We start from the raw sequence: 72,089 nt of genomic DNA on the forward strand, positions 1-72,089 counted from the left end.
ACGCGTGGGTCGGCCTTCAGACACGCACAGAGAGGAAAGAAAGAGAAAGGGAGAAACAAAGGAAAAGAAAGAAGTGAAGAATTCTCAAACGACGCAGTGGTGAAGAAGGTTCAAAATGGCTCTGAGCACTATGGGACTTAACTGCTGTGGTCATCAGTCCCCTTAACTTAGAACGACTTTAACCTGACTAACCTAAGGACATCACACACATCCATGCCTGAGGCAGGATTCGAACCTGCGATCGTAGCGGTCGCGCGGTTCCAGACTGTAGCGCCTAGAACCGCTTGGCCACACCGGTCGGCTGAAGAAGAAGGTAAAGAAAAGATTGGATTTGGATTCCGTAGAGGTAGAAGGCAGGGATCTGGCTTGGGTTGGGTTGATTTTGGGGAAGAGACCACGCAGCAAGGTCATCAGTCTCATCGAATTAGGGAAGGATGTACTGTTGTATCGGTAGAAGGAATAACTGCCGGATTAACTTTTTTGTATTCTTTACTTTAAAAATAAATCCATTTTATTCCACAAATGTCCGTTGGACTGCTGGCTTCATTTTAGCATGTCTACCAGCTGCTGTTTGTCCTGCTCCCTGGCGAGGTCCAGCGGTGTGTTCCCCTGGTTGCTTCTGACCCCCTTGTCGGCCCCAGCCTCGAGCAGCGCGGCTGCCGTCTCAGCGAGGCCACTATATGCCGCTAAGTGGAGCGGCGTCCACCCGTCGTGATCCGTGGCGCTGTGGTTGGCGGAAAACGCCAGCAGCAGCCGCACCACGGCTGTGTGTCCCTGCTCTGCCGCGGAGTGGAGTGGTGTCCTCCCATACAGAGTCCTGGCGTTGGGGTCGGCAGAAGAAGCCAGTAGCAGTCGCACCACAGCCGTGCGCCCTCTCTCTGCGGCCAGCTGCAGAGGCGTGCTCTGCCCGTCGCTTCTGGCGTCAACCTCTGCGCCGGCCTCCAGCAGACACTTCGCCGAGTCTGTGTGTCCCCATTGTGCTGCCCAGTGTAGGGCGGTCTCCCCGATCTCGTCCCTCGCCCCTACGTTTGCTCCAGCCTCGAGCAGCGCTTGCAGATCCTCCACCGCCCCCTCCTCAGCCGCATAGATCAGTCTCGTGCCCTTCTCTTCTGTAGAAAGGTTCCTGGACAAAACACAGAAATATTCGTACTTGACTGCAAATGCACACACGCCTGATAAATGGAACTAACATAAAAACAACACATGGCTAATTCTCTGTATGTAAATGTACATACATCAAATTCCAATGAAATGAACACCCTTAGCTGCTTACAGGCGTTGACATACGTCAACGGGGACAGATGAAGATGTGTGCCCCGACCGGGACTCGAAGCCGGGAGCTCCTGCTTACATGGCAGACGCTCTATCCATCTGAGCCACCGAGGGCACAGAGGATAGCGCGACTGCAGGGATTTATCTCTCGCACGCATCCCGCGAAATCCACATTCTCAACGTATTGTATATATATAGTTAAGGCTCACTGGCCAATTGACCATCTTCTTCTTCTGTGCGAATGCACAAACAGTGCCCGAATTCTTACGGGAATCGGCAACGCGCCGCGAGTAATGAGTATAATGGGCGGGGGCACTACGAATGTAGCGCGGGACAGTACGTTGAGAATGTGGGATTCGCGGGAGGCGAGCCAGAGATACATCCCTGCAGTCGCTTTATCTTCCGTGTCCTCGGTGGCTCAGATGGATAGAGCGTCTGCCATGTAAGCAGGAAGTCCCGCGTTCGACTCCCGGTCGGTGCACATATTTTCATCTGTCCTCGTTGACGTATGTCAACGCCTGTAAGCAGCTAAGGGTGTTCATTTCATTGTAATTTCATTCTAACGAGCTGCATGGTCAACGATGGTATCTGTCCGAAAGAACAGATACCATCTTAGTATATGTACATACATTAGTTGTTTTGACCTTTCGATCACATCACTAGACAGTCGTTTCCTCCCGCTGAAGGAGATGCTTCATGCAGATAATTCTAGCCTTCTGACTGTTGCAAACAGAACACACGAAGCTATATACACCTGGATGTGTTAAACAAAATCTCCTGTAACAGAAACAGAAAATTTCAGTCCAGTTTTTCGCTAGTTTCTAGTCACTGCTTCCTAAAACAGAGAAACTTATGTGTTTGTCACGAAACCGTTTATTCGAAATATTTCAAGTATAAGCAATGACATTAACTAGACGCCTCATTTCCTACACGCAAACACATTTGCTGGTGAGTAGATACGTGCTCACTGGTACAGATAATTGTGGTTACACAATACCAAGCATTTCCATGTACTACACACACACACACACACACACACACACACACACACACACACACACACAGACACACAGACGCTCTTGACCGAAATTTTTGTGGTTCCACTGTGTCTGACGGCAACTGCAAAACTTGGAGTTTGTGAAAATAAATTAGCTTCAAGTGAATCTTTTGCTTCTTGAACACACTGCTGACCTTACACTGCTGATGTAGGTACTGAGAAGCGCATCTTTTCATTTCCACGTGAAATAATCACTACAACGTGCCTAACGGACAATATATATTTTCTAAGACCACAAACTATTTCACTTGTTCATGAGAAACATGTAGCAAATTGTTTAGAAAATAAATTCAGTTAAGAACAAACACATTAAGCTGTTGTGGGAAGTTACGAGTAGATATTACAGCTAATGGCTCAAATGGATCTAAGCACTACGGAACTTAAAATCTGAGGTCATCAGTCCCCTAGACTTAGAACTACTTAAACCTAACTAACCTAAGGACATCACACACATCCATGTCCGAGGCAGGATTCGAACCTGCGACCGTAGCAGCATCGCGGTTCCGGAATGAAGCGCCTAGAACCGCTCGGCCACAGCGGCCGGCAGCTAATAGATCCACCATTCATCAGTCATTCAATCTTTTCCTATAAATATTTCGTGCACATGGAGGTGGTGACGTTCGCTGTTTCGACTGACAGTGATATAGTTCATATTCTCAAAATGGAGTTGAGTGTTCTGACAACTGTGTCAAACACTTCTGTATCTTTCCTATCGAACGAGGAGGTACAAAAGTGAATTAAAACGACTGTACAGTGGTCACCAGCCGAGCAAATGGTTTTGATCCCAACGGTGCTTTACGAAGCATATCCCTGATTGTGGTAGTTTGTCTTTGCCGTCCTCTGGAATGCTCACCATGTCACACAGACCCATAGACTGACATGGAATACAGCAACAGAGTTACCTGGTTTTCAAACACACAGAGCACCGACAGATGGCATTGTCACATCCACATGTTCACGAAGTTTTTTAAATATTACTCAAATCGTCATCTGTCGAATGGGATACTTTAGAATGGAAGAATATGTTGGCTTATCTACAGAGATTTGGACATAACGACTGCTTTTGTAGTGGTAACCAGAATCACTGATGTCATGTAACCCACCACATGTTCTCATTAATACTGTGCAATTTCTGGAGCCTGCGCTTTAGAATCTTTGAGTGCGAGAAATCCCCTGCTGCTGTCCAACAGACTTCTGCATCACCGAGTTACCAGGAAGAATCTAATCTTTTAGGAAAGTCATGCGCACGCTTCTGCACCTTAGTGTCTTTAGCTTGCAGAAGCTCAAAATCCGTTGAAGAAGGAGCCACACACTTCATCTAGAGAGGGAGGAGATTCTGCTTTGCACGTGTGTGTTCATTGGCACAGGCACTGGTGTCAAACTGTAGGGGTGTACGCAGGCTGTGAACCGAGGACAACCTCCTCCTATACCCAGGTGAGCTGTGGTAGGAGAAGGCGCGCCAGGCTGTTTGACCGCTGATGCTCCTGGCACTGATATCTATTGATATGATGGACGACTTCTCTGCAATTTTCCTCAGACACCACATGCATATGTACTTCATTAGTAGCAATGATTCAGTCTAAAATACTGCAACGTTATGAATAAACTATTTCTATATATTACTTGTCGCTATGACAAATTTGGCTCACTGTATGTACGAATACAAACAGAAGATGGCTGAAAAGACATATGAGTTAGTTAGGAAAAAATAGGAAGGGCACTATCTACACACAAAAATTCTCTATTCTATTCCTTGAAATAGTGACTGAGTGTCAGCGTAGTCTAAAGGCCGCTAAACTTGACCATCCTAATTAATCAGCAGCTGCACTCATTAAGTCACTCAAAAGGAGAGAACACGTTTTCTTAAGCTGACTGTAGTATTACTTACCGCATTATCGATGTTAAAGTGCTTTTCTTACTCAGATATTTCCACTTTCTGTACTCTGCTATCCTTAATTACAAAAGGCAGGTTGAATACACTCGCTATTACTGGTTCTGGGCCTGTGTCGTTCAGGTAGCAACTACATTGGTTAGAACACTAACTGCATTGGCAACGAAATTCAGTTGCAGTTGCAACCCTATAAATACACTAACAGATTTTTGTGGCGGCGATCGTAGCGACAAACAATTCGCTGTAGAAACGGCTTACGAAGTCACCGCCACACTTTTAATAGCGGGCCGACCGGTCCGCTGGAACAGTGAACAGAAAGATGAAAACCCAAACACTCTGATTAAATAAAAGTCGGTACTTATCTTTATTGACGAAGATACAGAAAAACAATAGTGAACTCCGTGTCTACAGAAATCTGTCTAGTTCGAGTCGGAGCGGCTAGGTCAGCGTCGGCTGACGACAAACAACAACTCTGCTGCGATGAACACACAACTGACTAGCGAGTACACAATTCGGTGGCGAGTATACAACTGAGCGGCGAATACAGAACTGTCCTAGCGCTCGCGACTCCAGCGCTTAAGAAGCCAGAAGTCAGCGGTGGCGCGCGCAGACTTGCGGCGATTTCCTGTCTCGCTGGCGCTGCTTATGCGGACGGCGTCCGGACTTTGATGCTGCCAACCTTTTGGCAGCGGGCTCGGGTGGCATTACTGGCTAGGATATAACACAGATGCCATTAATTTTTTTGAAATGTTAAAATGGACGTCCAATGAGTCACTGATATTCAAGTAGAAAAGTGAACTTTACCCTAGATTTACGCAGCAGGTGCTCCGTAATAAATAAAAGAAAGCTGCAAAGGGGATGCCTGCAAAACGCCTTGACTCGACTACGTCCACGACACGATTCTCCGGCCTTACTAATCACTGCGAGCGGGCGTCATAATCCTCAGACCTCCTGAGCACACCTGCAGACCAGACTCAACCTTGCACCGAGACTGATGTTTCCGTGGATGATTTCTGAGCGCTATCACCGGATGTTCTCACAAACAGCTATCCAAGTAAAGTAAGCCACCATCCTCTACACACACCACTCCCACAGTTTTGCTCTTGCGTATACGCCGTTTGGAAAATAAAAACGTGTAAATGTATGCAACGTTGGATCGTCGTGTGGTGATATATCTTATGGTTAAGGCGACTGCTTGTCGTAAGCAAACTGGGACCCAGTATGGCACAATTTATAATGGTTACTATGTGTTGAAGTGTCCAAAAGAGGAGTTTAAAGAAATGTAATTCACAAGACATTCCAACAGCCGCACCACAGCATGTCGAACTCATATTCCGAAACTGCGTATTATTTTTGTTACAAATTTTGTGATCATTCTTCCTATTGATTCCTTGTTTTCTACTTATTATTCCATCATCATTTATTTTTTATGATCACCACAGACTTAACACTGCAATTGTTTATTCACATAAAATCTACATTTTGCGGAGCTTTAGTGCATGAATAACTGCTTTCCCAATCTTTTCCTGGAGGATTAATTTGGAAGATAGAACAGCATTACTGAAAGCCGAAATTGTATCCAACACAACAATACATTCACTATCTTTCGAAAAGGATTTTCTTTTATAGTATGTTCTCATATAAAAGCATTGAGTGAACCATTAATGTTTGGAACTGAATATACACTGAGGCGACGAAAGTCATGGGATAGCGAAATGCACATATACAGATGGCGTTAGTATCGCGTATACAAGGTATAAAACGGCAGTGCAGTGGCGGAGTTGTCATTTGTTCTGAGGTGATTCATGTGAAAAGATTTCCCACGTGATTACGTCCACACGACGGAAATTAAGAGACACTGAACGCGGAATGATAGTAGGAGCTAGGCGAATGGAAATGATTAGGGAATTCAGTATTCCGAGATCCACAGTGTCACGAGCGTGTCGAAAATACGAAATTTCATGAATTATCCTTCATCACGGGAAACGCATTGGCCGACAGCCTTCACTTATCGACCGAGGGTTCGCCTCGATAGCTGAATGGTCAGTGCGGGCGAATGCTGTGCAAAGGGGCCCGAGTTCGATTCCGGCTGGGTCTCGTGTTGTCTTCATCATCATCATCGTCATCATAATATCATCCCCATCGACGGGCAAGTCACCGAAGTGGCGTCAACTCAAAACACTTGCACCAGGCAACCGATCTACCCGACGGGAGGCCGTAGCCACACGACATTTCATTTTCAACGACCGAGAGAAGTGGCATTTGTGTATTGTCAGTGCTAACAGACAAGCAATACTGCGTAGAATAACCGTATAAATGTGGAAGGTACGACGAACGAATTCATTAGAACAGAGGAGCGAAATATGGCGTTAATGGTTTGCAACAGCAGACGACCAATGCGAGTCCCTTTACTAACTGCAGGACATCGCCTCCAGCGCCTCTCCTGGGCTGGTGAAGGTATCGTTTGGACCTTAGACGACTGGAAAACCGTGGGCTGGTCAGATGAGTCCTTATTTCTGTTGGTAAGAGCTGATGGTAAGGTTCGAGTGTGGCGCAGACCCCACGAAACCATGGACCCAAGTTATCGTCAAGGCACTGTGCAAGGTGGTGGTGGCGGCTTCATAATTTTGTGGGCTTTGTTTCATCCAAGGGACTGGGTCCTCTGGTCCAACTGAGCAGATCATTGACTGTGTATGGTAATGTTCGGGTAACTGGAGATCACGCGCATCCATTCATACCCTTCATGTTCTCAAACAACAATGAAATCGCTGAGGATGACAATTCGCCATACCAGAACATTTTGCACGAGCGAACGGTTTGGTCACCCAGATCGCTAACCAACAATTCCATCGACCATTTATAGGACATAATGGAGAGGTCAGTTCGGGCAAAAAATTCTGAACCCACACTGTCGCAATTATGGACAGCTATGGAGGTAGCATGGCTCAGTATTTCTTTGGGGAACTACCAGCGACTTGTTGCGTTCATGCCACATTGAACCGCTGCACTACCGTGGGCGAAAGTAGGTCTGCCGTCACGTTAGGAGGTAACCCATGATATTTGTAACCTCAGTGTAAGTCACACTGTGAATTCAGAAAAGGATGTAGAGAATCACTTTGATGCACTGCTACTCGAGCAACATAATTTATAAAAGGAAAAACTTTTCCTAACAACTATGGTTCACACCATCCGTAAGTCTACTATGAATGTTAAAAATGTGCTCATATAGTGACAGAACTCACCGCAGGAGAGACACGGCAGTGGCATTAAGCGGACGGCTGCTGCAGGGAGCTGCGGGTGTGACAACCGAGGCAGGAGTCCGGCCGTGGTCACCATGCTCACTGTGCGACTCAGCGCTGGGGGTGGGCTTGCTGTCTCCAGTGGCTGGCGTGCTACACAGAGAGAGAGACACGACGTGGGAACACATATTCACACTGATACCAGAGGACAGCTTACTACGGACAGTACGGCTGAGGCATTCGTCCACATACACTACTGGCCATTAAAATTGCTCCACCAAGAAGAAATGCAGACGATAAACGGGTATTCATTGGACAAATATATTATACTAGAACTGACATGTAATTACATTTTCACGCAATTTGGGTGCATAGATACTGGGAAATCAGTACCCAGAACAACCACCTCTGGCCGTAATAACGGCCTTGATACGCCTTGGCATTGAGTCAAACAGAGCTTGGATGGCGTGTACAGGTACAGCAGTCCATGCAGGTTCAACACGATACCACATTTCGTCAAGAGTAGTGACTGGCGTATTGTGACGAGCCAATTGCTCGGCCACCATTGACCAGACGTTTCCAATTGGTGAGAAATCTGGAGAACGTGCTGGCCAGGGCAGCAGTCGAACATTTTCTGTATCCACAAAGGCCCGAACAGGACCTGCAACATGCGGTCGTGCATTATCCTGCTGAAATGTAGGGTTTCGCAGGGATCGAATGAAGGTTAGAGCCAGAGGTCGTAACACATCTGAAATGTAACGTCCACTGTTCAAAGTGCCGTCAATGCGAACAAGAGGTGACCGAGACGTGTAACCAATGGCAACCCATATCATCACGCCGGGTGATCCGCCAGTATGGCGATGACGAATACACGCTTCCAATGTGCGTTCACCGCGATATCGCCAAACACGGATGCGACCATCATGATGCTATAAACAGAACCTTGATTCTTCAGAAAAAAATTACGTTTTGCCATTCGTGCACCCAGGTTCGTCGTTGAGTACACCATTGCAGGCGCTCCTGTCTGTGATGCAGCGTCAAGGTTAACCGCAGCCATAGTCTCCGAGCTGATAGTCCATGCTGCTGCAAACGTCATCGAACTGTTCGTGCAGATGATTGTTGTCTTGCAAAGTCCCCATCTGTTGACTCAGGGATCGAGACGTCGCTGCACGATCCGTTACAGCCACGCGGATAAGATGCCTGTTATCTCGACTGCTAGTGATGCGAGGCTGTTGGGATCCAGCACGGCGTTCCGTATTACCCTCCTGAACCCACCGATTCCATATTCTGCTAACAATCATTGGATCTCGACCAACGCGAGCAGCAATGTCGCGATACGATAAACCGCAATCGCGATAGGCTACAGTCCGACCTTTATCAAAGTCGGAAACGTGATGGTACGTATTTCTCCTCCTTACAGGAGGCATCACAACAACGTTTCACCAGGTAACGCCGGTCAACCGCAGTTTGTGTATGAGAAATTGGTTGGAAACTTTCCTCATGTCAGCACGTTGTAGGAGTCGCCACCGGCGCCAACCTTGTGTGAACGCTCTGAAAAGCTAATCATTTGCATATCACAGCATCTTCTTCCTGTCGGTTATATTTCGCGTCTGTAGAACGTCATCTTCGGGGTGTAGAAATTTTAATGGCCGGTGGTGTACAAATAACAGAACACACACTGCCAACGACAATAGAGGTTCTGCTAAGATTACCGACATGCCAGTGAGCTAATAACTTTACACACCACTTCTCCTGAGATCTCTAATCAGAAACGTAGTGTACTAAACAATAGAATGTAAAAAGTAAAACTCAAATGAATGTTAACTACGAGATGAGAAAGTATTGTGGCGTGAGAGGACAGGCACTGGTCGAGGTGTTACAACAGCTATTGGACAGCTAATTTGGAATACATAACTAAAACAATTACATATATATTTAAATTGCAATTAGCTTGGAGTATACAGTGATCAGCCAGAACATTATGAGCACCGACCTAACATCGATATAAACCCGACAAGGCAATATCAGCGTCACCTGGAGAGGAATGACTGTTAGTCAGACGCAGGCATAGTGCATGTAGTATCATTCACTTTCTAATTCGTGTGTAGAAGGGGAAAGGCAAGTGATCTGTCCGAATTTGACCGAAGGCAGATTGTGATGCCTCAGAGGCTCGGCACGAGGAAGCAGGGTAGCAATGAAATACAACCCTTCGCCCTCAAAGCATATTTATTGCGAATACCTACGTACAGCCAGAGCAGAACTAAACTTCTGAACAGAGAGTGGTGTCATTCATACAAACGTCGGTTATTCGAGAATGCTGTTATTTACACAAACATCGAATATTCGAAAATACACCTACAATAAAAACGTAAGATGTTTCTAGAGTCTTCCAGAAATGATAAATACTAGATAACAAGTGCTGATGGTCGGGTTTGAATTGGCGAACCGTAGCACCGCAGCCAGAGACGCTAACCACGATGTCACGCTACTTTCTACACAGTTTGTGGGCCGGCCGCGGTGGAGGAGCGGTTCTAGGCGCTTCAGTCCGGAACCCCGCGACTGCTACGGTCGCAGGTTCGAATCCTTCCTCAGGCATGGATGTGTCTGATGTCCTTAGGTTAGTTAGGTTTAAGTATTTCTAAGTCTAGGGGACTGATGACCTCCGATGTTAAGTCCCATAGTGCTCGGAGCGATTTGAACAGTTTGTGGCCATATAATCACACAAATTGAAACACTGCTCGATAAACAAGTTTGATTCAAATTGGCCAACGACCATTATTTGTGGACTGGCGGACACTGAATATCACCTACTGCGAAGTAAAATGAATTTGTGAGTAAGGTCAGTAAAAAAGCGAAGAGTTTGTGCGTATGCATATACGCCAGGAACGTATATGAGATTGTCATTTCAGTAAAATTAAAAATTCTCTTTCATTCATGTGCTTAGTGTTACCAAATATATCACGCTACGATTAGATTTCTTGGAGTATGATGGAGTCAGTGCGACTGAAATTAAAGATAAAGAAGCTGAATAAGACAATGGACAAAATATTTATCTGTAAAGACTCTTGAAATCGTGATTGCACGACTGTCAGCTTTGACAACTTCGCCTGAGGAGAAGGTGCAGGCTGATACCTCGAAAGTAAAAGATAATCACTGAAGGGCGCATCTGTTTGTAAAAGCCTTGAGCAACTAGAGATATTCGCATGACACGCACCTTTGAATGGTCTGCAGAAATGGTTAGCATTTGAATCATGTCAGCCCATGGGTTGAAGGTCGACGCCGATATCAACACAACCTGCTGCTGAAATGTACCTGCGGCACTTGTTGTCGCTCTAAACCGAAGGTAATGGATCAGTGTGACTTGAGCAGACGTTCAGGTTGCCTGGCAGCCGTATGCGCGAACAATACTGTAAAATCAGTGAATTTGAAAGAGGGCGCGTAATTGGCAGCAGAGAATGTGATGCGTCCATCCGGGAAATTGCAGCTCGTGTGGGACGAAGTGTTTCGGCAGCGCAACGGGTGTATGTGCCGGATGGTTCATGAAAGGCCATGGAAGACGGCGATATGGGTCAGGCCGCACCACCCAGACCACCGCCCGAGAAGATCGACACCCCACCCGAATGACATTGCAGGACTGATCTACTTCCTCATCGTCTTTGCCGCAGCAGTGAAACAGTGTAACACAACGTACACCATCACGGGTGACAGTCTGCCGCGGTTTATTATGGTATGAGCTACGTGTGCGATTCTCCGCCTATCTTTGACGAATGAGCAGAAACATGCTAGACGGCAATGGTGTATGGAACAACGCCGCTGGGGACAGGAGTGGCATCAGATAGTGTTTTCGGCCGAATCCAGGTTCTTTTCATCTAGAAATGATGGCCGCATTTTGGTTGGCTGCAGACAGTTGGAGCGGCAACACAGTGACTGCATTCGCATGAGATAAGCACAGTTAAATTTGAAGATTAGATGAAATGACAAATCAACGAAATCATCGTGAGCTATCAGTAAATGGCTATCATTGATTGTGTACGGAACAACACCGACACGTACAGTGACGAACAATGTAGTCTTAGAAATACACACTCGTAGAATTTGGCAACAGAGATGTGCGGCTTGCCTCGTGCTTACCTGGTTTCTGCTGGTGTCTGAGACAGCAGTGGCGTGTCCACGTCCAAAGCTGTGGTCTGCCTGGTCCCCTGAATTGGCTCCACTGTGAACGATTCTGAAACACAGCGTCACTGAGCAGACCTTTTCCACGACACAGTATCCTCTATACATGTTTTTGTGCTGTCGCCGCCAGACACCACACTTGCTAGGTGGTAGCCTTTAAATCGGCCGCGGTCCATTAGTATACGCCGGACCCACGGGTCGCCACTGTCAGTGATAGCAGACCGAGCGCCACCACATGGCAGGTCTAGAGAGAGGTACTAGCACTCGCCCCACTTGTACAGCCGACGTTCATAGCAATGGTTCACTGACAAATACGCTCTCATTTGCCGAGACGATAGTTAGCATAGCCTTCAGCTACATTTGCTACGACCTAGCAAGGCGCCATATTCAATTGATAATTAATATTATGAAGCATGTACCGTAACGAGAGATGTTCTACAATTGTGGATTAAAGTCAAGTATTACATCAGCTACGTACATTATTTACAATTCTCAAGATATTGTCCTGTTCCAGACCTCACGCCAGTCAGCGTGTAATCAAACGCGTGCATTTCGGCCTCCTCTAGCAACACAGTGTTGGCTCTTCTGCCAACACTACAAATTTGGCGACGAGTAAAATCGCGTTTGTACCAACTGATCTTGCCTTAATTTACTTGTGTCATGGCTTCGCCACAATCTCCAGATGTACTGTCCGAATTTTATCGCTTGCAGAATCAGCAGACGCAGGCCTTATTGGATGCCCCTGGACAGCTCATCCAGGGTCAACGTGCAATGCAAACCGATGCGGCGGCCACCGCTCCACCGCTACCGCAGCCACAACACACAGTTGCACCACCTTTTCGTCCGTTTGATGCGGCACTGGAAAGCTGGACGGAGTGGTCACGCCAATTTGGATTCCATCTCGCAGCCTACAGAATTCAAGGTAACGAGCGGCAGCCTCACTTATTGGCGTGTGTAGGGGTGCAGACGTACTGTGTGATAGTGAAATTATTTCCCCGCCGCGACGTAGCAACTCTGTCCTACGAAGAAATTTTGTCTGCCTTGGATGCATATTTCAAGGAATCTGTCAATGTAGTTGTAAAACGGTATACGTTCTTTCGTACAAAACGTACGGCCGGTCAAATTAATCGGGAGTGGGTTGCAACTTTGCAAGGCCTTACTAGGGATTGTGCTTTTGAGTGTGAATGTGGACTCCCTTATTCAGATACTATGGTACGTGATGCAATTGCACAAAACGTTTCTGATGTTCGTATACGGGAGCAAATTTTGAAACTCGTCAATCCCTCCCTTCAACAAGTGATAGGCATATTGGATAGGCAAGACACACTTGACTTTGCTCAGGAATCATTTGCAACTTCGCCAGCCGTGTGTCACGTTAACCGGCCAGCCGGGCGAGCTGTACGGAACGGTAAACAGCCCTCGCGCCCGTCCGTGTAGCTGCCGCCATACTCTCCAAAACGTGTGCCGAGCCAGCGCGCAAATGCAGTGCTGAAATCATGCCCGCGGTGTGCTACTAGACATTCGCGTGAGAATTGCCCATCACGCCAAGCTATTTGCTTTTTCTGTAATAAAAAAGGACATGTTCAGAGTGTTTGCCAGAAAAAGCTCCGATCGGACACTCACAACCATTCCAGGCCCTTTGCTTCACGTCGGAATCGGAATCGAACCAAGAATACTCAGGCTCGTGAACCTTCGCCCATGGACATTCATGTAGTTAATTCCACTCCGCCCAGTGCCACTCTCTCTAAAAGTGACTGTGTGCGTCCCACAAAAAGTGTGCGTCGACGTCGCCGGAAATCACGTCAATTAGCAAGTGATTCTGTACCAGTGTCTGTTCAAATTGCACGAGACAGTCGCTCTTGTCGTCAGCAGGACAATAAACTTTTGGTAGACTTGGACATTCTTGGCAACGCGATCCCATTCCAGCTCGATACCGGAGCTGCAGTTTCACTAATCAATCACGACACGTACAAACAACTGGGCACACCTCCGTTGCGTGCCGCAAATGTAAAGTTAAATAGTTATTCCGGTCAGAATATCCCTGTGTTAGCACAGTGCAGCCTTCTTGCCACATACAAGGGACAAACAAAACTTGTGTCATTTTACGTACTTCGTTCTTCTTCTGCAGTGAACTTGTTTGGTTTAGATTTATTTAAGTTGTTTAACTTCTCTATAGTCAATCAGGTCCTCTCAGTGAACCAGACTGTGCCTTCAACCAGTGTTTCTAGTCTATGTGAAGAATTTGCAGACATTTTTGCACCGGGCCTTGGTTGCGCTACGAACTATAAAGCACATTTGGAACTGAAAGTAAACGCGCAACCGAAATTTTTCAGAGCGCGCAATGTTCCCCACGCATTGCGTGATGAGGTCGCAAGAACATTACACGAATTGGAATCACAAGGTGTGATTGAACGTGTGCAGGCTTTTCTCTGGGCATCACCCTTAGTAATTTTGCCGAAACTTTCCGGAAAACTGAGACTTTGTGTGGACTTCAAAGCTACAGTGAATCCACAACTAGTGATTGCAACTTTTCCTTTACCCCGCCCGGAAGATCTTTTTGACAAACTGTGCCCGGGTAAATATTTTTCGAAGTTGGACCTCGCAGATGCGTACTTGCAAATACCAGTGGACGAAGAATTCCAGCGAGTTTTGGTGGTTAACACGCATCTTGGTTTGTATAGATTCAAAAGACTGCCATTCGGGTGTCCATCCGCCCCTGCATTGTTTCAGCAATATCTGCAAACTGTTTGTGCGTCGGTCCCTACTGCAGCAAACTATCTGGACGATGTTGTGATCTCCGGAAAGACGGAAGAAGAACATTTAGCCAATCTCCGAACATTATTTCAGGTCCTGCGACAAAGTGGTCTTCACTTGCGAAGGACAAATGTGTGTTTTTTGCTCGTGATTTACCATATCTGGGACATGCAATCAATGCCCAAGGCATACATCCTAGTCCAGAGCACATCCGTGCCATTCAAGACTTGCCTTCGCCGCAGAATTTGAAGCAGCTACAGAGTGTGCTGGGAAAAATTAATTATTATAACCATTATATCCCACGCGCCTCTTCATTTTCAGCTCCGCTTCATCGCTTACGCCGTAAAGGTGTTCCGTTCGTCTGGACGACGGAATGCGAACGCGCCTTTCGCCAGTTGAAATCGGCGTTGCTTTCAAATACTTGCCTTACGCCATTCGATCCCCAGAAACCCCTTTTGTTGATGGTAGATGCATCGGATTTCGGGATCGATGCTGTGCTTGCGCACAAAGATGGCTCGCATGATCGCCCTATTGCCTTTGCGTCCAAATTGCTCTCGTCTGCGCAAAGAAATTATTCACAGATAGAGAAAGAAGCCTTGGCTCTCGTATTTGGTATTACTAAGTTTCACGATTTCTTGTATGGTCGTCACTTTACCATCATCACAGACCACAAACCTTTGACATCGTTTTTTCATCCGAACAAGCCTGTACCTCCACGTACAGCGCAGAAATTCATTCGCTGGTCTAATTTCCTCTCGCAGTACCGCTACGATATCTTGTATCGGTCCACTGCTAAGCACGGCAACGCTGATGCGTTGTCCCGTTTGCCTGTTGCTGAGGATAGAGCATTCGATTCTTCCGAACTTGCTTGCATGTTCATTGATGCGGAAACCGATGACGTGGTCGAATCGTTTCCGATTGATTTTCGTCGTGTGGCTACAGCCGCAGCTGCTGACCCTGTCCTTGCTACCGTTTTGCGTTTTGTTGCTACGCAATGGCCCTTGTCAAAGACGCAGATCGAGGATCCGTTGGTTCACCGATTTTTTGCTCACAAGGAGAGACTTTTTGTTCGACGTGGTGTTCTGCTGTTGCGTTCTGATAATGATCAGTCCAGGGTCGTGGTCCCACGTTCGTTACAGTCCTCTGTCTTACGGCTTCTCCACCAAGGGCATTGGGGTATAGTGCGCACGAAACAACTTGCTCGTTAGCACTGTACTTGGTTCGGAATCGATGCTGCGATTACGAAAATGTGCTCTTCTTGCGTGGCGTGTGCCGAACAACAATCCGCACCAACGCGGAAATTCTTTGCATGGCCGAAAGCCACTTCCCCTTGGCCACGCTTACACATAGATTTTGCTGGTCCATTCTGGAATGCTCGATGGTTGGTTGTGGTAGATTCATTCAGTAATTTTCCTTTTGTTGTTAGGATGTCTTCCACGACGTCATCTGCCACCATCCAAGCGTTATCCGCTATCTTTTGTATTGAAGGTCTTCCACAGACTATTGTTTCCGACAATGGCCCACAATTCATGTCCGCAGATATTCAGTTATTCTGCAAGGCCAATGGTATTCAACATCTGACATCCGCGCCGTTTTCGCCGCAGTCAAACGGTGCCGCTGAACGATTGGTCCGGACTTTCAAGTCACAGATGTTGAAGTTGAAAGAGTCGCATTCTCGGGAGGACGCGTTATTGCTCTTCTTGTCTTCATATCGCTCTCAGCCCCGAGATGGTCGCTCGCCGGCTGAGTTGCTCCACGGTCGTCCTCATCGAACCTTGATGTCTTTGCTGCATCCGCCGCATCAGGTTCCTGTGCAGCGGCAGCCACCTGCTTTTGCTCCAGGCGACGTTGTATACTATCGCAACTACCGAGGTTCACAGCGTTGGCTCGCAGGGCGCATTCTTTGCTGCCTCGGCCGCGCTATGTATTTGGTTTTGGGGGCCTCTGGTGAGGTGCGTCGGCATCTCAATCAGCTGCGCCTCTGTCGTCGCACGGGTTCTGCCGCTCCCCGTATGCTTTCAGCGACGGTGCCGTCCGGTCAGCGCCCTGGGGACCCATCTACTGGCTCGCCTCATCCCCAGGTGTTCCCGACTCTGCCTTCGATTTTTCCACATGGCAACGCGCCGCCGCCGCCGCCTGTTCTCCCGCCGGCGACGCCAGCAGTGGACGCTTCGCTGCAGCCGCCCAGCATCTCCCTGGGTCACGCGCCGCCGATCGCTTCCCGTGACCAGCTGTCCTCCTACATGGACCTCTTGCCCCTCCGGACCAGATGTCGTCTTCGCCCGTCGGCTGCCCCGACGCGATGGAGGTTGACCCTACGGCCCCTCCTGTCTCTTTACGGGCGCATACACCGCATGTTGGCGTGCACCCTGGACTAGGTTTTCAGGCGTTTCCTAGCTCCCCTCGGACCGAATGGCAGGGTGCGGGTGGCACAGCCTCGCCTGTTGTTAGGCTCCCCACCCCGTCGCATACGTCAACATGGGGTCCTCCCCACGGCGGGCGGAAGCCTTATAACACCACCGTTCGCCGATTTGCGGGGGAGGAATGTGGTGTCAGCGCCAGACACCGCACTTGCTAGGTGGTAGCCTTTAAATCGGCCGCGGTCCATTAGTATACGCCGGACCCGCGGGTCGCCACTGTCAGTGATTGCAGACCGAGCGCCACCACACGGCAGGTCTAGAGAGACGTACTAGCACTCGCCCCAGTTGTACAGCCGACGTTCATAGCAGTGGTTCACTGACAAATACGCTCTCATTTGCCGAGACGATAGTTAGCATAGCCTCCAGCTACATTTGCTACGACCTAGCAAGGCGCCGTATTCAATTGATAATTAATATTATGAAGCATGTACCGTAACGAGAGATGTTCTACAATTGTGGATTAAGTATTACATCAGCTTCGTACATTATTTACAATTCTCAAGATATTGTCCTGTTCCAGACCTCACGCCAGTCAGCGTGTAATTAAACGCGTGCATTTCGGCCTCCTCTAGTAACACAGTGTTGGCTCTTCTGCCAACACTACAGTTTTAACAACAGGCACATCTGTGTCAACCAAGAGCTGTTATAAGTTATATTGAAGTAATATGTTAATTATGGTTTGACAGCAGTTTGACAGTTCGGCTTTTACGACGCTGTATGTTTACAAAGATTACGCACATCAATCTAGACGTTCTTGACAATGACGATAATTGCCAAAACAGTATGTCGTGAATGAAGACAGTTATTATGAGCAGTTATTCGGGAGCATCTTTCTGATAATTAGCCGTGTTATTTTCCGAATAGTAATCTTCTAACTATTTTGGTTTGCAACATGTGTAAACTAATTTACTTTCTTTAAGGAAACCAATCTTCGCTGCCTCACGTGCACGGTAATCAGCCTGGCCCCTTTTCCGACAGGTACCTTATGGTCCCCATTTCGGCTCTAATTCTGTCTGTTGTATGTACTTTAGTGAATCGCAGAGGTTGAAAATACCGCTTCAGTTGTAAGATTCTTTTTATTTAGAACACGACCAGTTTTGGGCTCTTATATGCCCGTCATCAGGTGTTATACCGAAAATAAACAAGAGACTCGAGCCAGTAGCCCGGCTGATTTACATTCAAAATAAAGAAAAAAAACATTTCATAGAGAGGTACACGAAAAAGGTTTAAAGTAAATTTAAAGAAACACATTGAACAGGGGCAGTACAATTTCTGACTGGAAGCCAGCGACATAAAATTTATGTGTAAACCGTAAGAGACAACGAAGATTTTTCCCTTTCTACGAGTGGCATGTAAGTTTTTAATTTAGTGGGGATATACATGGCGACGTGGAACAACACGCCACACTCATGAATTAACAGAACATACACATGTGCCAGTCTTATTGAAAAGCATCTCGCTACTGAACAAAATGGAATGTAGCCAAACCTTATAGTCCACACTGTCAGAAACTACTTGACAATTAATAGCTAGCTGCAGTAGCACTAAAGGGACACATTAAAAGTGGGATCCATTTAAAACCTGGTAAGTGAAAGCCGACACTAAACGAGGCTTACACAACACCTGAGACAAATGTTTCATCATGAAAGACAGGTAAATTTTAAACAAGTGTGAACACAGGTAATGACGCACAATAATGAGCGTTAGCCACAGGATAAAAAATGAAAAATATGCAAACTTGTATAAAAAGAGGACATTTTACAGCTATGTATAATAAACTGGGTGGACCTTAGATCTAAAACTATAGGAGACAGGCATACGCCGACATGGGCTAATCCTAATTAACAGCCACAAAAGTAATGGCGAAAAACGCTGAAGTAGTTACGAAATATACATGTGTAGCGTACAACAATCAGACACCAGAAGGAGAAGTAAATGAGGCTGGACGCTGGTTCAAAAAAGCAAAGTTATTCAGCAGGGTTGCTTGATTAAGTGCAAGTTGCTAATTGAAATGCCCGACGGTTCGCCGTTAATGTTCCGGATCATTCGTACTCCTTCTAAAATGGAATTACGCTACTGGCCATTAAAACTGCTACGCCAAGAAGAAATGTAGATGATAAACAGGTATTTATTGGACAAATATATTATACTAAAACTGATGTGTGTTTACGTTTTCACGCAATTGGGTGCATAGATCCTGAGAAATCAGTACCCAGAACAACTACCTCTGGCCGTAATAGCGGCCTTCATGCGCCTGGGCATTGAGTCAAACAGAGCTTGGATGGCGATGCAACTTCAACACGATACCACAGTTCATCAAGAGTAGTGACTGGCGTATTGTGACGAGCCAGTCGCTTCGCCACCATTGACCAAACGTTTTCAATTGGTAAGAGATCTCTGGCCAAGGCAGCAGTCGAACATTTTCTGTATTCAGAAAGGCCCGAACAAGACCTGCAACATGCGATCGTGCATTATCCTGCTGAAATGTAGGGTTTCGTGGGCATAGAATGAAAGATAGAGCCACGGCTCGTAGCACATCGGAAATGTAACGTCCACTGTTCAAAGTGCCGTCAATGCGAACAAGAGGTGACCGAGACGTGTAACCAATGGCAACCCATATCATCACGCCGGGTGATACGCCAGTATGGCGATGACGAATACACGCTTCCAATGTGCGTTCACCGCGATGTCGCCAAATACGGATGCGACTATCATGATGCTATAAGCAGAACCTTGATTCTTCAGAAAAATGACGTTTTGCCATTCGTGCACCCAGATTCGTCGTTGAGTACACCATCGCAGGCGCTCTTGTCTGTGATGCAGCGTCAAGGGCAACCGCAGCCATAGTCTCCGAGCTGATAGTCCATTCTGCTGCAAACGTCGTCGAACTGTTCGTGCAAATGGTTGTTGTCTTGCAAACGTCCCCATCTGTTGACTCAGGGATCGAGAATTGGCTGCACGATCCGTTACAGCCATGCGGATAAGATGCCTGTCATCTCGACTGCTAGTGATACGAGGCCGTTGAGATCTAGCACGGCGTTCCGTATTACCCTCCTGAACCCACCGATTCCATATCCTGCAAACAGTCATTGGATCTCGACCAACACGAGCAGCAATGTCGCGATACGGTAAACCGCAATCGCGATAGGCTACAATCCGACCTTTATCAAAGTCGGAAACGTGATGGTACGCATTTCTCTTCCTTACACGAGGCATCACAACAACGTTTCACAAGGCAACGCCGGTCAGCTGCTGTTTGTGTATGAGAAATCGCTTGGAAACGTTCCTCATGTCAGCACGTTGTAGGTGTCGCCTCCGGCGCCAACCTTGTGTGAATGCTCTGAAAAGCTAATCATTTGCATAGCACAGCATCTTCTTCCCGTCGGTTAAATTTCGCGTCTGTAGCACGTCATCTTCGTGGTGTAGCAAGTGTAATGGCCAGTAGTGTATACCGGCTTTCTACACCCCTCCATAATGTCGGGCACCTACTGAAGCACCACGAAACCGGAGAAGATAATCGCTACGCCGGGCGTCTGTCGCATACAATTGTAGTGAGTGTCCTTCCGCCTACGTCGATCAAACTGGCCGGTACTTTAAAGACGATTCAGAGAGCATCAGGACTTTAGCAGTCCTAAATCCGCTCTCATTAACCACCTGAAGGATCATAATCGTTCCATTTCAAGTAGAAACAGGAATTGCCGCATTCTACATATTCAACGTAAGGGCCCCGTTTTAAACATTTCCCTGAAAAAAAAAAAGGAGTCAAGTAATGGCATCCCTTTGACATTTGATACCCGAGAAATTGCTGTCGGAGCATGTGCTCTCTCTCTCTCTCTCTCTCTCTCTCTCTCTCTCTCTCTCTCTCAAGGAGCCACGTCCTGTCGCTTGTCACTGCTGGGTCTGTACGCACCATCAGTCACCGTCGGATCGAACCGCAGACAAATCCGCGTTTAGCTGGGAAACCTCCAAGCATCTCACTGCAGTATACTGGCGCACGTATGAACACCTTCCAAGGCAAATGGCTGAGAATCGATTCAGAAATACTACTGAAGTCAATAAATAATTGAGTGATTAATTTCTAGTCACGTGATGGTGATGTAGGGAGTATGAGGTGGGTACAGTAGCTCATCGGTCCCAGTTGCAGTCTGTCTCTGGAAGAAGAAGAAGAAGAAGAAGAACCATGAAGCATCGCCAGCAGCAGTCGAGAGCGTCAGCTGCCTCTCCATCGCAGAAGAAGTATTAAAGTACGAGGTGCATTCAAGTTCTAAGGCCTCCGATTTTTTTCTCCGGACTGGAAAGAGATACAAACATGCGCATTGTTTTAAAATGAGGCCGCGTTCATTGTCAATACGTCCCAGAGATGGCAGCACCGTATGGCAGATGGAATTTTACCGCCAGCGGCGAGAATGAGAACTGTTTTAAATACTTAAAATGGCGACGTTTTCCTTACTTGAACAGCGTGCAATCATTTGTTTTCTGAATTTGCGTGGTGTGAAACCAATTGAAATTCATCGACAGTTGAAGGAGACATGTGGTGTTGGAGTTATGAATGTGTCTAAAGTGCAATCGTGGGTGCGACAGTTTAGTGAAGGCAGAACATCATGTCACAACAAACCGAAACAACCTCGGGCTCGCACAAGCCGGTCTGATGACATGATCGAGAAAGTGGAGAGAATTGTTTTGGGGGATCGCCGAATGACTGCTGAACAGATCACCTCCAGAGTTGGCATTTCTGTGGGTTCTGTGCACACAATCCTGCATGACAACCTGAAAATGCGAAAAGTGTCATCCAGGCGGGTGCCACGAATGCTGACGGACGACCACATGGCTGCCTGTGTGGCATGTTGCCAAGCAATGTTGACGTGCAACAACAGCATGAATGTACTTTCTTTTCGTCGGTTGTGACAATGGATGAGACGTGGATGCCATTTTTCAATCCAGAAACAAAGCACACAAATTCACCGCCACCAAAAAAATTTCGGGCAACCGCCAGTGCTGAAAAAATGATGGTGTCCGTGTTCTGGGACAGCGAGGGCGTAATCTTTACCCACTGCGTTCCAAAGGGCACTACGGTAACAGGTGCATCCTACGAAATAGTTTTGAAGGACAAATTCCTTCCTGCACTGCAACTAAAACGTCCGGGAAGGGCTGCGCGTGTGCTGTTTCACCAAGACAACGCACCTGCACATCGAGCTAACGTTACGTAACAGTTTCTTCGTGATAACTTTGAAGTGATTCCTCTTGCTCCCTACTCACCTGAACTGGCTGCTAGTGACTTTTGGCTTTTTCCAACAATGAAAGACACTCTCCGTGGCCGCACATTCACCAGCCGTGCTGCTATTGCCTCAGCGATCAGCGAATCATGGCGTCAGCGTTGTGAAAAATGTGTACGTCTGCAGGGCGATTACGTCGAGAAGTAACGCTAGTTTCATCAGTTTCGGGTGAGTAGTTAATCAGAAAAAAAATCGGAGGCCTTAGAACTTGAATGCACCTCGTATGTATTCAGAAAAGGAAAGTTGCTACTCAACATATAGCGGAGATCCTGGATCCTTCCCACCAACACCAGCTTTTCTGAATTGCGCAGGTGGGAACATACCCTGCTATACACCCTACGTTCCCATAACCCTACTGGCCTCAACCTACGTTAGTCACTGTCCTCATCCATCCAACCCCCTCCCTGTTCCCATTCCAGCACTACACCGCCACACCCAGTCTTTTAATTTCTTTTTATTTCTCTCTTTTGCGCTGCTTACTCCCTCCCCCCTCCGCACCTCCGTCTAAAATGCAACACTTCACTGTCCGCCACTCCCACCATACTATCCCTCCCCCTCCCCGTCCCAGCCTTCTCCTTACTCCCACCCAGTCACCACTCCCATAATGTAATGGTGCTGCTGCTCGCAATGTAGTTTCAGCTCTTTGAGACAGCAGACGTGTGTGCAAGTTGCGTTTGCGTGAGTTTGTGTGTGTGAGTGTGTGTATGTGTGTCTACTGTTGACAAAGGCCTTGATGGCCGAAAGCTTTAATTGTGTGAATCTTTGTATTGTGCCTATCGCGACTCAGCAAATGGTTCAAATGGCTCTGAGCACTATGGGACTCAACTGCTGAAGTCATTAGTCCCCTAGAACTTGGAACTAGTTAAACCTAACTAACCTAAGGACATCACACACATGAATGCCCGAGGCAGGATTCGAACCTGCGACCGTAGCGGTCTCGCGGTTCCAGACTGCAGCGCCTAGAACCGCACGGCCACTTCGGCCGGCGCGACTCAGCATCTCCGCTATATGGTGAGTAGCAACTGTCTTTCTCTGGTATTGTTACATTCCATCCTGGATTTTCCATTGTTTGATTGAAGTATGTATTCGTTACATATCGTTGCTACTATTGCTGTATCGTGGTTCCTCCTCCTCCTCTTCTTTGTCAAGTTTCATTTCTTTGTTCAACTGCATGGCATTGTCTGTGGTTTCTTATCGTTTCTTCTTCATTCTTCAGCGACTTCTGGAGTGTCTAGTCCAGCAGCCACCACAACCAGCTTGTCAGTACTTGCAGCGACCTCTGGCCTATCAGCATCAGCAGCCGTAGCACCACCATGGTATCCTGCTGTGCACCTGACCAGCGTGCTGAAGCAGGACAACGAGCCGTTATTATCCATCCCACTCATTGATTTAGACACCCAGCAAGTCCCCGACTCTCAGAAGAACTGTGCCGGGGCCCTACACCACACGGTGTGTTTCAGTACTCGGTTCCGACATATGCACTATCTCAGAACATTCCGGTGCTACTGCAAGAACAGAGTGTTGATGTGGTAGATGAGAAGCTGCCAGTTCTTCACAGTGCTCTTTAGCTTGTCACTACAACTTATTGTTGTAACCTGTTGTAACCGCGACCTGAACGGTCGCGGGGAGACCGAGAAAGTGCGGCGGGACCAAACGGAGAGCGGCCCGCAAACAAACAAACGAACGAAAAGGACGGACACGAAACAACGACTGACGATCGGGAGAGAAAAAATGGCTCTGAGCACTATGGGACTCAACTGCTGAGTTCATTAGTCCCCTAGAACTTAGAACTAGTTAAACCTACCTAACCTAACGACATCACAAACATCCATGCCCGAGGCAGGATTCGAACCTGCGACCGTAGCGGTCTTGCGGTTCCAGACTGCAGCGCCTCTAACCGCACGGCCACTTCGGCCGGCGATCGGGAGAGACCTTACGACGACAACAAGCAAGAAACAACGTAGTGGCAGAGACAACCAAACGAATCCAAGACGTCCACTAGTAATGAAAACAAAGAACGATAAACAAGCTGTCTGTTGTCGTGGCGATATGTCAAGACGCACGCAATGATTAGACTCGATGGCTGAGATATTTTTTTCCTTTATTGTGATTTCATACCACTGCCCCAGATGGGAAGGGGATGTCTGTCAGATGAATTATCCGCCGCTCTTCAGCCGAGTGACATGACCACTAATACACGAATAAAATGGTACATATAAGGCGATTAAAAAGGGGGAATAAAACAGAGATAATGGTGGTAAAAAATACACTGACATGGAGGCTGAAAAAGTCGACATAAAGTTAAAAAACACAGTTGGCGATTCGTAGATTAAAAGTTGGCCACAGTATGAAAAACACTCCATAACAACATACTTTAAACCCACTTGGAGCACACACGATGAAGCCAGATGGGACCTGCTGAGGGACCGAGGGAAAGGCCAGAGAGGATGGAATAGGAGGGGAGAGCGCTGGCTGAGCTTTTTCTTTTCTTCATTGAGTTTCGATTCCCCCCGAAGGGGGTGGGCTAGCAGCAGCTTAGTAGGCTGCTTTACAGCCTATAGACGTTTTTAAAAACGTAAGAAGAAAAGAACAATAAAATCAGGCGATAAAACGGTGACTTATATTGTAAAACGGCGGAAAATTGTGGAAAGTTAAAACATAAAGCAAAGGGGTTGGCAATGCTAATAAAATACACAGGAATCAAACAAGTAACATAGTAGACACACAATTAAAAAAACATGGCGACAGTCTGGTTTCTGTTCGCAAGAGATAAAAAAAAAGGTCACACCCAGCGACAGTATGATGTCCGTTTGCAACAGTTCCCAAAAGACACACAACACTGAACATTCACTGTAAAATACTGCACGAAAAGGTCGGCACAAAGATGACACTCCCTAGCCAAGGGCAGATGGGGGGGGGGGGGGGACCTGAACAGATGAGGGGGAAAACAAGGAGGGAGGAGAGGAGAAAACGAAAAAGCGTGGGGGAACCAAAGGAGGGAGAGGACTCATAAGGGGGGAGAGGGGCAGGGCAGATGCGAGAGGGAATGGGAAAAGGCAGATGAGGGAAGTGCAAAAGGACTCAGGGGAGAGAAGGGGGGCAGAGAAAGGGTAGGTGGGGAAAAAAGAGGATGGAAGAGGGCAGAGGGAACCCGGGAAAAGGACAGAGGAAAGGAGGGGGAGTGAGGATCAGTGTTGATAGGAGGGATACATGGAGGGAGAGAGGGCGCCATCCGCGAGGGGGAGTTGATGGAAGCCACCTTGGGAAAGGAGATGAAGGGTGTAGAGATGGAGGGTAGGGGGGACACAACAGTGAAGACGTGGCAGGGGGCGGGGAGGGGAGAGGAGAGGAGCAACCAGGAGGTGAGGGGGATCAAGGCTCTGAGCACTATGGGACTCAACTGCTGAGCTCATTAGTCCCCTAGAACTTAGAACTAGTTAAACCTAACTTCCCTAAGGACATCACAAACATCCATGCCCGAGGCAGGATTCGAACCTGCGACCGTAGCGGTCTTGCGGTTCCAGACTGTAGCGCCTTTAACCACACGGCCACTTCGGCCGGCGGAGGTATAGAGGATGCAGATATGTTCGAGAAATAGGAGCAGATGGGGGAAAGGAATGAGGTCATAGAGGATCCGCGTGGGGGACGGGAGGCTGTGACATTACAGCCTTTATCACTGCGATTTTTAACATGTAAAAGTTTTTTTTTCTGTATTTGCGTCAGTATGTGCGAACTTCTAACATATACCAATGAATGTTGTAACCAGATATCTTTGCCGCGCTCCTGAAAAGCGCAGAATATCACGATAGCTATAAACTGTTATACGCTGCTATCGATCAGTAAAAAAAAAAACCGATGCACCTATGTTTCAAAATAACAATTGCCAGTTTTTACTTCTGCAGGGAGCCGCGTCGCTGTCTAGCTCTTCTGTGAATGTGTTGCGAGTCGGACGCAAAAGTATTGTGCTCCATCTGATATAATCATTTTTATTGTAAAGTTAAGAGTTTAAGTGATTAAAAATATATGTAGCCACAAACAAGCGAGAATGTATATCGTGAAAAATTCGCTCCACCGCCACAATGGGTGGCCATGTTAATGTAAGTTTCCGTTTCATATTATAATACTTGAAGCCTTGAAGTTTATTTAATTTCAAAGAAAATCTCTCAACCTTATTTTCATTAATTATACTTATGATAATCCTTTCTGTTTAAAAGATTTATGCAGCTTATGATCCAGCGTGTGTTCTGTCGGAACAGGAGGCTGTCGTGACGACATCGCTATAGTATTTATTCCAAGTTCTTTCAGTTCCGTTTATATGTTCGTACAAATCCAATCAGTTGGTCCCTTAGGTTTCTTTCATGTAACTTCCGTCTGTTTTCTCCGCGCGATCTTCCTCCGAAAAAAAATTTCTGTTCATTTTCTTTAGTAATTTTCGATATCGCGAAGGAGAAAAGACAGCCGCCTCCTGCTCCGAACGGAACACTACGACTTTTCTAACGTCGGAGAGTACCGCACGAATTTTCCGCTAAAAGGTAATAGAGTTTCTTAAAGCTGGATCAATTACACATGTTGCTGCTGTTCTCCGACAAATCTGGTGTGATTAATAGTAATTTATTCTGTCACGACAAAAAGAACCAATTTTATTTTTACCAAAGCAACAAAGCTTTCAATTAAATTACTAAGGAAAAAAAAAAAAATCATACCAGATCTGGCGCCCGAACAGGGACTTTACTAAAATATTGAATGTGTCACGGTACTAATATATGATTGTCTTATTTCATGTATCGCTCTTTGGAACCCACTGCTGCATAAAATTACCGATGAGCAATAAATATACGCAATCTTGAAGGACGCGGTATTTACACAAATATCTTGGGATTTAATAAGACGCAGATTTGCAGTTTTGAAGACAACGCCGAGTGAGTACCAAATTTTCGTTTGCCATAGTTCTGTCTAAAGAGTAGCTCATTGACCTTCAAATTCGACCTCACTCTATCCTTTCTGTAGCTTAACGTAAAAAACCATTTTTTTTTTCTACGTAAATATTTGAACATTTTCTGTAACCTTTTGCTTGGCCTATTTGTTTTATACTGTAGTTAGTATTCTCGTGTAAGTTCAAGATGGATGCCATTTCAGTCTTTTCTGTGTAACAGCGTTGGCAATCAATTGTTTCAACGGCGTTGACTCCATCTTGTCTTTTTGCTACAGACGTGTGTCAGTTATTACCCACGTAACATTAGACATTTGACGAACGCGCCGCGACTTTAACTTGCGCGGCAAGAATAATTGACAATCAGAATTTCAGTTGGCAGTACCCATTTTAAGTTGGCAATAGTTGAATTTCATTATGGCGGACGGACAATCGAGCGCGAACTCTGCAGACGAAAGCGACGGCACTGTTAACAAACATTACCGACTCCGCTCACGCGGAACGACGGCCAGGACAGACGACAGACAAGAGGTAGCTAACGTGGACGACACTCAGCAGGAAACACCCACCTCCCCGATAACGGTATCAGTTGACATTGTCAAAATGTTACAGGAATTGATATTAGACAGACAGGAGAGGGAACAGCGCGAACGTGATCGCGAACAACGTGAGAAAGACAGAGACAAGTTTTTATCAGAGCTGAAAACGGATATGACAACACAGATAGAGTCGGTTAAGGGTGACGTCACGGCACAGATAGAGTCGGTTAAGGGTGACGTCAGGGCACAGATAGAGTCGGTTAAGGGTGACGTCGCGGCACAGATAGAGTCGGTTAAGGGTGACGTCACGGCACAGATAGATTCGGTTAAGGGTGACGTCACGGCACAGATAGATTCGGTTAAGGGTGACGTCACCGAGCAAGTAACCACTTTGACAACCCAGATAAGCACTCTGAATAACAAAATTGAGAACATCGGTCAGAATCTCACAACTCAAATCGAAGCGTGTCGCAAAGAAACCGATTCGGTAAAACTTGCGTATAAAACAGTTGCACGACAGGTAGACGAGTTAGCGACAGCGGTAGCCACTGTAGAATCAAAAGTAAGTGCAATGGCGAATGACATTTCGGACCGAACTATTGACGAAAGAGTTAACAGTAGTGTTGCTTCGCACACTAAAGCACTTACCGAACATTACAAAGAATGGATTGATGTACAAGAGAAGCTAGTTGAGGAGAAGGTTACACGTGACTTGAAAGATGTTGTTAAATCCGCAACCTTAGACATATTATCTGCACCCGGCAGTTCAGGAGACACTGTTTGTACTGAACTAGGCCAAATTAGACGAGTGTTTACCCGGGATTTGCCGGAATGGCGGAAGCAAGTAACAGATGAGATATCCGACCTGAAACAGCAAATTCAAACACTACAGTATGATAACCAGAGTGACGGGAAACACTCACTACCTTCTGAGCCAGATGAACATCAATACCAGACAACACAACAACACAACACACCACAGTACATTCCGCGACTGAAAAATGAATTTAACGATTCACACAACAACAACACTGAACAATTGACACTCACAACCCTCATGAAAGAGGAGAGTGTATTGAAACACAGAGTTTTTCAACCATTCCAACCGGAAAAGCGAAATATTCATCCTGTCGTTTTCCTAAAGAACTTTTCAGGAGTCTTTCCAGCTGCCTGGAATGACAAACAGAGAATACAATTCATTACCGGATACATACAAGGAGAAAGTGCTATATGGGGAACCGAGATGGTTGATAAGTGCAAAACATTTAGCGAGTTTGAGAAAAACTTTTTAAGCAAATTTTGGAGCGCAGGTGTTCAGCAACGCCTACGCAAAGAGGTCTATAACGCCGAACCTTTCCATTCGAACAGTGGCGGACTTCGCCGGTACTTTGAGAAGTACTTGAGAAAGATACAATATTGGGACACTCCCATAACAACAAAAGATGTTATTATGATCCTTAAGTCAAAACTACCCATTTCCATACGCGAGAAATTAGTGAACGTGTCAGAGGAAGATCAGGACGCATTTTTATCCGTCCTTGATTCGCTCGATCTTATACACGAAGACGCGCGTGCGAATGCTAACCGTAAGAACAACAACGCAGGCACGTATTCGAATGGAAACGGTAGGAATGGAAATGGTTCACACGAAACACAATACGGAAACAAACAGTACAATAACCGCAATAGAGGCCGAAACAATGGTTACCGTAATGGTAAACACAAAAACAAGCATTACGGCAACCAACGGTACAATCCAATATACAACACGCAACAACAGTATTACGGGAATGCCCCATACCAATCAAACAATAACGGTAGTAACTTCTACGAGAATGGGAACAAATACAAGGGTAAACGTTGCAACAATCAAAATTGCGGAGGTCAGCTACCTCCACCACAACCCTATGGGCAGCCACAACACCAGCAACAACAGCAATACACGCCTCAGCAACAACCATTCATGCGACAACAACAGTACACGGCACCACAACAGGACTTTAGATACAATAACAATAAACCAAGAAAACAATACAATCCACCGGTATATTTTACGCAGGCAAGTAATGTACCGATTTTTCAGCCTGGTAATCAAGTGCATTACCAACAAGGGTTTGATACAAATCAACACACACAATGGGTAAAAAGCCAGCGAGAATGGTCAAGTGATGTGACAGAAGAATCAAATCAGTCGCATCACAAGAAAGCGGAAAACTAAAGGTGCTTTTACGGACACATTTTAAGCCATCGAAGTTGTTGAAAAGAAATCGGAAATGGAGGCTATTGTACGACGGACCATTTGTAGTAATTAGAAAACCACATACAGGATGTTATCTAATAGCGGATCCAGCATCTGGCAGAATTAAAGGATTGTATCACCACCAGGATCTCAAGAAGTATAACGAGGCAAAGTAACGAGCAAAGGAACATTAGCCTAAGGTTTAACCTGCGAAACACTTCGGTATTCAAACACACCAATACGAGTACTCACACTTTGGCGAAAAACTATGGAGGTAATTGAAGATTTGATTTATTATGGCGTACGAAAAAGAAAGCACATTCCATTTGAGAGGATAGATTCTCAGTTAGTTTTAAGTTAGTCATAGGTGTAAGCAGTCCAAGTTGGCTGTTGGCATTGAGGAATGCCGTTATTGGTGAAAGGAGATACGGAAGGAAGTAGCAGATTGCCACCTTCCCTGTACACTTTTATGAATATATATATATATGAAATATTAGGTTAAGCAATTTCTTTTTCAGCCCTCAAGATGGAATGTTAGTCTTTAAGTGTACAGAGTACAGCCTATTGCGTGTAAACTGTGCGTTATTGTAACACCGCCATGAACTATACCTTTTGTTAGCGCGATCTTTAGAATTAAACAGATTTGTGTAGCCAAGTGTTTGAACTGTCAAAAGCAGTAAATAACAGATAGAGTATCACGTAGTATTTGATAGTTTTCAGGAGATTCAATCTCAGATTCAAAATATCATCTACGAACAGTAAGCCTCATAAAGATTTAATAGCTAAGCAACAAAGCATTTCCTTTATTGTGTTTTACAACAGCTGTTAGGTCATGTAGTCGAGAGTGCCACTACATCGAAACATATACGTCGTACTGACAAGCCTGGAGTATTCCTGATGGTAAATGTTTCTTCTTTAAACATGTAAGATGCACTAAAGTAATTAGCTATTTCACAGCCAAGCCCGACAATCGCCCAGAAGGAAGCGTGATAAACTAGAAAGCTGTCACCAGATATGACTCACATTATAATAATAAAACTAAGATCTGATATTAGATTAAAGAATAGCCACTTGAAGGCACACGTGACGCATGTCATGCATCTAAGGTAAAAAAAAAAATATCCTAGTGTAGTTGTGCTAGAATTTGTATATGTATATAGTATATTTATGTTCATATTTGATCCTCTCCTCTTCCACTTCCCCATCCTATCCCATTAAAAAAAAAATTGAGGATTAGAATTTGACAGGCTCATCTGAGTGCTCTTTAGACGGTTGAAGTGGAAACGAAATTTGTGGGAGAGATCCGTTAGCGAAAATTTTGTTCTAATCGCGTATCGCGAGTAGCAATGTTGAGAGATTATAATACATCCCGCGAGTAGCACTTGCAGCCAGTAACTTTATGAAGCATGAATCTTCCGGAGAGAAATGCATGAGTATGCTCGACCAGTAGAGATAGAATTTGTTCAATCTGTGCTCTACATAAACAGTGACACTAAATTTTGAAGAGAAACGAAATAACAAGCTGCTTAAAAGATTTGTTTTAAGAACAATTTTACCTTTGTAAAAGGGAGAGAGAATAACCGAAATAATCGTGCCTTGATGCACAAGTAGTGGTATTCAATACGCTAATCCGGCGTGGCGTGACTGAAAAGGTTAACAGAATTTGTGACTGTAAGCAAACTTAAGAAATGTATGTATCTATGTATGTAATTTATGGACATTGTTTAATCTTGTAATGTATTTACCTGTGAGTAACTTGAACTGTGAACTTTGAAATCGCAATGTGAGATGGGAGATGTGAATTTGCAGACACTCTAAGACGTTCTAAACAAAATGCGAGTGATAAAGTGTACAAAATACGTGTGCAGTGACATGTGTACACGCAAGTGCAGGTAGTGACAGCGATCACAGCAAAGCATTTTGCAAACTATATGTAAAACGTTGACTTCACTTACCTGTGTGTAAGCAGCATGGCGGGTCGCAGGGACTGTCGTGTGAAATCCTCGAAACAGACGGTGGTATTTTCTACCCAAGTTTTCGATACGCCGATCGACGATGGAGAAAGGACACTAGACGTGTGTTTCCGCGTGTTCTCATTTTAGCAGAGCGCGAGTGACACACGTTAAACTTCATACGAGCATACACGAGCGCGTGTTGTACTGGACTAGTAACCGGCAACAGCGCGGAGCTGCTTGCAATTGGACTCAACAATTAACATTTGAAACACAACCGACGCGCGCGCTGTGGAGGCGTGTCATTGACCTTAGAATGTTTTCCGTCTCACAACTACGCAAGAGACATTGCTAAAGCTATCACAGTGAAACTTAATTATGAACTTTATTTATTCTGTAAAACGAGAAGTCTTAGCTTCAAATTAATTTCCATTTAATCAGTCACGTCGGATATTTTGCGATAGATAGTTAAATAAAGACAAGGCATTACTGAGCACTGAAACGTTAACTGGAGGGGAAGGTTATCAATCCTGTCCAGAATCCTATAAAACCTTTACCTGTAAGTCTACATTATAGCACGAACCTAACACAGGTTTCTTTCTGTTTATTTGCATGTAAACGACATGACGCTTGATGCGAGACACTAGAGAGGCAACACGAGCGAACACAAAAAAAAAAAGGACGCTACCCAGGGTCGTGACCTCTCGGACGACGCCGCTCACCGAACGAGAATAGACGTTGCAGACTCCGGTTAAGTGAGCGCGTGACAAATAAAAGTGTACAGTGTAGTGTCAAGTGAAACGTCCTGATTAACAACGACATTCTAAAAGAATCTAATGAAACGGATAAAAAAAACATTACGAGACCAAACAGGTCACAGACAATTTTAGAGGACTGTTTAAGTAATTATTTCAATGTATCTGTGTATGTTTGTCTACTGACATGTTTTGTTTTCTATATAGAGTATTATTCATTTATCTTTGTGTGTGTTAGACTTAAGATTGTTTTTTTTTTCATATTTTGTTTCACCGTAACAGCAATTAAGATGACAGTGCAAGGACACCTTACAATGAACTGAGAGAAGTGCCAAAGTGCACAAAAGACACTGAAAGACTATTTGTTTTCATAACTGTACTGGAAGCATAAAATAACTAGATGACAAACTCATTCCAATTTTATGTTAGAACGAAAGTAAGCAGATGATAAAACACAGTAACGTCTTGAAACTACATGTGAGTCCTGATGATCCTTCCGGAATCATCATGCCTCACATGGGAGGCATTGTGACATTACAGCCTTTATCACTGCGATTTTTAACATGTAAAAGTTTTTTTTTCTGTATTTGCGTCAGTATGTGCGAACTTCTAACATATACCAATGAATGTTGTAACCAGATATCTTTGCCGCGCTCCTGAAAAGCGCAGAATATCACGATAGCTATAAACTGTTATACGCTGCTATCGATCAGTAAAAAAAAAAAAACCGATGCACCTATGTTTCAAAATAACAATTGCCAGTTTTTACTTCTGCAGGGAGCCGCGTCGCTGTCTAGCTCTTCTGTGAATGTGTTGCGAGTCGGACGCAAAAGTATTGTGCTCCATCTGATATAATCATTTTTATTGTAAAGTTAAGAGTTTAAGTGATTAAAAATATATGTAGCCACAAACAAGCGAGAATGTATATCGTGAAAAATTCGCTCCACCGCCACAATGGGTGGCCATGTTAATGTAAGTTTCCGTTTCATATTATAATACTTGAAGCCTTGAAGTTTATTTAATTTCAAAGAAAATCTCTCAACCTTATTTTCATTAATTATACTTATGATAATCCTTTCTGTTTAAAAGATTTATGCAGCTTATGATCCAGCGTGTGTTCTGTCGGAACAGGAGGCTGTCGTGACGACATCGCTATAGTATTTATTCCAAGTTCTTTCAGTTCCGTTTATATGTTCGTACAAATCCAATCAGTTGGTCCCTTAGGTTTCTTTCATGTAACTTCCGTCTGTTTTCTCCGCGCGATCTTCCTCCGAAAAAAAATTTCTGTTCATTTTCTTTAGTAATTTTCGATATCGCGAAGGAGAAAAGACAGCCGCCTCCTGCTCCGAACGGAACACTACGACTTTTCTAACGTCGGAGAGTACCGCACGAATTTTCCGCTAAAAGGTAATAGAGTTTCTTAAAGCTGGATCAATTACACATGTTGCTGCTGTTCTCCGACAAATCTGGTGTGATTAATAGTAATTTATTCTGTCACGACAAAAAGAACCAATTTTATTTTTACCAAAGCAACAAAGCTTTCAATTAAATTACTAAGAAAAAAAAAAAAAATCATACCAGAAGGCGTATATGGAAGGCGAGGCGGAGTGCATGACGCTCAAGGATTTGGAGGGACTTATAGATTTTGGAGGGGCAGATATCCAGGTGGGACTGGTATAACAGAGGATGGGATGGATTAAGGATTTATAGGTGTGGAGGATGGTAAGGGGGTGCAAGCCCCACGTCCGGCCAGAGAGGAGTTTGAGGAGTCGGAGGTGGTTGTGGGCTTTGGATTGGATGGAGCGAAGATGAGGATCCAGTTGAGGTGACGGTCAATGGTGAGGCCAAGGTAGGTGAGGGTAAGAGTGAGGCAGACAGGACGGGTGCAGACAGTAAGGGAGAAATCCAGAAGCCGGAAGGAGCGAGTGGTACGACCTACGATGATTGCCTGGGTCTTGGAAGGATTGATTTTCAGGAGCCACTGGTTACACCATGTGGCAAAAAGGTCAAGGCTGACTGAGCTCGAGGCAGGCGCTTAAATACACTATCGGGGGCGCCGCTATTGGTCGCTGGGACCACGTGTTCCACTGTGGCGCCCTCACACTAAACGTGGGCCAGGTCGATGTCCATATGACGTCTGTTGCGGATTCAGATTCCGCGGCGACCTGTACCAGACTTATAATTTAACAGCTAGTGCTTCAAAGCGCTTAAATATTGGTATAGAAGCATCAATGGACAGTGCCTGGAATGTTGTGACAGAGATTGAAAATGCATCGTGAAGTGTTTAAGTCCGGTTTACAGAGCTGAAATGGGATGAACTGTGTCGTGCAGACGACTACATCAATCAGCATGTGAGCTCCGTGTATCCTCCATCTCGGAACATTTACTGTGGTGGTCTGACGCTTTCTATAACATCATTGTAGGACGGCGTGACGCTCATGGTGAGATCTGGAGGTTGATCCACATTTCTGCAATGCACCACTACCACAAACTTAATCAGTCCATGGGCGGAGCTATCCTTTATGCTGGAAAGACTGAATCGTGGGTTGCCGTCTGTTCATACTGTGTATAAGGAAATCGTGAACTGTCTCGATTCGTACAGTGTGAATGGAGACGATTTAGAATAGTATATCAATACCGTGTCGAAAGAAGCAGCTAATGAAACACCCATCAATTTGAGAGAAATACATGCTGAATTTAGTGCATACAAAAAACTATTATTTAGTAAATAAATTCTTTACGTAGTTCAGCCTATGTATCATTGCTGAAATATAAATAAAATATATATAATTCCAGTTTGTTTTTTCTTGTTTAATCACGCTGTCATAACGTAAGGTATAGCCATTGTAGCTCACTCGGTAAAATGACTGTGCTATAGTGGCTATACATATTATTATTACAAGCGTCCATTTTTCTATAGAAGCCTATTGCACCACAAAACCTGACATGGATGGTATCATGGCCGGGTGGGTGAAGTACAGTAATTTATTGTAAGTGACTGGTCCTGTGATGGTTCGGAAGAAGACCAGAAGAAGAAGAAGAAGAAGAATGGGCCACTCCTACTCGATAACATAAGAGCGATAATTGTAGGTCTGTCCAGCTATGATAAGGCAAATGTTCTCATGTCACTCTTAACACATTAAGATGGAATCTGCTTTGAGAATATATGTCTATTTTCAAAAACGCTGTTTCAACCCAAGTACCAACTACTGCAAAAGATACTGCAGGGTGTTGATGGTGTGACATACATGACATTCAGTCAAAGTAGTCAAGTTCCCCCACTAGAAAGAGTAAAGCCAAACACAGTGTTCGTGTTTGACGATGTCGTTGTAGAAAACCAAGATCAAATTCTACGATATTTATGTTTTGGTCGTCATATGGGCACTGACGTATTTCATTTGAATCAGACATATTTCAGTATACCAAAACAGTTGGTGAGGGATAATGCAAATCTCATTATAGCTTTTAGACAAGACAATTCGAATCTAAAACACTTTTACCAGGCGCATGTAGGAACCGACATGTCATTCAGCGATTTAGTAAATATATGTGAGATTGCTGGAATCACAAACAGTATGGGTTTCTTGTTACTGATAAGTCAGGGAAACTGAATGACGATAGATATAGATGGAACTTCCAGGAGTACCTGTCTATGTAGCTATGAAAGAAGTGATTAGCATGTCGGTATACATCACACCATGGACAAGTTCGCATGTATGTCAGAACATAAAATTAAGTAGACCTAGGCCTACGCCCAGACCTTTCTGAGACTGATCAACGAATTAGATGCTAGGGTTAAGAAACTAGATACGTACACTCACATCATTCTGAGAAACAAAGTAGACGACTTAGCTGTAAATGTTAATGAAACTGAAAAGAAAATACGTGACTTAAACTGTAAAGCTTGTGCGAAGTGTATATAACATGTAATGCGTGAAGCACTACGCTTCGTATATAAAAAGCAAGATGTCAACTAAGTGTAAGGTTACTGCTGCACGGAAGGCAGTTCGACAGAAGTTACAGTTGCTGAGGTTAGGATAGTTGGATTGAGAGCAGACACTGCGAGAAACATTTCAACCAGTTACTGAATCTCTCGAAGACCTCACTGCGACATTACACAACGACGACGATGGTGTTATTGCCAGTTTCATTAACCTTTACAGGAACGCCAAGATAGACAAAACATTCAGTGTCAGTGGCGAAAACCCATACATGTTGGGCACACAGCCTATAACTTTAAATGAAGGAACAATAAGACAGGGGGTAGGGAATTTCAAAGAACATATGGTCTACCGAATCTCATTTTCTTAAAACCTTTAAAAAAAGTAAAATTTTCGCTCAAAGATCAAGAGGTGTATGGTAAAATACTACAACTGACCGGTGTACACAGGAAAGCAGGAAACTAACGCAGTGTGAAAAAAAGAGAAAATATAAAACCATTGTTATTAGATGGTCGGTATAGCAGTGGTGGTGATATTTACATTCAGCATAAATCAGTATTCTCAGTATATACTACGACGACCCCAGTGAGATGATAGATCGACTACGACTGCTCAAGCATCAGCTGCTGAGGGCAGTGCCGCTGATCTGAATTATTATCTCAATAATTTCAGAGCTTAGAGAGAGGAATAATCGAATAAGAACGGAGACAGTAGTTCGAGAACTGCACAAATCAGCACGCATAACGTGTTCTTGTAGGCATGTTATGATTAAAGGTTTGAATAACTTATGACAGGCTGATCTTTTAGATTTGAGAGAATATTCAGATGAGAATAATGGATTCAAATATATTTTAATGGTTATTGGTACGTATTCCAGATTTGCCTGGGCATTACCCGTTAAAACAAAAACAGAGAGAAATGACGCAAATGTGTTTGAGCGTTTGTTGCAGACAGGGATGAATCGATGCCCGGGCAACACCCAAACCGATCTCGGTGGAGAGTTTTACAGTGGGTATTTCAAGGCTGTGATGCAGTGGCATAGAATACATCACTACTCAACATTTACCCACTTCAAGACGAGTATCGTTGAAAGTAATACAAATGGACAGATATCCTCCTAGAAATAAATGGACAGTATAATCGAGCCAAACACAGCACAATAAAAACGAGACCAATCAATGTTCATGAAATTTGGAAATTTGTGGTAAGTTCCTATGGGACCAAACTGCTGAGGTCGTCGGGTTAGGTTAGTGTTGTTTAACGTCCCGTCGACAACGAAGTCGTTAGAGACGGAGCGTGAGCTTGGGTTAGGGAAGGATGGGGAAGGAAATCGGCCGTGCCCTTTGAAAGGAACCATCCCGGCATTTGCCTGAAACGATTTAGGGAAATCACGGAAAACCTAAATCAGGATGGCTGGAGACGGGATTGAACCGTCGTCCTCCCGAATGCGAGTCCAGTGTGCTAACCACTGCGCCACCTCGCTCGGTGAGGTCGTCGGTCCGTAGCATTAAACACTACTTAATTTAACTTAAACTAACTTACGATGAAGGCAACGCACACACCCATGCCCGAGCAAGGACTCGAACCTCCGACGGGGGTAGCCGCGCGAACCGTGGCAAGGCGTTATAGACAGCGCGGCTACCCCGCGCGGCCACACGTCTCTCTCTCGCAGCGTGTCATAAGACACTAGGGAACAGAGCACTAACTAAATGGCTTTGTTTTCTCGCGACACAAAACAGTTGTATCGGCGCTAATGATTTGTTACATAATGGGCTCACAGAACACAACCACATGCGTGATAGCAGACGCATTATAGGAGGCGGTGGTACTCTAGACAAACTGCCAGTGGAATTGCACATTCCGGGATATAATTATTGTCGACTTGGTACAAAGATTCAAAAAAGTTTGGTCGGTGGTGATACGAGGATTAACCTGCCTCACGAAGCGTGCTTGTAACACGACATTGCATACACAAAACATCAGCTAAAATTTCGTCTGCACCGTGACGTCCTGGAAGATCTTTATAAAACTACAGTAATATGCAAAAGAAAGAATATGGGTACAGGACAGCGCATTGCTACTTTAGTATTTGATATAAACATTCGTGGTAAAATTAAGCTGTGGTTAGAGGTTCAAGAAAGTTATGAATGCTGCAAGTCGTGCACTGAAGAAGAAGAAGAAGAAGAAGAAGAAGAAGAAGACGATGAAGAAGAAGAGAGAGTGTATAAAAAACTGTATCCTGACAGTAACGTACGCAGCTAAAAGTGCCGTGAAGCATAAAGGACCAGTTAAGGCACCCAGGGCTCTGCCGATGTCCAAGACGTCAGGTGAAATCCCGTTCCTCATTCCTACCCTCGCAGGGCTTTCAGCTGTGGCGCTGCGCCTATTTGCTATAACAGTAAAGAACGCTCAAAATTCCCAGTAGCAGTTAGAGGTGGCAAGAAGACATAACCGCATGATGGAAGTAGCAGCCATTGGAAGTACATGAAAAGGCTAGGTCTATTCATAAACAAAAAGAAAAAAGCCCGTTAGCTATTCTATCTGACAGACCGCTTACAAGTGAATTTCCGCTCAAATTTGTCAGGAAAAAAAAAATTCACACTGCAAGATTCAGTAGTGTGTTTATCTGAGATACATTATCGAAGACAACGTGGAAATCCGGAGAACGTGGAATCGTGAATTTAGATGTTGCCGGGAGACCAGGAACCCACTGGGTGGCGTATGTTATCAAAAATGCCAATACTATCTATTATTTCGACTCATTTGGTGACCTGCAACCGCCAGAAGAGTTACAACGATACTTCACCGACAGAAGACGTGTGTTCTACAATTTTCGGCGCTTTAATATACCCCTCTGCGGGCATCTATGCAACATGTTCCTCGTAACGTTTACGAAGAAGAATACACACACATATATAAGGAGATGCACTAAGCATCCATTCCACTCGTCAGTCGAGGTTCATACAGTTGCAATGTCGTATGCTCTGACTTTAAAAGAACGATCGTCAGCATTACGTGCGAATTACTTCTCACCGATTGATTTAACGGGGAGTGGAGTACTGCGCCGATTGGACTGGATACTTACAACAGCATTCCTAGTATCACAGAGGGTAGCAATAAATTTCATCTGGAAATTAATGGTGAAAAATAAATTGTGGAAATAGAATCTGGTATTGACGACATAAACGATGTGTTACAACAGTCTTTAAAATATATTGCGCTGCGTGAAATCATCAATACACTTAAATCTGAAATAAAGACACACTTGTACAAACAATGCCAACTTAGTATGGTGGAATACAGAATATTCCGTTAAAAACACTCACAGGGTTGAGCTGCTCTATTCACAATTAGCATTATTCCACAACTGCCGTACTCTTAATTCTGTATTACAGTCGCGAATCCCTTGTGACGTACTAACGTTATACATTTCACTTACGCGCAACACAGAACGCACAAGTAATTCACTGTTCAAAGGATGCTGCGTAAGTCGACGAAATCTGCAGTTCTTGCAGTCAGTACTGGCAAACAAACTACTTCTTTCGCTAGCCGAGCGTGCACTTCACCGAACCGCGACGCAAGTGCTTTATAAGGTTGGCGTGCAATGTCCCATGTTCTAACAGTCCCGCCATACACGTTTCATTCATTTGGAACGTGTCACCTGAGTGAAAACAGTCCGCGTTATTATCCTGTAACCGTCCCGAGAAATTCTATTATTGTTCTCCCGCCGCGACACACGAGGTCGAAATCGTAATATTTCAAATGGTTCAAATGGCTCTGAGCACTATGGGACTTAACTTCTGAGGTCATCAGTCCCCTAGAACTTAGAACTAGTTAAACCTAACTAACCTAAGGACATCACAAACGTCCATGCCCGAGGCAGGATTCGAACCTGCGACCGTAGCGGTCTTGCGGTTCCAGACTGCAGCGCCTTTAACCGCACGGCCACTTCGGCCGGCCGTAATATTTCAAGAAAATATTAACATCGAGCCGTGAACGTTGGCATGAAGTGTACAACTTGAATGGCAAACTTTTTTAATTATCTCACAATAACTTGAGAAACATGAGCTACATCCACGGCATTAACACTGTGCTATACCCACACACTACTCTTGCGCCATACACTTGCCAGAGAAGCGACTATCGATAGATCAGCAACACAAAAGTACGTTTACAAGTATACTAAACGAAGTTCGAACGACCACCCGGAGCTGACGCCGAGGCAAATTTTGAGAATCGATTACTTCCTTTTGCAAATTATGTCAATTGGGCTGAAGTTAATGCTCAGCTAATGACAGATTCTCCATGTTCACCATTCGGATTATAGGTGAAAAAAAAGGAGAGAACACCATTTCATGGGAGGTATCTGAAGCACACCACTTCTATGCTTTAAACTTATACAAATCGATTCAAACCTTGCACTAGCGTAGAAAAAATAAACTAAAAGCTAATTTTCTTTAGCCAGGAATTTTTATTCGTTGTCGAGATACGATGGTTTAAAATCGAGCTAATCGTAGCACGTAAAGTTCATTCTTACGTGAACTGTGTGCACGAAAATAGTCTAAAGTGATTAAGATATACAAAAAACAAGAATTAATTTCAGAAGGACTCGGAAAACTCGCTTTCAAAAGTCTAGTTTCATTTAGATTTTACACGCAGAAAACGCGTTATTGTGAATTTCTTTCGCTTTCCATTTATAGTTCCAAACTTGTGCCAATCGGTTCAAATGTTGTAAGATGGCAGTCACATACATGTCATTAATAAGCGACCTGTTATTTTGTGAAAGCTTTACCCGTTGGCACGATATAAGAAATATGGTTCAAAAAACAATAAAAAAGACCTCTACCGAATCAGTCGTCTCCCGACTCAACAAAACTCTACATTATACTTGAATTGAAGTGGCAATCGTTAAAACAAAGCGTTTCTCGTTGCGACGGGATCTTCTCATGAAATTTCAATCGCCAGTTTTCTCCTCCGATTGCGAAAACATTCTGTTTGCACCCACCTTCATAGGGAGAAATGATCATCACGATAAAATAAGAAAAATCAGGGTTCGCACAGAGAAATTTAAATGCTCGTTTTTCCCACGCGTCGTCCGAGAGTAGAATGGTAGAGAGACAGCTTGAAGGCGGTTCATTGAATCATCCGCCAGGCTCTTTATTGTGAACAGCAAAGTAACCACGCTGACGTAGACGCAGGCTGTCAAGCTGTTGTTGTTGTGGTCTTCAGTCCTGAGACTGGTTTGATGCAGCTCTCCATGCTACTCTATCCTGTGCAAGCTTCTTCATCTCCCAGTACGTACTGCAGCCAACATCATTCTGAATCTGGTCAGTGTATTCATCTCTTGGTCTGCCTCTACGATTTTTCCCCTCCACGCTGCCCTAAAATACTAAATTGGTGATCCCTTGATACCTCAGAACATGTCCTGCCAACCGATCCCTTCTTCTAGTCAAGTTGTGCCACAATCTCCTCTTCTCCCCAATTCTATTCAGTACCTCCTCATAAGTTATGTGATCTACCCATCTAATCTTCAGCATTCTTCTGTAGCACCATATTTCGGAAGCTTCTATTCTCTTCGTGTCCAAACTATTTATCGTCCATGTTTCACTTCCAAACATGGCTATACTCCATACAAATACTTTCAGAAAAGGCTTTCGGACACTTAAATCTATAGTCGGTGTTAACAAATTTCTCTTCTTCAGAACGCTTTCCTTGCCATTGCGAGTCTACATTTCATATCCTATCTACTCCGAACATCATCAGTTATTTTGCTCCCCCAATAGCAAAACTTAACTGCTGCTTTAAGTGTCTCTTTTCCTAATCTAATTCCCTCAGCATCGCCTGATTACATTCCATTATCCTCGTTTTGATTTTGTTGATGTTCATCTTATATCCTCCTTTCAAGACACTGTCCATTCCGTTCAACTACTCTCCCAAGTCCTCTGCTGTCTCTGACAGAATTACAATGTCATCGGCGAACCTCAAAGCTTTTATTTCTTCTTAATACCTACTCCGAATTTTTCTTTTGTTTCCCTTACTGCTTGCTCAATATACAGATTGAATAACATCGGGGAGCGGCTACAACCCTGTCTCACTCCCTTCCCAACCACTGCTTCCCTTTCATGCCCCTCGACTCTTATAACTGCCATCTGGTTTCCGTACAAATTGTAAATAGCCTTTTGTTCCCTGTATTTTACACCTGCCACCTTCAGAATTTGAAAGAGTGTATTCCAGTCAACATTGTCAAAAGCTTTCTCTAATCTATGGCGATCTAATCGCAAAATTAACGCTGTTAATATTTTTTTAAAAAAGTCGGTAGTCCCATATATCGATATTTAGAAAATATCACTATCGGCCTTCGATATATTGAAAAATATTACAGTAGACCAATATATCGACGTACCTGCCTATATAAAAGATCGGCTGCACGTTGTAAATATACTGCCAATCTTAGAGGTGTTTGTTTAAGTATTGATTTATTATTAGATGTTCTGTACATCAACAAGCTAGCAGCCTGTATCTCCCCATTGGAACAGGAACTGAAAAGAAAATGATGGATGTTCACGATTTGATGTAAACACTTATTTAACAGTCGTCACGGAATGTAAATGGCACAATAAAAACTGTTCGGCAGGTCTGTTTTTCGGTTTCGTCACATATCGGATTTGTGCGTCGTACTTCATGCCGGATTTCCTATTTTTTCATTTCTGCCAACGTTCCGACCTAGTCAGAACTGCATGGCTAAGCTGAACGTTGCAGTTTCCGCTGGTAGGGCCAAGGGCTGATTACATCAGCATTTCCCCTCACACGCCTCCGCCCAACGCGAAGACCAGTCTTGTCATTTAGATTTTTGTTCATCGTTTTCAGCAATTATTTTTGACATCGGAAACCTTGTTATTCCAGCCCGCCCCGCCCCCCCACCCTTCCGCAGTGCAATCGGAATACTTCTTTGTTCCTTCTATACTTGCTTCACACAGTCAAAGAGGAAGACTGGACATGATGAAAGTTCAAAAAATAGTAAGACTCATTCAGACAGTGAAAGTAAAGTTATGTTCTACTGCACCTTCAAAAGGACAACTTCAAATATTTCCCGAAAATTGGCAAAAATATAATATAAATAAATATATCGGAACTCGAAAATGCCATTTGATATCGATATTTTATCACCAGCCCTAGTGGAAATTATGGAATTATAAAAGTTGGGAGCAGAATGAAAAATGTATCAAGCACAAAATAGGCGAGTTACGGATGTATAAGAATGGAACTAGCTATTCGGCTTATCTAGCAGCTTCAAAGACGTTTAAATGAAAGCGTCTTGATATATCTGCCCGTTTTATTAGTTAAACGTACTTCCCCAAAATAGTGAGCTATCGTAGGCGCTAGATCTTGGCACACCAGCATCTTGCAAATTTTAGGCTACAGTCTCTGATCCTGCTCAAGAAATTTAGATTTACCAGCCGTAGCAGAGAATATACAACATCATACGGCCGATGAGCATACGTATAACAGCTACGAAAGCTTTTTCTGGGAATACAGAATTTCTGGGTGTGGATTTGTTCCTGGAGGGACGACATCATGTATCATGTTAATTTGCTTGGCACTATTCTTTGTATTACATGACATGGGTGCCAATACTAACAAGTAAGAAAGGGCAAAAATGTCAAGGTTTTTTATTTCAATGGCTTCGAAGGTGCCAGGTAAGTTGAAAATGTTGTTCCCTTCTTTTACATCCCTAACTAACTATGTGCAGGACATATTCTTTTTCTGTACCATGATAGGAGCATTTTCCATTCTGGTAATAATATGATTACACTACGACTGCAGACAGCAATTAAATCACGAAATAACGCTGCCCCAATAAGTTAGCACCATGATTTGTCTTTAGCAAGAATAGAAAATATATACTCACCTGGAGTGTCGGTTCTTGAACGGTTGATTGTGACTCCCGGATCGAAGCCTGGAAAAGAAATTCGTTAAAACCTCAATGCAAAAATTGAATATGTATTTCAATACTTGGTGTGAAACTGTTATTCACTATCGTACTCAGAATTATATCAATTCAAAGAAGTTAAACTTTTACCTTTAATGGAAACTGTGCCGCTGTAGTCGGGAGCCATGACTACTACCACAAAAATGCAGATGAGCCAACCGATGCTTCTGCAGAACATAGTGGAAAAACAAAGGTGTACGGTCAAGTAAAAGACTTCACAATATCTTCAACTGTTGATCAACCTGTAATTTGATTAAAAAATACAGTTACAAATTTCTTTTTTTTTCAGCAAGCTATAAAGGAAATTAGTTAGTATGAATTTAGTTTAGTCCTAAGTTGGTTTGCATCAGCTTTCAAGATGAATAATCGCTTCGCTCTACCGAACACATAGTAACTACTTTAGTTTAATTTGCCTCAAATATTTCGGAAACTGTTTAAAATACTGTAGTTCTGTTTACATTTGATCACTTGGGAGAAAGTGCTCCCCAAACAATGTGTATAAATATACGCACCAACTTTGATTGTTCAAATGAAACCGTATCATGCGAAGGCGTGCTGAAAAGTAACACATAAAATTATTATTCTGCTCTCTAATGTCATGCATATCACCCGGTCGACTTTCCTCTTCGATGACGGAAGCTGCAGCCCTCTGGCAATAGAGGGCTCCGAATCGTAGCGTGTAACACTGCAGTGTGTGACGTAGCTATGTCGGTACGTGAGAAACAGAGTGCTATACCCGCAGAAAACTTCGTTCTTACACGGAGTACCCTGTCCTCCCCATGACGAAGACAGACCACACTATCCAGTGTCTTGAGTTACCTGTCATCGATCATCGTCCATACAGTCCCGACTTGAACCCCATCCGATTTTCATCTGTTTCCAAAACTTACAGAACGCCCTCGAGGAATTCGCCTTCATAGTGATGAAGCACTGCAAGCAGAGGTGATGATGTGACTCCGTCAGGAAAGCCAAACACTGTACGGAGAGGGTATCAACAATTTGGTCTCTCGGTCAGAAAACTGTATTCTTCACCAGTGTGACTACGTTGAGAAGTAAGGACGTAGAGATCAAGAACAAATATGTAGAATGTTCATAATGTTAATAAAGTTTGTTTTATTTTATTTAAAAAGCTTTAAGAGCTTTCGCATAAAAAGTTCGGAGACGTTACTTTTTAGCACAACCTTATATGCCACTACTTGGCATTCCTTTCCAATTGCTAAAAATGTATGAGAATCTTTCTCCTTGCCCCTTCCTCTTGTGCATCACTTCCTTCCTCTGTCTCTGTCCATCATCTCCTTTTTCCTTTCACTCTCCATCTACTCCTCCCCCTCGCTCTGTCCATCTCCTCCTTTTTCCTTTCACTCTCCATCTATTCCTACCCCTCGCTCTGTCCACCCCGCCTTCCCCTCTCTATGACCATTCCCTACCTCCCTCTCTGTCCATCTCCTCTTCTCGCCCCTCAGTGACGATGACGCTTGTTCATTGTTGCTGTGAACGAAATCCTGATAGGGAACTGAAGTCACTTAAAATGAGTGATTTAGTCGTTTGGGATCAGCGATGTACAGCGTACGAGAACCAGTCTCTAGTTGCTGGATGAATGGCTTCAATGACCGCATTTCGCGTAGTCTTATTCCAGAATAGTGTTCTGCTCATAAGCTGGTAAAGCTGTTTCCTATAAAAGAACGCAAAATAGCACATTGTTCCGTATACAATTTTTTTTAAAATTATGTATAAGGAGAAAGAATGTTTATGGGAGAAACAAGTTCTGTAATTTTTTGCATGTTCTGGTATCGTGGTTAAAACTAACTGTGAGAAAGACAACGAAACTCCACATTTTCATAGCATAGCTACTTCTTTCTGGTGATCGCTTTTTAAGAGAAAACGTATAGGTTGTCTCCAGAACGACATTTCGGATCGACAGAGTGTGCGCTGATATAAAACTTTCTGATAGATTAAATATGTGTGCCCGACTGAATCTTGAACTTGGAGCCTTTTCCTTATGTGGGCAAGTGCTCTATGAACTGAGCTACCCAAGCACGACTCACGCCCCCCCTCCTACCCCCTCCCACACAAATCCACACCTCCGCCAGCACCCGTCTCACACATTCCAAACCCTACATTAGCTATCCTGCAAACCTTGCAGTAGCACTCCTGAAAGAAAGGATATTGCGGAGACATGGCTTAACCACAGCGGGATGGTTTGTTTCCAGAATGAGGCTTTCACTCTGCAGCGGAGTGTGTGCTGATATGAAACTTCCTGATAGACTAAAACTGTGTGCTGGACCGAGATTGGAACTCGGGACCTTTGCCTTTCGTTGGCAAGTTTGGAAGGGAGGAGACGAGGCACTGGCGGAAGTAAAGCTGTGAGGAGGGGGCGTGAGTCGTGCATGGGTAGCTCACATGGTAGAGCACTTGTCTTTTGAACCTATGTCTGTCTATTTAACCTATGTCTGTCTGAATTTCTGATACTGTATCATGTAAAAATTGAAAGTAAATCAGTCAAACACTTTCCAAATTTATGAGAAATAACGTTCCTCAATAATATTTTAAATACAGGGTGGTCCACTGATCATGACCGGGAAAAATAACTCACGAAATAAGCGTCAAACGAAAAAAACTACAAAGAACGAAACTTGTCTAGCTTGAAGGGGGAAACCAGATGGCGCTATGGTTGGCCCGCTAGATGGCGCTGCCATAAGTGAAACGGATATCAACTGTGTTTTTTAAAATAGGAACCCCGATTTTTTATCACATATTCGTGTAGTATATAAAGAAACATGAATGTTTTAGTTGGACCACTTTTTTCGCTTTGTATTAGATGGCTATGTAATAGTCACAAACACATGACTCACAATATTAAAAGAACAGCTGGTAACAGGTGGTTTTTTAAAATTAAAATACAGAACGTAGGTACGCTTGAACATTTTATTTCGATTGTTTCAATGTGATACATGTACCTTTGTGAACTAATCATTTCTGAGAATGCATGCTGTTGCAGCGTGATTACCTGTAAATACCACATTAATTCAATAAATGCTCAAAATGATGTACGTCAACCTCAATGCATTTGGCAATACGTGTAACGACATTCCTCTAAACAGTGAGTAATTCGCCTTCCGTAATGTTCGCACATGCATTGACAATGCGCTGACGCATGTTGTCAGGCGTTGTCGGTGGATCACAATAGCAAATATCCTTCAAATTTCCCCACAGAAAGAAATCCGGGGACGTCAGATCCGGTGAACGTGCGGCATGGTATGGTGCTTCGACGACCAATCCGCCTGTCATGAAATATCCTATTCAATACCGCTTCAACCGCACGCGAGCTATGTGCCGAACATCCATCATGTTGGAAGTACATCGCCATTCTGTCATGCAGTGAAACTTCTTGTAGTGACATCGGTAGAACATTACGTAGGAAATCAGCATACATTGCACCATTTAGATTGCCATCGATAAAATGGGGGCCAATCATCCTTCCTCCCATAATGCTGCACCACACATTAACCCGCCAAGGTTACTGATGTTCCACTTGTCGCAGCAATCGTTGATTTTCCGTTGCCCAATAGTGCATATTATGCCGGTTTACGTTACCACTGCTGGTGAATGACGCTTCGTCGCTAAATAGAACGCGCGCAAAAAATCTGTCAACGTCCCGTAATTTCTCATGTGCCCAGTGGCAGAACTGTACACGACGTTCAACGCTGTCGCCATGAAATTCCTGGTGCATGGAAATATGGTATGGGTGCAATCGATGTTGATGTAGCATTCTCAACACCGACATTTTTGAGATTCCCGATTCTCGCGCAGTTTGTCTGCTACTGATGTGCGGATTAGCTGCGACAGCAGCTAAAACACCTACTTGTACATCACCATTTATTGCAGGTCGTGGTTGACGTTTCGCATGTGGCTGAACACTTCCTGCTTCTTTAAATAACGTAACTATCCGGCGAACGGTCAGGACACTTGGATGATGTCGTCCAGGATACCGAGCAGCATACATAGCACACGCCCGTTGGGCATTTTGGTCACAACAGCCATACATCAACACGATGTCGACCTTTTCCGCAACTGCTAAACGGCCAATTTTAACACTGGTAATGTATTACGAACCAAATGCCGTCCGCACTGGCGGAATGTTACGTGATACCACGTTCTTATACGTTGTGATTATTACAGCGCCATCTATCTCAAAGCGAAAAAAGTGGTCCAACTAATTCGTATTTCTTTACGTACTCCACGAATATGTAATAAAAAATGGGGGTTACTATTAAAAAAAACGCAGTTGATACCCGTTTGACCTATGGCAGCGCCATCTAGCGGGCCAACCATAGCGCCATCTGGTTTCCCCCTTCAAGCTAGACACGTTTCGTTCTTTGTAGTTTTTTCGTTTGACGCTTATTTCGTGAGATATTTGGCCCGGTCACTATCAAGGAACTGTTGGTGTACTATAGTCCTGGGTTTCGACAACGGAGTGAGCAGTTCCATTGAGCAAACGACAAGCCGTTCGGAAATCAGTAACAGGGCGGCGAAACGCACGGACGAGCTGACACGGACTTCCTCTGAGAGCAGAACGCTGGACTTGGCATAATTCAACTGAGTTCTAGCCGGAAATCGGGATCTGAAGTATTCTGAATGCATCTTGATGTTGAAGCTCTTTTGTCTGTGTTTGCTTTAACAATAACATATGTTTTTGAGTGTGGTCCGCCTTTAGCAAAACACAGTTTTGTTTATGGTCCCAGACATGTTTTACTGTAGTTACACCATCATCAGTTGGTTTTTTTATTGTTGTGGCTATTAAACATAAGGAATGCTTTTGACTGTTTACATACATACAAATATTAGTTTCTAAATCGTAATTACAGGTTGTGTATTCATACCTTCTTACCACATGGTGTGGTTGTCCTGCTGTATTACGTTTTTATAATGTCTGTTTTAATTTACAGTTTGTCACCTGCATCTACATAAGGCTTAATGAAGGCAAAACATTTACGCAAAAATTACAATTTCCAAACTGTTGTGGCTATGCCGGAGATTAATAATTTATGTGAAAGGTTGTGTGTGTGTATCTATTTACATTATGTTTCACTAACGGTTTCTTTTTTCATCTACTGTTCCACTGTCCGCCATCTTGTTGTCACAGCTGACAGTGACAGTGACTACTCAAAACACTTAGCTTGACAATGAAGAAGATGACGAAAATAGAAACCGTAAGTGAAACATAATGTAAATAGATACACACACACAACCTTTCACATAAATTATTAATCTCAGGCATAGCCACAACAGTTTGGAAATCGTAATTTTTGCGTAAATGTTTTGCCTACATTAAGTTGTATACTGTTGCAGGTGACAAACTGTAAAGAAAAACAGACACTATAAAAACGTAATACAGCAGGAAAACCACACCATGTGGTAAGAAGGTATGAATACACAATTTTATGCGCTCCTCAGAAACCTTTAATTACGGTTTAGAAACTAATATTTGTAAGTATTTAAACAGTAAAAAACATTCCTGATGTTTAACAGCCGTAACTACGAAACGTTTTGAAAACTGTTTATTAGTGCCGGCCGCTGTGGCCGAGCGGTTCTAGGCGCTTGTCCAGAACCGCACTGCTGCTATGGTCGCAGGTTCGAATCCTGCCTCGGGCATGGATGTGTGTGATATCTTTAGGTTAGTTAGGTTTCAGTAGTTCTAAGTTCTAGGAGACTGATGACCTCAGACGTTAAGTCCCATAGTGCTTAGAGCCATTTGAGCCATTTGTTTATTAGCTGCCATACATTTTAGACCAAACTCTTTGTGGTAGGTACCTGAAAAAATAAGCAACTCTGGGAAGACGACGGGATTACCGTGCGACACTGACGTTCCACACTATTGCCCTGTGCCAAATGGCGGCACTGTTTACTTCCCCAAAGGGTAAACAAATCAATGCGGATGCGCACATTGTAAGTGGGCTGTATAGGTTTTTTTTATTGGTTGCGCCACGTAGCGCTCTGTATGAAAGTCACTGGCTGTGCTGTGTGCAGTCTGTGGCTGGTTTGCATTGTTGTTGGCTATTGTAGTGTTGGGCTGTTGGCTGTTAACAGCGCATAGCGTTGCGCAGTTGGAGGTGAGCCGCCAGCAGTGGTGGACGTGGGGAGAGAGACGGCGGAGTTTTGAGAGCGGATGATCTGGACGTGTGCCCATCAGAGAGAGTAAATTTGTAAGACTGGATGTCATGAATTGATAAATATTATGACTTTTGAAAACTGTTAAGGTAAATACATTGTTTGTTCTTTATCAAAATCTTTCATTTGCTAACTATGCCTATCAGGAGTTAGTGCCTTCAGTAGTTAGAATCTTTTATTTAACTGGCAGTATTGGCGCTCGCTGTATTGCAGTAGTTTGAGTAACGAAGATTTTTGTGAGGTAAGTGATTCATGAAACGTATAGGTTATTGTTAGTCAGGGGCATTCTTTTGTAGGGATTATTAAAAGTCAGATTGCGTTGCGCTAAAAATATTGTGTGTCAGTTTAAGCACAGTCATTTATAATTTTTCTAAGGGGACGTTTCAACATTTGTAATAGGCTGGTGCATAAGTTTGCAGTGGTCTTGTTTTACGTGTTGGTGTTCGATTGCTATCGGTTTATTTATCGGTTGTCATTTTTTATTGGTAGGTCACTGTTGCTATTTGAGTTCACGTATTATCGTTTTGTCATTTGAAGGTAATGAGTGGAGCTATGGACGCTAAAAAGTGGGATGCAAAGTAGAGAAATAGGAACATTTCATACAGGATCTTCTACTTGAATTCAGCAGAGGTGTGACAGCAGCGGAGGCTGTCAGAAAAATTTGCGCCGTGTGAGGAGACAGAGCACAACAAGAAAATGGTTTTCTCGCTTTGAGGATGATTGTTTTGACATCAGTGACAAAAATCAAACGGCTCCAAGTACTATGGGACTTAACATTTGATGTCGTTAGTCCCCTAAACTCAGAACTACTTAAACCTAACTGACCTAAGGACATCACACACATCCATGCCTGAGGCAGGATTCGAACCTGCGACCGTAGCAGCAGCACGGTTCCGGACTGAAGCGCTTAGAACCGCTCGGCCACAGCGGCCGTCTCATCAGTGACACTTCACCTTCGGGATTCGATGGAGATGATTTAAACTAGTTAATCCACAGTAATCCACATCACTATACTCGAGAACTGGCGAATGTAATGAACTGTGATCATTCCACCGTCGCGTGACATTTGAATGCAAAGGGGATGGTACAAAAATCGGGTGTATGGGTATCGCAACTCTCAGCCAAAATCACAAAAATCAGCAGGTGGCCATATATGCATCTCTGCTGCTCGTCATCAATTGGTTCGTGGACAACACCGACCACTTCCCTCTTGTATTGTTACTGGTGTCGAGAATTGGTGTCTTTACGCTAACGTAAGGAAAAAAAGGAATGGTTGAGCTCAAAGAAAGCAGCAACTCCTCGTACAAAGAGCTGCTCGCATTCACAAAAGATAATGTCATGCAACTGCCACTGCTGACATTTACTGTCAACAGCTGAGACGTCTTTCAGGAGCAGTCCAAGAACAACTACCAAGAAGACTGCGTGAAGTGACGCTACTCGACAATAACGCCCGCATTCTGGTAGGGTGACAAGAAAACAGCACAGAGGAGATAGTATAGGAATTCATTCTGCACCCACGTTATTCACCTGATCTTGCGACCTTAGATTTTCACCTTTCCCGTCCTGTATCAAACAACTTTCAAGGAACTTCCTTGTCGGATGAAAATGTGCTCCGACCATGGCGCGACGAGATCTTCGCCTAAAAAATAACGTCCTTTCTACAGTCGTGGAATCTAAAAGTTACCCCAGCGTTGGCAGACTGTTGTGAACAGTGAAGGAGAATATATTATTGCTGACTAAGGTCTCTGTTATGTGTATCTGTAGTATTTAAATGGTTAGAAAAGCGCTACCAACTTATGCACCAACCTAATGTATGAAGATACTGCATGCACCACCAACAACAAGAGTTTCAAAAATACAGCAACGAGGGAGAATATAAAAGGCTCTAATTATGTTGACCATAATGGAGCTTCTAGTAAAATATTTAAATCTCATGCATATTTCATAGGTTTATCCTTATGCTATCTGTGTAATCTGTGAGAAACTTGGGGACTATTTCGTAACAGACTTGCATATGCTTAGGAACAACGATCTGTAAAACTGGAGATAAGCGAAACTTGACTCCTTCCAGTGATTTCAAAAGTCTATGAGAAAGCGGCCGTGACAAAAAATGGCTATTTAATTGGGCATAAGATCTCTCCACAGAGAAAGCAATACCGAGTCTGACAAACTAATTTGTTGTTAAGGTAAGCTAATTATCGTATCCTGTTACAATGTTTTGTGTACTTGCCTAAATCTTTGAGTGTGTAGATCACACAATTCTACTTGGCAAACTAGTAAATTGTGTCATTAATGGCATTCCTCCTTCAGAGATGGAATCTCACCTTCATGATGGAAATCATATGGAGTCACAGGCATGGGTTAGAGGGCGGGGGGCACATGATATGTGAAGTCCCACAGATATCGGTGCTGAATCCAATCTCTTTCTTAACCTACACTAATGATGTTCCAAAGACTTTAAAGTGCGGTTCCGAAACTATTACGTTCGCTGCTGTCACAGGCACACTAATCAAAGGTATAATCTCAGCCTTACAAAACAGTCAGTTGATAGCTGAACAATTACTTGTGATTCACAGTTGACATTTTGAGTCTTAATATCAGAACGACTCATATTATGCTACATGACACATGCCATAATGATCAGGTATCAACAGAAATAGGCAAACGAAGTGAAACGGAATGTGTAAAATGCATTGGGACCCAAATGGAAAACAAGATAAAACTGACTGAACACACAAAGAAACTAATCAAGAAGCTCAGTTTAGCATGTTATGCCGAGAAGTATTTCCCACAGTGTTGATCTCAAGGCTAGAGTGTTAGCTTATTTTGCGTATTTTCACTCCGCGTTTGCTTACGGAATTATAGTTCTGGGTCATTGCACCTGAAGGAAACCCTTAACTCACGAGATGTGGCCTGAGAGACCACACCAGAGTTTTCGAAATCGCTCTCCTTCTAGCGGAGTGCTACAGTATTCGACCTACCCTCCTAAAATCGCCACCTCTGTAATGTTCTATTGTTTGCGGAGTTATCGTCTTCCTTTGCTGCTGAACGTGTTCTTGACACATTTGGGGTCCCCTAGACCGTGCCTAGTGGATTGATTGCCTGTTTTCTTACTATAGCACAAAATTTGTTCGCAGGAATGTGTCAATTTTAACGATCCAAATTTTGATGAATTTGCTTTACGGTGAATAGGGGAGCATGCCAGTGACATAGATCAAGAAATAGAGGATAAACACGACGGTTTGTCAGTAACCAGTGATCACAATTCTGATTGTGAACAAAATCATCATTCACAGGAACAAATTCAGGACAATGTTGTTGGACTACTTCCTGTTTCTCCAATAAAAAGTGTTACTTACCATCGGGTGGGTCCTGAGTTACGGTACAAGAGAATAAAGATCCCTGGGGTGTATGTCACTTTTGCAGACTTTCTTTTCGTCCCATCGAATGCAATTTTCATTTACAAGTCTAGACGCTAAAATTTAGTTTTATGTGAAAATGTACATGGTACAAAGGTAATATAATTTCTCGGAATGTAAAATTCAATCCTCTAACAGTTTGTCTATGTGTACTACTTAAAAAATCGCACGACGGTAAGTGATTTTAGGCGATAAAAATGAAATACCGCAGGTTTTATTTAGTGCAATAAAAACATCGAAGAACATTTAATCAACACTGAAGTAATTGTAAAAATAAATGTTATATAACCGAAATGAAAGTTTTCAAATGATTTTCCCCCTAAGTCTCAGTGTTAACATAGAGGCCCCAGAGACAGTATGTCGTGGAATATGTAACAGAAAAGTCACCAGCCCGCATCTCGTGGTCGTGCGGTAGCGTTCTCGCTTCCCACGCCCGGGTTCCCGGGTTCGATTCCCGGTGGGGTCAGGGATTTTCTCTGCCTCGTGATGGCTGGGTGTTGTGTGCCTTCCTTAGGTTAGTTAGGTTTAAGTAGTTCTAAGTTCTAGGGGACTGATGACCATAGATGTTAAGTCCCATAGTGCTCAGAGCCATTTGAACCATTTTTAGAAAAGTCACCTCGTGAGTTAAGGGTTTATAAAGGCTTTACCGAGTAACAGCGAACAATAAAAACATTGTGTCAAGTAGACAACCCTGCAGAATTCTTTTTAAGGTTTCTGAAATTGTTACACTTGTTTCCTAACATATTTACTGTTTAATGGCTTTTGTCGCTGGCAATAAAAATCATTTCGAAGTAAGCCTTGATTTAGACAATCACAATACATTACACCAAAATAGTTTCATCTGGACTTTGACTCCTAGTCCACGTGTCAGAATGAAATTACCTGCTCTAGTGGGAAGAGATTCAAGAAGCTTCCATCTACAATTAAGCAGAAAATTGAACCTGCCTAACAGATCAAAAGGCAATGAAATAGTTCCTCAGTAGCTCCACTTTCCACATATTATCGGAATTTCTGTATTCAAGTTGGATTAGCCTGACAAGTATTGAAGCGCTGTAAGTATGACTCAGTGTTTACAAATGGCGGTCAGTATCCTCTTTCAAGAGAAAACGGTCGTAGTGAAGTAAATATTAAGGGGAAAGTGGCAGGAGCAGCTATCTAGACTACCTGCGGATATTGCAACTCTTTCCAAAATAGCATCTTTCCATCTGATTTACTCGGTTTATTTTCGCTATCATAGGCACATAAAATAGCGCAGAGACAGGTTATAGCTAAACTGGTAAATATATAAAGTTCCTGCCACCAGCTTGTCTTTTGTTAATGTAGGGAGGGTGTTCTAGAATTGCTGACAGAATGTGCAGAACACGGTTAACGAACAACCGGGAACAATTTGTTTAATAATCATCGTTTTGAATGTGAACGAGCAACACATTTAGACACTGGAAGGCAGATAGACAGCTACCTAGTGCTAAGACAGAGAGAATAGTAAATACTATTTGTCTGTTAGGCGTGTGACATTCTTTTAGACGCGACTACTTCCCATATTCTGATTGTACTAGTTTTGACTTGCCTGATAGCTGGTGATTTACCGTCAATACCGTAATAAATCAAACATCCAAGTTACATCCATATTCTTACTTAGTTTGGTGAAAATATTGATCACACATAGTCATCACGGATTTAGAAAACATCGTTCTTGTGAAACAACTAGCTATTTACTGATACGAAGTGTTGAGTGCTATCGACAAGGGGTTTCAGATTGATTAACTGATTCCGTGGTTCTAGATTTCCAGAAGACTATTGACACCGTACCTCAAAATCGGCTTGTAATCAAATTGCATGCTTATGGAATACCGTCTCAGTTACTCCACTAGATTCGTGATCTTCTGTTAGAGAAGTCACAGTTCGCAGTAACTGATCTAAAGTCATCGAGTAAAGGAGAAGTAATATCTGGTGTTCCTTAAGGTAGTGTTATATTACCTCTACTGTTCCTTATTTATATAAACGATTTAGGAGACGGTCTGAGCAGCCGTCATAGGATATTTGCGGATGATGATGTCGTTTATCGTCTAGTAAAGTCATCAGAAGATCAAACAAATGGTAAAACTATTTAGAAAAGATATCTGTATGGTATGAAAATCGGGAATCGACCCTATATAATGAAAAGTGTAACGTCATCGACATGAGTGCTAAAATGAACCCGTTAACCTTCGGTTACACGATAAATCAATAAAATCCAAACGCCGTAAATTCAGCTAAATATCTAGGAATTATCATTACGAACAACCTAATTGGATAAAACACACAAGAAATGTTGTGGGGAAGGCGAACAAAGGACTGTGTTGTATTGGCAAAACACTTAGAAGATGCACCAGATCGACTAAAGAGACTGTCTACATTACGCTTGTCAATTTCTTTTGCAGTACTGCTGCGCTGTATGGGGAACTTGCCAGATAGGATTAACAAAACACACCGAAAAATTTACAGAAGGGTAGCACGTTTTGTATTATAGAGAAATAGGAGAGGAAATGTCAAGGACATGATTTGGGAGTTGGGGAGGATATCGTTAAAACAAATTTCAATCACCAGCTTTCTCCCCCGAATGTGAAAATATTTTGTTGACGTCGACCTACACAGAGAAATACGATTGTCCTAGTAACATAAGGGAAATCAGAGCTGGCGCGGAAATATATAGGTGTTCGTTTTTTCCGCACGCTGTTCGAGAGTGTAACAACGGAGAATTATTGTGGAGGTGGATCAATGAACCCTCTGCCAGGCACTTAAGAGTAGATTTCAATGTCGCCATGTGGATGTAGATATCTAACAGTTTTTTTTGTGAGTTCTGCGAGACGTTAAATGCAGTTGAAATACATTATCTTTTTACGGAAGAAGTCTCTACGGTTTCTATTTTCATTCTGATGCGGCAGGCTTACATAAAAAGAAACATCCGTCCAGGTACATGTTAAAAAACTTGCGACAAGAACAGTAGTAACTACTGCTATTACCGCCATTATTTAAATTATGCTGCTAAAGTGTGTAGCTGACGCGAATTGGTAAAGGAATGAATCAGTAGAACTCTGCTAAACGGGTCTTGCAGAAACTAGAGTAAAATAGAAAAAAAAAGCCTCGGTTCTAACTTTTAGTGTCCCTCATTTTCACGGTCACCTCTTTATGGAATGGGTGACACTTGGAAGAGGAGACTGCCAAACTGAGTGGAGTCACACGCACAGCACACTACACCATATCGCACCATACCACACCATACACCACACCACAGCACACGCGTGGCGCAGAGACTCACCTGATACGGCCCGTCCCGCACCGAAACAGCCAGTGCAGTGGCGGCGGCCGGCCGAGACTCCCCCCCACCCTCACCAATCTGCCTGACGCCGCCGCGGCTGCATCCTCCCACCCAATCTGCCCTCAGTCAGGCCTCTGCTCCCGCCCGCCCGCCACCATCACAGCGATAACCTCTGCACACGTCTGACGTTCGTTACATTTCTGCGCAGCGCCTCGCACCGTAGGCGCCAAGGGCGCGCGATAACAATTAGGCTGCGGCCAGAGTGCCTCCGCCAACGGTCATCAGAGGCCGTCGCCAGAGGTCACACGGTAGTATCTGCCGACAGCTGGGTCAGAGTGCGTCCTGTCTCACTTGCCAGTTTTTGACCTGATCGAGGTGGTTAGGCTAGGTTAGAATCTATTTTATGTGTGAAGTAAGCTATATTTTAACCTCCAACTACAGGACAGACACCACGACACCTCTGTGCTTGAAGACGTGCTGCAGTGCGGCTTTTGCTATTATAAGACGCTGTGTCTGTCTCGAAACGGACGTAGCGAGTACTGCATACTCTGTCCTCAGTTACTGGAATTACCAGACGAGTTTCACAAATATACAAGATGGAGGGAAAAACACCCTGCCACAAAAAAAAAAAAAAAAAAAAAAAAAAAAAAAAAAAAAAAAAAAAAAAAAAAAAAAAAAAAAAAAAAACGCTTTAACTTTGTGACAGCTGTCCTTCTCTCATCAGCTATCAGCATCAGAAGCGACCACCATCATAGAAACTAGCAGGCTGCAATAGATGTTTTAGTGTCCTGCGGTCAGCAGGAAAGAACTAACGATCAAGCTTGAACACACTTTATTTAAAACGCCTTCTTGGCGTGCATTAATTTCCAAATTCAAGAACAATAAGAAACACAATAATTCTTGTGCTGGCAAACCCAGATAATAATTACAAAATAATGAAAAGAAATAATAACAACCAAAATACTACGCTAAACAATTCGAAAGTGGCGTTATGCCCAACAAGATACAAATTTGTACAGAAGACTACGGTGAGTGTCTACTGGGCTAGAGCCAATGTAGGTACTGGCTAGAGCTATACTAGCTGTAGGTACATACTGCTCTACTGCCTCTGCTGCCGTGCTTATAACACCGATTCTGCGGAGTACTACACTACATTAGTTCCAGTTGTTGGATCTCTGTCACACGACTTTTCACGAAATAGTGCCTTGTTGATGCGGAAAGTCTGTTGATGTTTACATTCACTGGCTATGTTTGGATATGAGCTCTTGAAGGGTGGTCGGCAGCCCACCTTGCTTGTCTGTTGTCCAAGCCCTCTAACTCATAAGGGGCCGCTACGCTAGATGTTTTTCATATTTATACGCGCGCATCACGAAAATATGTAGTTTCAGTAATCCTGTGCACTAATGATCTCTCCAAAACACGTTTTTTAGAGAGTGGTTTATTATGGCTACTGTGGCAGGATGTGCGACTTCGGTCTGTAAAGTTTTTGACAATGAGGTTACGAGCACATAATGGTTAATTTACACGGTGCAAGTACATATTTCTATTATATGATGCGCGAATGAAATTTGTATGTGAGGGAACAAGTATGATCTAATTAATGAAAGACAGATTTGTAATTCTACTTCAACTCATTTTGTTCTAAAAATGGTGAAAATTAATGCAGCACTGGCTGGATATTCTACATCTACATCTACATCTACATGATTACTCTGCAATTCACATTTAGGTGCTTGGCAGAGGGTTCATCGAACCACAATCATACTATCTCTCTCCCATTCCACTCCCGAACAGCGCGCGGGAAAAACGAACACCTAAACCTCTCTGTTCGAGCTCTGATTTCTCTTATTTTACTTTGATGATCATTCCTACCTATGTAGGTTGGGCTCAACAAAATATTTTCGCATTCGGAAGAGAAAGTTGGTGGCTGAAATTTCGTAAATAGTTCTCACCGCGACGAAAAACGTCTTTGCTTTAATGACTTCCATTCCAGCTCGCGTATATAATCTGCCACACTCTCTCCCCTATTACGTGATAATACAAAACGAGCTGCCCTTTTTTGCACCCTTTCGATATCCTCCGATAATCAGATTATAGTACACTCCACTGCTCTCTAAACACTGATCCAGTTGATCTGAGAAAGGAAGTAAAGAGTGCTGATTTTAATAAACAAAATCACTATTACAGATCCTTTTAGTGCACTTGCACAGCTTCAAAATACGGTTTAGAAAAAAAAAATTCATGCAACAGGTACTTGATGTGCAAGAGCGAAAATATTAGATTTTAAACTAGTATTTAGAGCATCGTAAATAACATCTAATGTATCACGCAAAAAATGTTTGAAACTGTACTTTTCACAACCTGGAATAGGCCCAATTATTAGAAAGATGTATTCGTCAGATGTCAAATATCAAAGTGATACTTCTGGTTTCACTTGAACCAGAACTGCATCTTCAATGACTGTCATTCATTATACATATGAATGAGAAACACAAAGTTTAGTGTAAGATACTCTTAACACCCAAAGAACTGAGACGTGGGAACACATACATACACCAGGTTTGCAAACCACGTAACAGAATCACTATCCTATTGCCATAAAAACAACGCCAGTAGGCAGTAATAATAACCTATAGACAGCTAATGTCCACCTACCACAACACTAAAAGATTCGATACAGTAACTTTAAGCAAAAGATAAGCCATTCTTATCACTTGAGCAAATTATTTTCCAGGTTATAGTACCACACCAAAAAACCTTTCCTGCCTCGTAAAGAACATATCGAGTACTATTAACTCTGTCCTCAGTTATCGGAATAACCAGACAAGTTTTACGAATATAGGAGATAACGGGAGATACGTTCTGTCACACATTCGAGATAATTCGTGGTGACCTTGAAATGGAAGTTATAAACAGTCTGTTTCGCTGTATGTATATAAAGTTGTGCTGACGCACGTCAATTAACCTTCAGTGACTGTCATTTAGCACACGAGAGAAAGACAAAGTATAGCAGAAGGCACTCTGAAAACATAAAGCACTTAAGAGTGCAAATACATACCGTGAACCACATTTGCAAGCCACTTCATATTCATAATTCACTACCCTACTGGCATAAAACGCTGGTAAGCAGTAATATTAATTTGTAGACAACTAATGACAACCTACCACAAAAAAGATCCAGTACAGTAACTACAAGCATATTAGGTACGCCACCCTCTTCACTTGAACAAAGTAATTTTTAAGGCTATAATCTACGACTAAATTTCAAGTTAAGATTTTGCCTATTGAAATTTCCAACAAACCTGTGATTTCAGTCCATAGATTCCGAACTATAGCCCGATTATGATATTTTCGTCCTCACGATGCCACAAACTCAGTCTTTCTTGGACTAAATGGCTCTGAGGACTATGGGACTTAACTACTGAGGTCATCAGTCCCCTAGAACTTAGAACCACTTAAACCTAACTAACCTAAGGACATCACACACATCCATGCCCGACGCAGGATTCGAACCTGCGACCGTAGCGGTAGCGCAGTTCCAGACTGCAGCGCCTAGAACCGCTCGGCCACCCTGGCCGGATTTCTTGGACTAAACTTACCAGTTTCTCACGCTACATATTTCGCATATGAGCCCAGAAGAGACGTTGCAGGCGATATCGTACTATTGGAACGACACTCGCGTCGGTCGTCTGCTGCCATAGCGCATTGACGCCAAATTTAGCTGCACGGGTACTTTCACCATACGATCCACATTGGTTTCTGCGATTATTTCACGCAGTGTTGCTTGTCTGTTAGCACTGACAACTCTACACAAACGCCGCTGTTCTCGATAGTCATGTGATGACCGTCGGCTACTGGGTTGTCCACAGTGAGTGGTAATGTGTGAAATTGGGTATTTTTAGCACATTCTTGAAACTGTAGATCTCGGAATAATGAAATCCCTAACGAATTCCGAAATGGAATGTCCCATGCGCCTAGCTCCAACTACCGTTCAAAGTCTGTTCATCACTGTCGCGCGGTCATAATCGCGTCGGAAACCTTCACACGTGAATCACCTGCACACGTATGACGGTTCTGCCAAAGCACCGCCCTTTTATACAGTGTGTACGGGATACTACCACCATCTGTATATGTGCGTATCGCTATCGTATGACTTTCGTCACCTCACTGTATTGCCCATCATCAGTTGCTCGCTGCACAGACAGCAAAACATACCTGCAGATTTTACTGGTTCATTTCCCAATTTAGTCACCCCAGCATCACCACATTTAATTCGACAGCAGTCTGGTATCCTAGTTTTCGTTTTATTGATTTTAGTCTTGTTGTCTTACTTCAAGATACTATACATTTAGTTTACTTGCTCTTCCGAGTCCTTTGGTGGCTGTGACCTAACTGAAATTTCATAAGGAAAACGGGAAGTTTTTAATCCTTCCCTGGAAACTTTTATTGCTTCATCAAATTTCTCTTTGGTTACTTCCCAACTTGCATAATGTACTGATTCAATAGTATGAGGAATAGACAGCAACCCTGTCTCACTCTCTTCTCGAACACGGCTTCCTTTTCATATCTACCGACTCTGATAACCGTAGTCTGGTTTCTGTACAAGTTGTAAATGCTGTATTTTATCCAAGCTACTTTCAAAACTGGAAGTGTGTAGTCCATTCAACAACTTCAAAAGCTTTCTATAAGTCGGCGAATGTTATAAAAGTATATTTGGCTTTCTTAAGTGTGCCTTGCGTGCTCGTAAATTTCTCCGGCATCACAACTCATCTTCCCTGAAGCTGACTTCTGTCAATTAGTTTCCATCCTCTTTTCAATACTCGTGTCAATATTTTCTTTTAATGACTTATTAAGCTGATGGTTTGGTAGTAGTCACAAATGTCAGCACTGCCTTTCTTGGAACGAGAAATATTACATTCTTCCTGAGGTCTGGTGGTATTTCGTCACACCCGTGCACCTTGCACAGCAGATAGGGTAATTTGACAAGGCTAGCTGTCATTAGTGTAAATAATTCTTACAGGGCGTCTTTTGTCCGACTTAGGGCTCTGCCACAGTACCATCGTAATAACACATTTCTCATTTCATCTTGTCCTACTTCCTCTCGTATTTCCTCAATACCGACCGCGGTTCTTTTTCCTTTACGTTCCTCTAATTACCTACCACCTATTCACCTAGAAAGGCGTCATTCTACCTCCATTACGCTCTCTGTACAGCCGTATTCCCAGCTTCCACTCACGCCTACTCTCATATCATTTATAAAGCGAGGTGGCGCTGTGGTTAGCATACTGGATTCACATTCGGGTTTACGACGGCTCAAATGCGCGTCCGGCCACTAACATTTCGCATTTCTGCGATTTCCCTAAATCACTCCATGCAAATACCGGGGTTGTTCTTCTGAAAGGGCAGGGCGATTTCCTTGCCCATCCTTGAAACAATCCGAACCTGTGCAGAGTTTCTAATGATGTCGATGTCGACGGGACGTTAAACAGTAGTCTACATCTAGAGTTACTTTGCAATTCACAATTAAGTGCCTGGCAGAGGGTTCATCAAACCACCTTCAAGGATGCCTCTACCGCTCTAGTCTGTAAAGGCATACGGAGAAAACGAACACTTAAATTTTTATGTGCGAGCTCTGATCTGTCTTATTTGATGATGAAGATGACTTCCCCCTAAATAGGTCAGCGCCGACAGTATTTTCGAAATTGGAGGAGAAAGTTAATGATTGAAAATTCACGAGAAGATCCCGCATCAACGAAAATGCTTTTGTTTTAATGACTGCTACCCCAATGGTAGTGGTGGGAATTTAAGGAGATGGGACCTTGGTAATCTGAAACAACCAGAGGTTGTAGAGAGTTTCAGAGAACATTAGGGAATGATTGACAAGAACGGGGGGAAGAAGAATGGGTAGCTCTGAGGGATGAAATAGTGAAGGTAGCAGAGGTTCAAGTAGGTAAAAAGACGAGGGCTAGTAGAAATCCTTCGATAACCGAAGAGATATTGAATTTAATAGACGAAAGGAGAAAATACTAAAATGCAGTAAATGAAGCAGGCGATAAGGAATACAAATGTCTCAAAAATGAGATCGACAGCAAGTGCAAAGTGGCCAAGCAGGATGGATAGAGGACAAATGTAAGGATGTAGATGCATGTATGATTAAGGGTAAGGTAGATACTGACTACAGGAAAATTAAAGAGACCTTTGGAGAAAAGAGAATCACTTGTACGAATATCAAGAGCTCAGATGGAAACCAGTTCTAAGCAAAGAAGGGAAAGCAGAAAGTTGGAAGCAGTATATAGAGGGTCTATACAAGGGCAATGTACTTGAGGGCATTAGTACGGAAATGGAAGAGGATGTAGATGAAGATGAAATGGGAGATACAAAACTGCGTGAAGAATATGACAGAGCAGTGAAAACCTAAGTCGAAACAAGGCCCCGGAAGTAGACAACATTCCATTAAAGCTCCTGATAGCCTTGGGAGGGCCAGCCCTGACAAAACTCTACCACCTGGCTAGCAAGACGTATGAGACAGGTGAAATACTCTCAAACTTCAAGAAAATATAATAATGCCAATCCCAAAGAAAGCAGGTGTTGACAGGTGTGAAAATTACCGAACTATCAGTTTAATAAGTCACGGCTGCAAATTACTGACAAGACGTTTTTGCAGACGAATGGAAAAACTGGTAGAGGCCGACCTTGGGGAAGATCAGTTTGGATTCCGTAGAAATGTTGAAACACGTGAGGCAATACTGACCCTACGACTTATCTTAGAGGTTAGATTAAGGAAAGGCAAACCTACATTTCTAGCATTCGTGCACTTAGAGAAAGCTTTTGACAATAATGACGGGAATAGTCCTTTTCAGATTCTGGAGGTTTCAATGGTCAAATATAGGGAGCGAAAGGCTATTTACAAATTGTACAGAAACCAGATGGCAGTTATAACAGTCTAGGGGCATGAAAGGGAAGCAGTGGTTGTGGCGGGAGTGAGACAGCCTATCCCCGATGTTATTTAATCTGTGTAGTGAGTAAGCAGTAAAGAAAACAAAAGAAAAATTTGGAGTAGGAATTAAAATCAATGGAGAAGAAATAAAAACTTTGAAGTTTGCCGATGTCATTGTAATTCTGTCAGAGACGGCAAAGGACCTGGAAGAGCAGTTGAATGGAATGGACAGTGTTTTGAAAGGAGGATATAAAATGAAGATCAACAAAAACGAGGATAATGGAATGTAGTGGAATTAAATCAGGTGATGCCGAGGGAATTAGATTAGGAAATGAAGCACTTAAAGTAGTAGATGAGTTTTGCTATTTGGGGAGCAAAATAACTGGTGCTGGTAGTAGAAGAGAGGATATAAAATGTAGACTGGCAATGGCAAGGAACGCGTTTATGAAGAAGAGAAATTTGTTAACCTCGAGTATAGATTTAAGCGTCGGAAAGTCTTTTCTGAAAGCATTTAAATGGGGTGTGGCGATGTGTGGAAGTGAAACGTGTACGATAAACACTTTAGACAAGAAGAGAATAGAAGCTTTCGAAATGTGGTGCGTCAGAAGAATGCTGAATGTTAGATGGGTAGATTAGGTAACAAATGAGGAGGTTCTGAATAGAATTGGGGAGAAAAGTAATCCGCGGCACAACTGGACTAGAAGAAGGGATCTGTTGGTAGGTCATGTTCTGAGACATCAAAGGATCACCAATTTAGTATTGGAGGGCAGAGTGGAGGGTAAAAATCGTAGAGGGAGAGCAAGAGGTGAATACACTAAGCAAATCCAGAAGGATATAGGTTGCAGTAGTTATTCCGAGATAAAGAAACTTGCACAGTATAGATTAGCATGCAGAGCTGCATCAAACCAGTCTCCAGACGGAAGACCACAACAACAAGTGTTCTAATAACACCTATTAGCCAGGAGTCCCCTTCTGTAGTACTTCGGCTACCTGATGCAAGTATTTCTATTCGGCGACACTTGCGCGTCTTTGTTTTTGTTGTTCTAATCATCTTCTGGATACTCAGTCCCTGAGCGGAAATAATGATAGACCCGACCGGTAACAGAACCCGCAGTCTAGAGCCGGCGGCGATAATCTCTACTAAGCGAGGTGGTCAGAGCTCGCACCTACACTTGAAAACATTTCTATATTGTGATTATATAATCTCTCTCAAACTCTCTGGTCTCCCCGGGCCTTTTCCACGAATACGACATTCTTTCATGATTCTTAAATAAAATTTTAACTAATTTTAACTACGTTAACGGGAATCGATTTTGAGTGGAAAAAATCTGTTTTCTTTATGTTGGCCCATTCGATTCCTTAAACTTTCCTCTTTAAAATATCATACATGGCTCTACTATTTTATTTTTATACATTTGTGAGGTTGGAGGTTGCAGTTTTATGATACATTTCAGTCACGGCTGACCGTAAACTTTCTGGCAGTATATTCATGTGACATGAATTCAATTACCCCGCATTCCAGCGACTCTTTATACACTATTTGTCCGAAATCGTTTATCTCTGGTTTCATGAAGTTACTCTTTGATTATTTGAGTTTGGATTGTTTCTAAACAGCTTGTTATACGAAAGTTGTTGTATCGACTTTTTTCGTATTTGATGCTTCATTTTCCGCTGTGAAAATTCCTAGAGCTAGACAAAAATTTTTAAAAAGCGTGTGAGCTTGCAAAAGAAAGGAAATGACGATTCACCAGCAAAGCGAAGCATTTTTTCAACAACGTTGTTGGAAAATGTGAGTGCACTTACTTCTCATTCGCAGAGCGAACTTACTCCAAATGAAAAGGGTGCTTCTCTTAAAAAGAGATTTGGAACATAAATTTAATATATTTGATAAATGGAACGAAGTTTTTGAACTCATTCATACGATTATATTGCGAAAAACTCTTGGAAACAGTGTGTGTTGCAAAAAAGTCAATGAAATGTTTCTCTGAAAGTTGAATTCCATGTTGGCCTGGCTTCTCAGTTCATTTAATGTGCAGTGTTTGTAAATGCAGCTGTAAGTTTCCTAGTTCTGTTTCAATAATTTGTAATATCCACGCCTATATTTTATTCAAAATAATAGTTTGTGGAATGTGAATGAACATTCTCGTGATATTAATAAAACGGACTTATCGTTAGTAAAATAATAAATAATTATTGTCAGTGACATAATTTAATATTTTGTAAAAATTATATCTCGGACAATACCCATGGAAAAAGGTAATGGAAATCTCAATGTTTTGTTACCTATGATTGTTCTAGAATAATCCTTGGAGTTTTATTTCATTGTGATTCTCGTATTATATAAAAATTGTTTTTTGATCACCTACAAAAGAGCACAGCTATTGGCGCTATTGATCTACAGCTCGGTTTATTGGTAAATGCTGAATAATAAGCGATTAACATTGAGAAATATTTTCAAATGTTAATGCATAAAGTGAAGGTACAAAATGATCTAATATATATTATTGTTAGTAGTAAAACAGGAGTTGAAGCAGAATCGATATGTGATTGTCTTAAGTTAGCCGCCATCTTAGTGAAATATTGCAGCTTCAGTTTTAAATTGATTTTCTATACAGACATAAATGTTGTAGGTCATAATTGCAACAATAATTGTATATTGATGGCCCAGAACCCAATATGAGGTAATAAATTCCAGTTAGACTGTGAATAATGTCTAAATATAGTGAACTCCTGTGGACGTAAACAGCATCTTACGTGATGCAAATTCTTATACGCTGATGTATGAAACCTGGTATTTAGTAACAACTTTTATGGAATACTTTGACAGGAAAAACTACATCAGTGTTGTGTGCGTGTAGTATTGTGTGCCAAATCTGTCCATTTGGCCTAAAGAAAAGTGTTGCCACCTCGAATAACAGTAGCGTTAAATTCGATAAACGATCTGCAACTAGTAAAGAGACTATTATGCGACAGCACTGAAAATTACTAAAAATCATTACTCTTGTTCAGTTCAGATTGTTTAACTCACATTTAGCTTGTTTGCTTGTTATATATGATTACTTTTGTACATGAACTTAGTGCCATTTACACTGCTTGACAGACAACATCGCTACATCTTCCCAGGTGGCGATTTCTTTAACAAAATAACGATCATTAGCCGGGAAAAGCTATGATTAAATAAAACATCATGTTACATTAATAATAAGTAACTAGTTTTATTGAAATCTTGCTGTAATTGTAGAACACGCAATCAAACAATACAGCAGGCCACAAACTGTATGTAATGGACACGAGAAAACTTAACTTTAACCTACCATTTAAGCCATAGTCTATGATTGCGAGCAATTCGTAAGGGCAAAGCAGCAGGTGATATGCTATACGCCACGTGGATTCCAAATTTTCCCCGTGTGCCTTTGAAGTTCGATGCTTACACTAGAATCTGCAGTTGAAGATGTAGCACAAAAGCCAGTGCAGGAAGCTGGGGAAGAAGCAGTGAAAGAAAATGATGACAAGCGTGACCTCACAGTAGCGTCTGATGGCACGTGGCAAAAAGGGGTCACACTTCCAACAATGGTTCTGTCACAGCAACTAGTATTGTCACTGTTGAGGTTGTTGATGCTGCAATAATATCAAAATACTGTAAATGCATAGATAGGCTGGAAAATGAACATGGTGATGACTGTGTTGCTAATTATTATGGCAATAGTGATGGCATGGATGTAGCTGAGGTGAAAAAAAATTTCATCGCTCTCCTGAATGATGTAATGTTCGCTGTATCCAGTACTTGATAATTACCCTATTCAGAGAAGTTTTGGAAAGCAAAACATATGGGAACAGTGTACATATGAGCAAATTTTGAACGCATAGGACATGTGCAGAATAGAATGGGTGCCAGGCTGGAAAGGTTGAAATCAATCATGAAAGGAAAAAAAAACTAGATAATTGGAAAACCTTGGGTGGGAATGCAAAATTGACTGATTCCATGATAGACCACACTGAGAATTGCTATAGTCTAAAAATTAGACAAGATTAGGCAAACTTTAAGAAATGGAGAAAGTGACATGGGCTCTGCATTACTACACCGCATCCACAGATGAGCATCCAGTACACGGTTTGTGCCACAAAAGTGAAAAGAACTGGTGTAAATTCAATAGGAGCTAATAAATGGGAAGAGCTACAGTCATCTACGCAGTCTACCATCAGCAATCGTGGAAATAATAAAGCCCATTTCAGAAATCTGGCTCACAGAAGTCTTATAATGAAATATCTTCATGGAAGAAAGCAAAACACCAACGAGTGCTTCAATTGTGTGATATGTCTCCCAGAAACAGCGTTTGTTGGAATTAATACACTGTATTTTGGAGTATATGATACTGTGGAAACCTTCAGTCTTGGGAATATTACTAAATGCTTAGTCCTTGAAAAGTTGGATTTGCTTGTTGGTTCCTCCACAGCAAGTGCTATGTTGGCTTTAGTTCGGCATAAACTGAGGCATGCCGACAGTATACTCAAGACATTAGAGAAAAAAGCAAGGCAGGTGCAAATGGGTGCCAAAAGAAGACTTTAAGGTGATTATGAGGACTTAACGAATGTTTTAATCTTCTTTCTCTGCTTTCCGAAAGTTTACTTTTCACTTCTAGGAACATTATCTTAGCTGCTGTTGAACCTCATATTCTCCTGTACCTTTTCTTCTACTCCTTGCCCTGGAAATGCAAAGGCTCAATCTAGATATGGTAGGGGTCAGTGAAGTTAAATGGAAAGAAGACAAATATTTCTGATTAGATGAATATGGGGTAATATCAACAGCAGTAGAAAATGGTATAGCGGGAGCAGGACTCGTTATGAGTAGGAGGGTAAAACAGAGAGTGTGCTACTGCGAACAGTTCAGTAATTAATAGGGTTATCCTTAATCAACAGCAAACCAATACCGACAACGACGGTTCACGTGCACATGCCGACGTCCCAAGAGTAATATAGAATGTATAGGCCGATGAAAATCTAATAGTCATGGAGGACTACAATGGACGACTAATGAGAGAGGAGAAATACTAATTGAATTCTATAATGAATATCAGCCAGTAATAGCGAACACTGTTCAAGAATTACAAGAGGTGGAGGTATACTTGGAAAAGGGCGGGTGATAAGGGGAGATTTCAGTTCAATTACGTCATGGTCAGACAGAGATTCCGAAATCGGATACTGGATTGTAAGGCGAACTTAGGAGCAGATGCGGACTCAGATCACAACCTAGTAGTGATGAAGTTTACGGCATTGGTAAGGAATAATCAATACGCAAGGAAGTGGGATAGGGAGTACTAAGGAATGACGAGTTGCGCTTGAAGTTCTCTAAGGCTATAGATACAGCAATAAGGAACGGCTCAGTAGGCAGTGCAGTTGAAGAGGGATGGACATCTCTAAAAACAGCAATCACAGAATTTGGAAAGAAAATAACATGGGTACAAAGAAGGTAACTGCGAAGAAGCCATGAGTAACAAATAAAATACTTCAGCTGATCAATGAAAGTTGGAAGTACAGAAATGTTTAACGAAATTCAGGAATACAGAAATACAAATCGCCGAGGAATGAAATAAATAGGAAGTCCAGGGAAGTGTAAGTAGGCTGTATAGGTTTTCTTATTGGTAACGCCACCGCCACGTAGCGCTCTGTATGAAAATCACTGGCTGTGCTGCGTGCAGTCTGTGGCTGGTTTGCATTGTTGTTGGCTATTGTAGTGTTGGGCAGTTGGCTGTTAACAGCGCATAGTGTTGCACAGTTGGAGGTGAGCCGCCAGCAGTGGTGGATGTGGGGAGAGAGATGGCAGAATTTTGAGAGCGGACGATCTGGACGTGTGTCCATCAGAAAGAGTAAATTTGTATTATTGGATGTCATGAACTGCTATATATACACTCCTGGAAATGGAAAAAAGAACACATTGACACCGGTGTGTCAGACCCACTATACTTGCTCCGGACACTGCGAGAGGGCTGTACAAGCAATGATCACACGCACGGCACAGCGGACACACCAGGAACCGCGGTGTTGGCCGTCGAATGGCGCTAGCTGCGCAGCATTTGTGCACCGCCGCCGTCAGTGTCAGCCAGTTTGCCGTGGCATACGGAGCTCCATCGCAGTCTTTAACACTGGTAGCATGCCGCGACAGCGTGGACGTGAACCGTATGTGCAGTTGACGGACTTTGAGCGAGGGCGTATAGTGGGCATGCGGGAGGCCGGGTGGACGTACCGCCGAATTGCTCAACACGTGGGGCGTGAGGTCTCCACAGTACATCGATGTTGTCGCCAGTGGTCGGCGGAAGGTGCACGTGCCCGTCGACCTGGGACCGGACCGCAGCGACGCACGGATGCACGCCAAGACCGTAGGATCCTACGCAGTGCCGTAGGGGACCGCACCGCCACTTCCCAGCAAATTAGGGACACTGTTGCTCCTGGGGTATCGGCGAGGACCATTCGCAACCGTCTCCATGAAGCTGGGCTACGGTCCCACACACCGTTAGGCCGTCTTCCGCTCACGCCCCAACATCGTGCAGCCCGCCTCCAGTGGTGTCGCGACAGGCGTGAATGGAGGGACGAATGGAGACGTGTCGTCTTCAGCGATGAGAGTCGCTTCTGCCTTGGTGCCAATGATGGTCGTATGCGTGTTTGGCGCCGTGCAGGTGAGCGCCACAATCAGGACTGCATACGACCGAGGCACACAGGGCCAACACCCGGCATCATGGTGTGGGGAGCGATCTCCTACACTGGCCGTACACCACTGGTAATCGTCGAGGGGACACTGAATAGTGCACGGTACATCCAAACCGTCATCGAACCCATCGTTCTACCATTCCTAGACCGGCAAGGGAACTTGCTGTTCCAACAGGACAATGCACGTCCGCATGTATCCCGTGCCACCCAACGTGCTCTAGAAGGTGTAAGTCAACTACCCTGGCCAGCAAGATCTCCTGATCTGTCCCCCATTGAGCATGTTTGGTACTGGATGAAGCGTCGTCTCACGCGGTCTGCACGTCCAGCACGAACGCTGGTCCAACTGAGGCGCCAGGTGGAAATGGCATGGCAAGCCGTTCCACAGGACTACATCCAGCATCTCTACGATCGTCTCTATGGGAGAATAGCAGCCTGCATTGCTGCGAAAGGTGGATATACACTGTACTAGTGCCGACATTGTGCATGCTCTGTTGCCTGTGTCTATGTGCCTGTGGTTCTGTCAGTGTGATCATGTGATGTATCTGACCCCAGGAATGTGTCAATAAAGTTTCCCCTTCCCGGGACAATGAATTCACGGTGTTCTTATTTCAATTTCCAGGAGTGTATTATGACCTTTGAACACTATTAAGCTGGCAGTAGTGGCGCTCGCTGTATTGCAGTAGTTCGAGTAACGAAGATTTTTGTGAGGTAAGTGATTTGTGAAAGATATAGGTTAATGTTAGTCAGGGCCATTATTTTGTAGGGATTATTGAAAGTCAGATTGCGTTGCGCTAAAAATATTGTGTGTCAGTTTAGTGTTGATCAGAATAAGTAAAGAGAGTAATGTCTGAGTACGTTCAGTTTTGCTCAGCTGTTTGAAAAGCAAATAACGTAAGAGGTTTATCAGCACAGTAATTCATTAATTTTTCTAAGGGGACGTTTCAGAAGCTAAGACAAAACGGCTGCATGACAAATGTGAAGACATCGGAAGAGAAATGATTTTCAGAAAGACTGGCTCAGCATACAGGAAAGTCAAAATAATCTCCGGTGAAATTAAAACCAAGATTAAGAGTGAAACGAGAATTCCACTGTTAAATGCAGAGGAGAGAGCGGATAGGTGGAAAAAGTACAATGTAGGCC

The 72,089-nt window shown here is 43.4% G+C and overlaps 1 protein-coding gene across 1 annotated transcript; it reads right to left on the reverse strand.

Annotated features, from left to right (window-relative positions):
• Window positions 1-471: 471 nt before the first annotated feature.
• Window positions 472-57,382, reverse strand: LOC124616128 (26S proteasome non-ATPase regulatory subunit 10-like). The gene is made up of 6 exons (XM_047144395.1): window positions 57,311-57,382; window positions 44,516-44,667; window positions 44,345-44,392; window positions 11,591-11,684; window positions 7,463-7,612; window positions 472-1,123 (listed from the first exon to the last, which is right to left on the reverse strand). The coding sequence occupies exons 2-6, from the start codon at window positions 44,601-44,603 to the stop codon at window positions 544-546; spliced, it is 960 nt and encodes a 319-aa protein (XP_047000351.1). The 5' UTR covers window positions 44,604-44,667; window positions 57,311-57,382; the 3' UTR covers window positions 472-543.
• Window positions 57,383-72,089: the final 14,707 nt, after the last annotated feature.

Source organism: Schistocerca americana, chromosome 5, assembly GCF_021461395.2.
Source record: "Schistocerca americana isolate TAMUIC-IGC-003095 chromosome 5, iqSchAmer2.1, whole genome shotgun sequence".
Lineage (NCBI taxonomy): Eukaryota > Metazoa > Arthropoda > Insecta > Orthoptera > Acrididae > Schistocerca > Schistocerca americana.

Bases quoted from the DNA above. Each gene is read 5' to 3' on its own strand.
- LOC124616128 (XM_047144395.1), bottom strand. From the start codon at position 44,603: ATGTTCTGCAGAAGCATCGGTTGGCTCATCTGCATTTTTGTGGTAGTA. The intron at 44,393-44,515 runs GTAAAAGTTTAA...TTTCTTTTCCAG, and splicing joins CGGCACAGTTTCCATTAAAG to GCTTCGATCCGGGAGTCACA. The intron at 11,685-44,344 runs GTGAGTATATAT...GCTGTGTTTCAG, and splicing joins TTCAAGAACCGACACTCCAG to AATCGTTCACAGTGGAGCCA.